The sequence below is a fragment of the Macaca nemestrina genome, chromosome 11 (assembly GCF_043159975.1).
Source record: "Macaca nemestrina isolate mMacNem1 chromosome 11, mMacNem.hap1, whole genome shotgun sequence".
NCBI classification, from domain to species: domain Eukaryota; kingdom Metazoa; phylum Chordata; class Mammalia; order Primates; family Cercopithecidae; genus Macaca; species Macaca nemestrina.
The window spans coordinates 31,785,789-31,857,718 of record NC_092135.1 but is presented as its reverse complement, the minus strand read 5'-3'; positions in this window follow the sequence as shown (position 1 = coordinate 31,857,718).

Genomic DNA, 71,930 nt, shown 5'->3' with positions numbered 1-71,930 from the left:
GTGTTCTGTTAATTTTCTCACAGAGTTACATGTGTATTTCGAGGATCTCTTTGCTAGCCCTATTTCTGTGGAATCTGAGAACAGATATTTCGGATCCCTTTGAAGACTATAGGGCCAAAGGAAATATCCTCCGATAACAAAGAGAAAGAAGCTTTCTGAGAAACTTCTTTGTGTTCTGTGAAATCATCTCACAGAGTTACAACTTTCCCCTCAAGAAGCCTTTCGCTAAGACAGTTCTTGTGGAATTGGCAAAGTGATATTTGGAAGCCCATAGAGGGCTATGGTGAAAAAGGAAATATCGTCAGATGAAATCTGGAAAGAAGCTTTCTGCGAAACTGCTTAGTGTTCTGTTAATTCATCTCACAGAGTTCCATGTTTATGTCGAGGTTCTGTTTGACAGCTCTATTTCTGTGGAATCTGAGAACAGATATTTCGGATATCTTTGAAGACTATAGGGCCAAAGGAAATATCCTCCGATAACAAAGAGAAAGAAGCTTTCTGAGAAACTTCTTTGTGTTCTGTGAAATCATCTCACAGAGTTACAGCTTTCCCCTCAATAAGCCTTTCACTAAGACAGTTCTTGTGGAATTGGCAAAGTGATATTTGGAATCCCATAGAGGGCTATGGTGAAAAAGGAAATATCCTCAGATGAAATCTGGAAAGAAGCTTTCTGCGAAACTGCTTAGTGTTCTGTTAATTCATCTCACAGAGTTACATGTGTATTTCGAGGATCTCTTTGCTAGCCCTATTTCTGTGGAATCTGAGAACAGATATTTCGGATCCCATTGAAGACTATAGGGCCAAAGGAAATATCCTCCGATAACAAAGAGAAAGAAGCTTTCTGAGAAACTTCTTTGTGTTCTGTGAAATCATCTCACAGAGTTACAGCTTTCCTCTCAAGAAGCCTTTTGCTAAGACAGTTCTTGTGGAATTGGCAAAGTGATATTTGGAAGCCCATAGAGGGCTATGGTGAAAAAGGAAATATCGTCAGATGAAATCTGGAAAGAAGCTTTCTGCGAAACTGCTTAGTGTTCTGTTAATTCATCTCACAGAGTTACATGTGTATTTCGAGGATCTCTTTGCTAGCTCTATTTCTGTGGAATCTGAGAACAGATATTTCGGATCCCTTTGAAGACTATAGGGCCAAAGGAAATATCCTCCGATAACAAAGAGAAAGAAGCTTTCTGAGAAACTTCTTTGTGTTCTGTGAAATCATCTCACACAGTTACAGCTTTCCCCTCAAGAAGCCTTTCGCTAAGACAGTTCTTGTGGAATTGGCAAAGTGATATTTGGAAGCCCATAGAAGGCTATGGTGAAAAAGGAAATATCGTCAGATGAAATCTGGAAAGAAGCTTTCTGCGAAACTGCTTAGTGTTCTGTTAATTCATCTCACAGAGTTACATGTGTATTTCGAGGATCTCTTTGCTAGCCCTATTTCTGTGGAATCTGAGAACAGATATTTCGGATCCCTTCGAAGACTATAGGGCCAAAGGAAATATCCTCGGATAACAAAGAGAAAGAAGCTTTCTGAGAAACTTCTTTGTGTTCTGTGAAATCATCTCACAGAGTTACAGCTTTCCCCTCAAGAAGCCTTTCGCTAAGACAGTTCTTGTGGAATTGGCAAAGTGATATTTGGAAACCCATAGAGGGCTACGGTGAAAAAGGAAATATCCTCAGATGAAATCTGGAAAGAAGCTTTCTGAGAAACTGCTTAGTGTTCTGTTAATTCATCTCACAGAGTTACATGTGTATTTCGAGGATCTCTTTGCTAACCCTATTTCTGTGGAAACTGAGAACAGATATTTCGGATCCCTTGGAAGACTATAGGGCCAAAGGAAATATCCTCCGATAACAAAGAGAAAGAAGCTTTCTGAGAAACTTCTTTGTGTTCTGTGAAATCATCTCACAGAGTTACAGCTTTCCCCTCAAGAAGCCTTTCGCTAGGACAGTTCTTGTGGAATTGGCAAAGTGATATTTGGAAGCCCATAGAGGGCTATGGTGAAAAAGGAAATATCCTCAGATGAAATCTGGAAAGAAGCTTTCTGAGAAACTGCTTAGTGTTCTGTTAATTCATCTCACAGAGTTACATGTGTATTTCGAGGATCTCTTTGCTAGCCCTATTTCTGTGGAAACTGCGAACAGAAATTTCGGATCCCTTTGAAGACTATAGGGCCAAAGGAAATATCCTCCGATAACAAAGAGAAAGAAGCTTTCTGAGAAACTTCCTTGTGTTCTGTGAAATCATCTCACAGAGTTACAGCTTTCCCCTCAAGAAGCCTTTCGCTAAGACAGTTCTTGTGGAATTGGCAAAGTGATATTTGGAAGCCCATAGAGGGCTAAGGGGAAAAAGGAAATATCGTTAGATGAAATCTGGAAAGAAGCTTTCTGAGAAACTGCTTAGTGTTCTGTTAATTCATCTCACAGAGTTACATGTGTATTTCGAGGATCTCTTTGCTAGCCCTATTTCTGTGGAATCTGAGAACAGATATTTCGGATCCCTTTGAAGACTATAGGGCCAAAGGAAATATCCTCCGATAACAAAGAGAAAGAAGCTTTCTGAGAAACTTCTTTGTGTTCTGTGAAATCATCTCACAGAGTTACAGCTTTCCCCTCAAGAAGCCTTTCGCTAAGACAGTTCTTGTGGAATTGGCAAAGTGATATTTGGAAGCCCATAGAGGGCTACGGTGAAAAAGGAAATATCCTCAGATGAAATCTGGAAAGAAGCTTTCTGAGAAACTGCTTGGAGTTCTGTGAATTCATCTCACAGAATTACATGTGTATTTCGAGGATCTCTTTGCTAGCCCTATTTCTGTGGAAATTGAGAAAAGATATTTCGGATCCCTTTGAAGACTATAGGGCCAAAGGAAAAATCCTCCGATAACAAAGAGAAAGAAGCTTTCTGAGAAACTTCTTTGTGTTCTGTGAAATCATCTCACAGAGTTACAGCTTTCCCCTCAAGAAGCCTTTCGCTAAGACAGTTCTTGTGGAATTGGCAAAGTGATATTTGGAAGCCCATAGAGGGCTATGGTGAAAAAGGAAATATCGTCAGATGAAATCTGGAAAGAAGCTTTCTGCGAAACTGCTTAGTGTTCTGTTAATTCATCTCACAGAGTTACATGTGTATTTCGAGGATCTCTTTGCTAGTCCTATTTCTGTGGAATCTGAAAACAGATATTTCGGATCCCTTTGAAGACTATGGGGCCAAAGGAAATATCCTCGGATAACAAAGAGAAAGAAGCTTTCTGAGAAACTTCTTTGTGTTCTGTGAAATCATCTCACAGAGTTACAGCTTTCCCCTCAAGAAGCCTTTCGCTAAGACAGTTCTTGTGGATTTGGCAAAGTGATATTTGGAAGCCCATAGAAGGCGATGGTGAAAAAGGAAATATCGTCAGATGAAATCTGGAAAGAAGCTTTCTGCGAAACTGCTTAGTGTTCTGTTAATTCATCTCACAGAGTTACATGTGTATTTCGAGGATCTCTTTGCTAGCCCTATTTCTGTGGAAACTGAGAAAAATATTTCGGATCCCTTTGAAGACTATAGGGCCAAAGGAAAAATCCTCCGATAACAAAGAGAAAGAAGCTTTCTGAGAAACTTCTTTGTGTTCTGTGAAATCATCTCACAGAGTTACAGCTTTCCCCTCAAGAAGCCTTTCGCTAAGACAGTTCTTGTGGAATTGGCAAAGTGATATTTGGAAGCCCATAGAGGGCTACGGTGAAAAAGGAAAATCCTCAGATGAAATCTGGAAAGAAGCTTTCTGAGAAACTGCTTAGTGTTCTGTTAATTCATCTCACAGAGTTACATGTGTATTTCGAGGATCTCTTTGCTAACCCTATTTCTGTGGAAACTGAGAACAGATATTTCGGATCCCTTGGAAGACTATAGGGCCAAAGGAAATATCCTCCGATAACAAAGAGAAAGAAACTTTCTGAGAAACTTCTTTGTGTTCTGTGAAATCATCTCACAGAGTTACAGCTTTCCCCTCTAGAAGCCTTTCGCTAAGACAGTTCTTGTGGAATTGGCAAAGTGATATTTGGAAGCCCATAGAGGGCTATGGTGAAAAAGGCAATATCCTCAGATGAAATCTGGAAAGAAGCTTTCTGAGAAACTGCTTAGTGTTCTGTTAATTCATCTCACAGAGTTACATGTGTATTTCGAGGATCTCTTTGCTAGCCCTATTTCTGTGGAAACTGAGAACAGATATTTCGGATCCCTTTGAAGACTATAGGGCCAAAGGAAATATCCTCCGATAACAAAGAGAAAGAAGCTTTCTGAGAAACTTCCTTGTGTTCTGTGAAATCACCTCACAGAGTTACAGCTTTCCCCTCAAGAAGCCTTTCGCTAAGACAGTTCTTGTGGAATTGGCAAAGTGATATTTGGAAGCCCATAGAGCGCTAAGGGGAAAAAGGAAATATCGTTAGATGAAATCTGGAAAGAAGCTTTCTGAGAAACTGCTTAGTGTTCTGTTAATTCATCTCACAGAGTTACATGTGTATTTCGAGGATCTCTTTGCTAGCCCTATTTCTGTGGAATCTGAGAACAGATATTTCGGATCCCTTTGAAGACTATAGGGCCAAAGGAAATATCCTCCGATAACAAAGAGAAAGAAGCTTTCTGAGAAACTTCTTTGTGTTCTGTGAAATCATCTCACAGAGTTACAGCTTTCCCCTCAAGAAGCCTTTCGCTAAGACAGTTCTTGTGGAATTTGAAAAGTGATATTTGGAAGCCCATAGAGGGTTATGGGGAAAAAGGAAATATCCTCAGATGAAATCTGGAAAGAAGCTTTCTGAGAAATTGCTTAGTGTTCTGTTAATTCATCTCACAGAGTTACATGTGTATTTCGAGGATCTCTTTGCTAGCCCTGTTTCTGTGGAATCTGAGAAAAGATATTTCGGATCCCTTTGAAGACTATAAGGCCAAAGGAAATATCCTCCAATAACAAAGAGAAAAAAGCTTTCTGAGAAACTTCTTTGTGTTCTGTGAAATCATCTCACAGAGTTACAGCTTTCCCCTCAAGAAGCCTTTCGCTAAGACAGTTCTTGTGGAATTGTCAAAGTGATATTTGGAAGCCCATAGAGGGCTATGGTGGAAAAGGAAATATCGTCAGAAGAAATCTAGAAAGAAGCTTTCTGAGAAACTGCTTAGTGTTCTGTTAATTCATCTCACAGAGTTACATGTGTATTTCGAGGATCTCTTTGCTAGCCCTATTTCTGTGGAATCTGAGAACAGATATTTCGGATCCCTTTGAAGACTATAGGGCCAAAGGAAATATCCTCCGATAACAAAGAGAAAGAAGCTTTCTGAGAAACTTCTTTGTGTTCTGTGAAATCATCTCACAGAGTTACAGCTTTCCCCTCAAGAAGCCTTTCGCTAAGACAGTTCTTGTGGAATTGGCAAAGTGATATTTGGAAGCCCATAGAGGGCTACGGTGAAAAAGGAAATATCCTCAGATGAAATCTGGAAAGAAGCTTTCTGAGAAACTACTTGGAGTTCTGTGAATTCATCTCACAGAATTACATGTGTATTTCGAGGATCTCTTTGCTAGCCCTATTTCTGTGGAAACTGAGAAAAGATATTTCGGATCCCTTTGAAGACTAAAGGGCCAAAGGAAAAATCCTCCGATAACAAAGAGAAAGAAGCTTTCTGAGAAACTTCTTTGTGTTCTGTGAAATCATCTCACAGAGTTACAGCTTTCCCCTCAAGAAGCCTTTCGCTAAGACAGTTCTTGTGGAATTGGCAAAGTGATATTTGGAAGCCCATAGAGGGCTATGGTGAAAAAGGAAATATCGTCAGATGAAATCTGGAAAGAAGCTTTCTGAGAAACTGCTTAGTGTTCTGTTAATTCATCTCACAGAGTTACATGTGTATTTCGAGGATGTCTTTGCTAGCTCTATTTCTGTGGAAACTGAGAACAGATATTTCGGATCCCTTTGAAGTCCGTAGGGACAAAGGAAATATCCTCCGATAACAAAGGGAAAGAAGCTTTCTGAGAAACTTCTTTGTGTTCTGTGAAATCATCTCACAGAGTTACAGCTTTCCCCTGAAGAAGCCTTTCGCTAAGACAGTTCTTGTGGAATTGGCAAAGTGATATTTGGAAGCCCATAGAGGGCTACGGTGAAAAAGGAAATATCCTCAGATGAAATCTGGAAAGAAGCTTTCTGAGAAACTGCTTGGAGTTCTGTGAATTCATCTCACAGAATTACATGTGTATTTCGAGGATCTCTTTGCTAGCCCTATTTCTGTGGAAATTGAGAAAAGATATTTCGGATCCCTTTGAAGACTATAGGGCCAAAGGAAAAATCCTCCGATAACAAAGAGAAAGAAGCTTTCTGAGAAACTTCTTTGTGTTCTGTGAAATCATCTCACAGAGTTACAGCTTTCCCCTCAAGAAGCCTTTCGCTAAGACAGTTCTTGTGGAATTGGCAAAGTGATATTTGGAAGCCCATAGAGGGCTATGGTGAAAAAGGAAATATCGTCAGATGAAATCTGGAAAGAAGCTTTCTGCGAAACTGCTTAGTGTTCTGTTAATTCATCTCACAGAGTTACATGTGTATTTCGAGGATCTCTTTGCTAGTCCTATTTCTGTGGAATCTGAAAACAGATATTTCGGATCCCTTTGAAGACTATGGGGCCAAAGGAAATATCCTCGGATAACAAAGAGAAAGAAGCTTTCTGAGAAACTTCTTTGTGTTCTGTGAAATCATCTCACAGAGTTACAGCTTTCCCCTCAAGAAGCCTTTCGCTAAGACAGTTCTTGTGGAATTGGCAAAGTGATATTTGGAAGCCCATACAGGGCGATGGTGAAAAAGGAAATATCCTCAGATGAAATCTGGAAAGAAGCTTACTGAGAAACTGCTTAGTGTTCTGTTAATTCATCTCACAGAGTTACATGTGTATTTCGAGGATCTCTTTGCTAGCCCTATTTCTGAGGAAACTGAGAACAGATATTTCGGATCCCTTTGAAAACTATAGGGCCAACGGAAATATCCTCCGATAACAAAGAGAAAGAAGCATTCTGAGAAACTTCTTTGTGTTCTGTGAAATCATCTCACAGAGTTACAGCTTTCCCCTCAAGAAGCCTTTCGCTAAGACAGTTCTTGTGGAATTGGCAAAGTGATATTTGGAAGCCCATAGAGGGCTATGGTGAAAAAGGAAATATCCTCAGATGAAATCTGGAAAGAAGCTTTCTGAGAAACTGCTTAGTGTTCTGTTAATTCATCTCACAGAGTTACATGTGTATTTCGAGGATCTCTTTGCTAGCTCTATTTCTGTGGAATCTGAGAACAGATATTTCGGATCCCTTTGAAGACTATAGGGCCAAAGGAAATATCCTCCGATAACAAAGAGAAAGAAGCTTTCTGAGAAACTTCTTTGTGTTCTGTGAAATAATCTCACAGAGTTACAGCTTTCCCCTCCAGAAGCCTTTCGCTAAGACAGTTCTTGTGGAATAGGCAAAGTGATATTTGGAAGCCCATAGAGGGCTATGGTGAAAAAGGAAATATCCTCAGATGAAATCTGGAAAGAAGCTTTCTGAGAAACTGCTTAGTGTTCTGTTAATTCATCTCACAGAGTTACATGTTTATTTCGAGGATCTCTTTGCTAGCCCTATTTCTGTGGAATCTGAGAACAGATATTTCGGATCCCTTTGAAGACTATAGGGCCAAAGGAAATATCCTCCGATAACAAAGAGAAAGAAGTTTTCTGAGAAACTTCTTTGTGTTCTGTGAAATCATCTCACAGAGTTACAGCTTTCCCCCGAAGAAGCCTTTCGCTAAGACAGTTCTTATGGAAATTGCAAAGTGATATTTGGAAGCCCATAGAGGGCTATGGTGAAAAAGGATATATACTCAGATGAAATCTGGAAAGAAGCTTTCTGAGAAACTGCTTAGTGTTCTGTGAATTCATCTCACAGAGTTACATGTGTATTTCGAGGATCTCTTTGCTACCCTATTTCTGTGCAATCTGAGAACAAATATTTCGGATTCCTTTGAAGACTATAGGGCCAAAGGAAATATCCTCCGATAACAAAGAGAAAGAAGCTTTCTGAGAAACTTCTTTGTGTTCTGTGAAATCATCTCGCAGAGTTACAGCTTTCCTCTCTAGAAGCCTTTCGCTAAGAAAGTTCTTGTGGAATTTGAAAAGTGATATTTGGAAGCCCATAGAAGGCTATGGTGAAAAAGGAAATATCGTCAGATGAAATCTGGAAAGAAGCTTTCTGCGAAACTGCTTAGTGTTCTGTTAATTCATCTCACAGAGTTACATGTGTATTTCGAGGATCTCTTTGCTAGCCCTATTTCTGTGGAATCTGAGAACAGATATTTCGGATCCCTTCTAAGACTATAGGGCCAAAGGAAATACCCTCGGATAACAAAGAGAAAGAAGCTTTCTGAGAAACTTCTTTGTGTTCTGTGAAATCATCTCACAGAGTTACAGCTTTCCCCTCAAGAAGCCTTTCGCTAAGACAGTTCTTGTGGAATTGGCAAAGTGATATTTGGAAGCCTATAGAGGGCTACGGTGAAAAAGGAAATATCGTCAGATGAAATCTGGAAAGAAGCTTTCTGAGAAACTGCTTAGTGTTCTGTTAATTCATCTCACAGAGTTACATGTGTATTTCGAGGATCTCTTTGCTAGCCCTATTTCTGTGGAATCTGAGAACAGATATTTCGGATCCCTTTGAAGACTATAGGGCCAAAGGAAATATCCTCCGATAACAAAGAGAAAGAAGCTTTCTGAGAAACTTCTTTGTGTTCTGTGAAATCATCTCACAGAGTTACAGCTTTCCCCTCAATAAGCCTTTCACTAAGACAGTTCTTGTGGAATTGGCAAAGTGATATTTGGAAGCCCATAGAAGGCTATGGTGAAAAAGGAAATATCCTCAGATGAAATCTGGAAAGAAGCTTTCTGCGAAACTGCTTAGTGTTCTGTTAATTCATCTCACAGAGTTACATGTGTATTTCGAGGATCTCTTTGCTAGCTCTATTTCTGTGGAATCTGAGAACAGATATTTCGGATCCCTTTGAAGACTATAGGGCCAAAGGAAATATCCTCCGATAACAAAGAGAAAGAAGGTTTCTGAGAAACTTCTTTGTGTTCTGTGAAATCATCTGACAGAGTTACAGCTTTCCCCTCAAGAAGCCTTTCGCTAAGACAGTTCTTGTGGAATTGGCAAAGTGATATTTGGAAGCCCATAGAGGGCTATGGTGAAAAAGGAAATATCCTCTGATGAAATCTGGAAAGAAGCTTTCTGAGAAATTGCTTAGTGTTCTGTTAATTCATCTCACAGAGTTACATGTGTATTTTGAGGATCTCTTTGCTAGCCCTATTTCTGTGGAATCTGAGAACAGATATTTCGGATCCCTTTGAAGACTATAGGGCCAAAGGAAATATCCTCCGATAACAAAGAGAAAGAAGCTTTCTGAGAAACTTCTTTGTGTTCTGTGAAATCATCTCACAGAGTTACAACTTTCCCCTCAAGAAGCCTTTCGCTAAGACAGTTCTTGTGGAATTGGCAAAGTGATATTTGGAAGCCCATAGAGGGCTACGGTGATAAAGGAAATATCCTCAGATGAAATCTGGAAAGAAGCTTTCTGAGAAACTACTTGGAGTTCTGTGAATTCATCTCACAGAATTACATGTGTATTTCGAGGATCTCTTTGCTAGCCCTATTTCTGTGGAAACTGAGAAAAGATATTTCGGATCCCTTTGAAGACTAAAGGGCCAAAGGAAAAATCCTCCGATAACAAAGAGAAAGAAGCTTTCTGAGAAACTTCTTTGTGTTCTGTGAAATCATCTCACAGAGTTACAGCTTTCCCCTCAAGAAGCCTTTCGCTAAGACAGTTCTTGTGGAATTGGCAAAGTGATATTTGGAAGCCCATAGAGGGCTATGGTGAAAAAGGAAATATCGTCAGATGAAATCTGGAAAGAAGCTTTCTGAGAAACTGCTTAGTGTTCTGTTAATTCATCTCACAGAGTTACATGTGTATTTCGAGGATGTCTTTGCTAGCTCTATTTCTGTGGAAACTGAGAACAGATATTTCGGATCCCTTTGAAGTCCGTAGGGACAAAGGAAATATCCTCCGATAACAAAGGGAAAGAAGCTTTCTGAGAAACTTCTTTGTGTTCTGTGAAATCATCTCACAGAGTTACAGCTTTCCCCTGAAGAAGCCTTTCGCTAAGACAGTTCTTGTGGAATTGACAAAGTGATATTTGGAAGCCCATAGAGGGCTACGGTGAAAAAGGAAATATCCTCAGATGAAATCTGGAAAGAAGCTTTCTGAGAAACTGCTTGGAGTTCTGTGAATTCATCTCACAGAATTACATGTGTATTTCGAGGATCTCTTTGCTAGCCCTATTTCTGTGGAAATTGAGAAAAGATATTTCGGATCCCTTTGAAGACTATAGGGCCAAAGGAAAAATCCTCCGATAACAAAGAGAAAGAAGCTTTCTGAGAAACTTCGTTGTGTTCTGTGAAATCATCTCACAGAGTTACAGCTTTCCCCTCAAGAAGCCTTTCGCTAAGACAGTTCTTGTGGAATTGGCAAAGTGATATTTGGAAGCCCATAGAGGGCTATGGTGAAAAAGGAAATATCGTCAGATGAAATCTGGAAAGAAGCTTTCTGCGAAACTGCTTAGTGTTCTGTTAATTCATCTCACAGAGTTACATGTGTATTTCGAGGATCTCTTTGCTAGTCCTATTTCTGTGGAATCTGAAAACAGATATTTCGGATCCCTTTGAAGACTATGGGGCCAAAGGAAATATCCTCGGATAACAAAGAGAAAGAAGCTTTCTGAGAAACTTCTTTGTGTTCTGTGAAATCATCTCACAGAGTTACAGCTTTCCCCTCAAGAAGCCTTTCGCTAAGACAGTTCTTGTGGAATTGGCAAAGTGATATTTGGAAGCCCATACAGGGCGATGGTGAAAAAGGAAATATCCTCAGATGAAATCTGGAAAGAAGCTTACTGAGAAACTGCTTAGTGTTCTGTTAATTCATCTCACAGAGTTACATGTGTATTTCGAGGATCTCTTTGCTAGCCCTATTTCTGTGGAAACTGAGAACAGATATTTCGGATCCCTTTGAAAACTATAGGGCCAACGGAAATATCCTCCGATAACAAAGAGAAAGAAGCATTCTGAGAAACTTCTTTGTGTTCTGTGAAATCATCTCACAGAGTTACAGCTTTCCCCTCAAGAAGCCTTTCGCTAAGACAGTTCTTGTGGAATTGGCAAAGTGATATTTGGAAGCCCATAGAGGGCTATGGTGAAAAAGGAAATATCCTCAGATGAAATCTGGAAAGAAGCTTTCTGAGAAACTGCTTAGTGTTCTGTTAATTCATCTCACAGAGTTACATGTGTATTTCGAGGATCTCTTTGCTAGCTCTATTTCTGTGGAATCTGAGAACAGATATTTCGGATCCCTTTGAAGACTATAGGGCCAAAGGAAATATCCTCCGATAACAAAGAGAAAGAAGCTTTCTGAGAAACTTCTTTGTGTTCTGTGAAATAATCTCACAGAGTTACAGCTTTCCCCTCCAGAAGCCTTTCGCTAAGACAGTTCTTGTGGAATAGGCAAAGTGATATTTGGAAGCCCATAGAGGGCTATGGTGAAAAAGGAAATATCCTCAGATGAAATCTGGAAAGAAGCTTTCTGAGAAACTGCTTAGTGTTCTGTTAATTCATCTCACAGAGTTACATGTTTATTTCGAGGATCTCTTTGCTAGCCCTATTTCTGTGGAATCTGAGAACAGATATTTCGGATCCCTTTGAAGACTATAGGGCCAAAGGAAATATCCTCCGATAACAAAGAGAAAGAAGTTTTCTGAGAAACTTCTTTGTGTTCTGTGAAATCATCTCACAGAGTTACAGCTTTCCCCCGAAGAAGCCTTTCGCTAAGACAGTTCTTATGGAAATTGCAAAGTGATATTTGGAAGCCCATAGAGGGCTATGGTGAAAAAGGATATATACTCAGATGAAATCTGGAAAGAAGCTTTCTGAGAAACTGCTTAGTGTTCTGTGAATTCATCTCACAGAGTTACATGTGTATTTCGAGGATCTCTTTGCTACCCTATTTCTGTGCAATCTGAGAACAAATATTTCGGATTCCTTTGAAGACTATAGGGCCAAAGGAAATATCCTCCGATAACAAAGAGAAAGAAGCTTTCTGAGAAACTTCTTTGTGTTCTGTGAAATCATCTCGCAGAGTTACAGCTTTCCTCTCTAGAAGCCTTTCGCTAAGAAAGTTCTTGTGGAATTTGAAAAGTGATATTTGGAAGCCCATAGAAGGCTATGGTGAAAAAGGAAATATCGTCAGATGAAATCTGGAAAGAAGCTTTCTGCGAAACTGCTTAGTGTTCTGTTAATTCATCTCACAGAGTTACATGTGTATTTCGAGGATCTCTTTGCTAGCCCTATTTCTGTGGAATCTGAGAACAGATATTTCGGATCCCTTCTAAGACTATAGGGCCAAAGGAAATACCCTCGGATAACAAAGAGAAAGAAGCTTTCTGAGAAACTTCTTTGTGTTCTGTGAAATCATCTCACAGAGTTACAGCTTTCCCCTCAAGAAGCCTTTCGCTAAGACAGTTCTTGTGGAATTGGCAAAGTGATATTTGGAAGCCTATAGAGGGCTACGGTGAAAAAGGAAATATCGTCAGATGAAATCTGGAAAGAAGCTTTCTGAGAAACTGCTTAGTGTTCTGTTAATTCATCTCACAGAGTTACATGTGTATTTCGAGGATCTCTTTGCTAGCCCTATTTCTGTGGAATCTGAGAACAGATATTTCGGATCCCTTTGAAGACTATAGGGCCAAAGGAAATATCCTCCGATAACAAAGAGAAAGAAGCTTTCTGAGAAACTTCTTTGTGTTCTGTGAAATCATCTCACAGAGTTACAGCTTTCCCCTCAATAAGCCTTTCACTAAGACAGTTCTTGTGGAATTGGCAAAGTGATATTTGGAAGCCCATAGAAGGCTATGGTGAAAAAGGAAATATCCTCAGATGAAATCTGGAAAGAAGCTTTCTGCGAAACTGCTTAGTGTTCTGTTAATTCATCTCACAGAGTTACATGTGTATTTCGAGGATCTCTTTGCTAGCTCTATTTCTGTGGAATCTGAGAACAGATATTTCGGATCCCTTTGAAGACTATAGGGCCAAAGGAAATATCCTCCGATAACAAAGAGAAAGAAGGTTTCTGAGAAACTTCTTTGTGTTCTGTGAAATCATCTGACAGAGTTACAGCTTTCCCCTCAAGAAGCCTTTCGCTAAGACAGTTCTTGTGGAATTGGCAAAGTGATATTTGGAAGCCCATAGAGGGCTATGGTGAAAAAGGAAATATCCTCTGATGAAATCTGGAAAGAAGCTTTCTGAGAAATTGCTTAGTGTTCTGTTAATTCATCTCACAGAGTTACATGTGTATTTTGAGGATCTCTTTGCTAGCCCTATTTCTGTGGAATCTGAGAACAGATATTTCGGATCCCTTTGAAGACTATAGGGCCAAAGGAAATATCCTCCGATAACAAAGAGAAAGAAGCTTTCTGAGAAACTTCTTTGTGTTCTGTGAAATCATCTCACAGAGTTACAACTTTCCCCTCAAGAAGCCTTTCGCTAAGACAGTTCTTGTGGAATTGGCAAAGTGATATTTGGAAGCCCATAGAGGGCTATGGTGAAAAAGGAAATATCCTCAGATGAAATCTGGAAAGAAGCTTTCTGCGAAACTGCTTAGTGTTCTGTTAATTCATCTCACAGAGTTCCATGTGTATGTCGAGGTTCTGTTTGATAGCTCTATTTCTGTGGAATCTGAGAACAGATATTTCGGATCACTTTGAAGACTATAGGGCCAAAGGAAATATCCTCCGATAACAAAGAGAAAGAAGCTTTCTGAGAAACTTCTTTGTGTTCTGTGAAATCATCTCACAGAGTTACAGCTTTCCCCTCAATAAGCCTTTCACTAAGACAGTTCTTGTGGAATTGGCAAAGTGATATTTGGAAGCCCATAGAGGGCTATGGTGAAAAAGGAAATATCCTCAGATGAAATCTGGAAAGAAGCTTTCTGCGAAACTGCTTAGTGTTCTGTTAATTCATCTCACAGAGTTACATGTGTATTTCGAGGATCTCTTTGCTAGCCCTATTTCTGTGGAATCTGAGAACAGATATTTCGGATCCCTTTGAACACTATAGGGCCAAGGGAAATATCCTCCGATAACAAAGAGAAAGAAGCTTTCTGAGAAACTTCTTTGTGTTCTGTGAAATCATCTCACAGAGTTACAGCTTTCCCCTCAAGAAGCCTTTCGCTAAGACAGTTCTTGTGGAATTGGCAAAGTGATATTTGGAATCCCATAGAGGGCTATGGTGAAAAAGGAAATATCGTCAGATGAAATCTAGAAAGAAGCTTTCTGAAAAACTGCTTAGTGTTCTGTTAATTCATCTCACAGAGTTACATGTGTATTTCGAGGATCTCTTTGCTAGTCCTATTTCTGTGGAATCTGAGAACAGATATTTCGGATCCCTTTGAAGACTATAGGGCCAAAGGAAATATCCTCCGATAACAAAGAGAAAGAAGCTTTCTGAGAAACTTCATTGTGTTCTGTGAAATCATCTCACAGAGTTACAGCTTTCCCCTGAAGAAGCCTTTCGCTAAGACAGTTCTTGTGGAATTGGCAATGTGATATTTGGAAGCCCATAGAGGGCTATGGTGAAAAAGGAAATATCCTCAGATGAAATCTGGAAAGAAGCTTTCTGAGAAACTGCTTGGAGTTCTGTGAATTCATCTCACAGAATTACATGTGTATTTCGAGGATCTCTTTGCTAGCCCTATTTCTGTGGAAACTGAGAAAAATATTTCGGATCCCTTTGAAGACTATAGGGCCAAAGGAAAAATCCTCCGATAACAAAGAGAAAGAAGCTTTCTGAGAAACTTCTTTGTGTTCTGTGAAATCATCTCACAGAGTTACAGCTTTCCCCTCAAGAAGCCTTTCGCTAAGACAGTTCTTGTGGAATTGGCAAAGTGATATTTGTAAGCCCATAGAGGGCTATGGTGAAAAAGGAAATATCGTCAGATGAAATCTGGAAAGAAGCTTTCTGCGAAACTGCTTAGTGTTCTGTTAATTCATCTCACAGAGTTACATGTGTATTTCGAGGATCTCTTTGCTAGTCCTATTTCTGTGGAATCTGAAAACAGATATTTCGGATCCCTTTGAAGACTATAGGGCCAAAGGAAATATCCTCCGATAACAAAGAGAAAGAAGCTTTCTGAGAAACTTCTTTGTGTTCTGTGAAATCATCTCACAGAGTTACAGCTTTCCCCTCAAGAAGCCTTTCGCTAAGACAGATCTTGTGGAATTGGCAAAGTGATATTTGGAAGCCCATAGAGGGCTATGGTGAAAAAGGAAATATCCTCAGATGAAATCTGGAAAGAAGTTTTCTGAGAAACTGCTTAGTGTTCTGTTAATTCATCTCACAGAGTTACATGTGTATTTCGAGCATCTATTTGCTAGCTCTATTTCTGTGGAATCTGAGAACAGATATTTCGGATCCCTTTGAAGACTATAGGGCCAAAGGAAATATCCTCCGATAACAAAGAGAAAGAAGCTTTCTGAGAAACTTCTTTGTGTTCTGTGAAATCATCTCACAGAGTTACAGCTTTCCCCTCCAGAAGCCTTTCGCTAAGACAGTTCTTGTGGAATAGGCAAAGTGATATTTGGAAGCCCATAGAGGGCTATGGTGAAAAAGGAAATATCCTCAGATGAAATCTGGAAAGAAGCTTTCTGAGAAACTGCTTAGTGTTCTGTTAATTCATCTCACAGAGTTACATGTTTATTTCGAGGATCTCTTTGCTAGCCCTATTTCTGTGGAATCTGAGAACAGATATTTCGGATCCCTTTGAAGACTATAGGGCCAAAGGAAATATCCTCCGATAACAAAGAGAAAGAAGCTTTCTGAGAAACTTCTTTGTGTTCTGTGAAATCATCTCACAGAGTTACAGCTTTCCCCCGAAGAAGCCTTTCGCTAAGACAGTTCTTATGGAAATGGCAAAGTGATATTTGGAAGCCCATAGAGGGCTATGGTGAAAAAGGATATATCCTCAGAAGAAATCTGGAAAGAAGCTTTCTGAGAAACTGATTAGTGTTCTGTTAATTCATCTCACAGAGTTACATGTGTATTTCGAGGATCTCTTTGCTAGCCCTATTTCTGTGCAATCTGAGAACAGATATTTCGGATCCCTTTGAAGACTATAGGGCCAAAGGAAATATCCTCCGATAACAAAGAGAAAGAAGCTTTCTGAGAAACTTCTTTGTGTTCTGTGAAATCATCTCGCAGAGTTACAGCTTTCCCCTCAAGAAGCCTTTCGCTAAGAAAGTTCTTGTGGAATTTGAAAAGTGATATTTGGAAGCCCATAGAAGGCTATGGTGAAAAAGGAAATATCGTCAGATGAAATCTGGAAAGAAGCTTTCTGCGAAACTGCTTAGTGTTCTGTTAATTTATCTCACAGAGTTACATGTGTATTTCGAGGATCTATTTGCTAGCCCTATTTCTGTGGAATCTGAGAACAGATATTTCGGATCCCTTCGAAGACTATAGGGCCAAAGGAAATATCCTCGGATAACAAAGAGAAAGAAGCTTTCTGAGAAACTTCTTTGTGTTCTGTGAAATCATCTCACAGAGTTACAGCTTTCCCCTCAAGAAGCCTTTCGCTAAGACACTTCTTGTGGAATTGGCAAAGTGATATTTGGATGCCCATAGAGGGCTACGGTGAAAAAGGAAATATCCTCAGATGAAATCTGGAAAGAAGCTTTCTGAAAAACTGCTTAGTGTTCTGTTAATTCATCTCACAGAGTTACATGTGTATTTCGAGGATCTCTTTGCTAGCCCTATTTCTGTGGAATCTGAGAACAGATATTTCGGATCCCTTTGAAGACTATAGGGCCAAAGGAAATATCCTCCGATAACAAAGAGAAAGAAGCTTTCTGAGAAACTTCTTTGTGTTCTGTGAAATCATCTCACAGAGTTACAGCTTTCCCCTGAAGAAGCCTTTCGCTAAGACAGTTCTTGTGGAATTGGCAAAGTGATATTTGGAAACCCATAGAGGGCTATGGTGAAAAAGGAAATATCCTCAGATGAAATCTGGAAAGAAGCTTTCTGCGAAACTGCTTAGTGTTCTGTGAATTCATCTCACAGAGTTACATGTGTATTTCGAGGATGTCTTTGCTAACCCTATTTCTTTGGAAACTGAGAACAGATATTCCGGATCCCTTTGAAGACTATAGGGCCTAAGGAAATATCCTCCGATAACAAAGAGAAAGAAGCTTTCTGACAAACTTCTTTGTGTTCTGTGAAATCATCTCACAGAGTTACAGCTTTCCCCTCAAGAAGCCTTTCGCTAAGACAGTTCTTGTGGTATTGGCAAAGTGATATTTGGAAGCCCATAGAGGGCTATGGTGAAAAAGGAAATATCGTCAGATGAAATCTGGAATGAAGTTTTCTGAGAAACTGCTTAGTGTTCTGTTAATTCATCTCACAGAGTTACATGTGTATTTCGAGGATCTCTTTGCTAGCTCTATTTCTGTGGAATCTGAGAACAGATATTTCGGATCCCTTTGAAGACTATAGGGCCAAAGGAAATATCCTCCGATAACAAAGAGAAAGAAGCTTTCTGAGAAACTTCTTTGTGTTCTGTGAAATCATCTCACACAGTTACAGCTTTCCCCTCAAGAAGCCTTTCGCTAAGACAGTTCTTGTGGAATTGGCAAAGTGATATTTGGAAGCCCATAGAGGGCTATGGTGAAAATGGAAATATCGTCAGATGAAATCTGGAATGAAGTTTTCTGAGAAACTGCTTAGTGTTCTGTTAATTCATCTCACAGAGTTACATGTGTATTTCGAGGATCTCTTTGCTAGCCCTATTTCTGTGGAATCTGAGAACAGATATTTCGGATCCCTTTGAAGACTATAGGGCCAAAGGAAATATCCTCCGATAACAAAGAGAAAGAAGCTTTCTGAGAAACTTCTTTGTGTTCTGTGAAATCATCTCACAGAGTTACAGCTTTCCCCTCAAGAAGCCTTTCGCTAAGACAGTTCTTGTGGAATTGGCAAAGGGATATTTGGAAGCCCATAGAGGGCTATGGTGAAAAAGGAAATATCCTCAGATGAAATCTGGAAAGAAGCTTTCTGCGAAACTGCTTAGTGTTCTGTTAATTCATCTCACAGAGTTCCATGTGTATTTCGAGGATCTCTTTGCTAGCTCTATTTCTGTGGAATCTGAGAACAGATATTTCGGATCCCTTTGAAGACTATAGGGCCAAAGGAAATATCCTCCGATAACAAAGAGAAAGAAGCTTTCTGAGAAACTTCTTTGTGTTCTGTGAAATCATCTGACAGAGTTACAGCTTTCCCCTCAAGAAGCCTTTCGCTAAGACAGTTCTTGTGGAATTGGCAAAGTGATATTTGGAAGCCCATAGAGGGCTATGGTGAAAAAGGAAATATCCTCAGATGAAATCTGGAAAGAAGCTTTCTGCGAAACTGCTTAGTGTTCTGTTAATTCATCTCACAGAGTTACATGTGTATTTCGAGGATCTCTTTGCTAGCCCTATTTCTGTGGAATCTGAGAACAGATATTTCGGATCCCTTTGAAGACTATAGGGCCAAAGGAAATATCCTCCGATAACAAAGAGAAAGAAGCTTTCTGAGAAACTTCTTTGTGTTCTGTGAAATCATCTCACAGAGTTACAGCTTTCCCCTCAAGAAGCCTTTCGCTAAGACAGTTCTTGTGGAATTGGCAAAGTGATATTTGGAAGCCCATAGAGGGCTATGGTGAAAAAGGAAATATCGTCAGATGAAATCTGGAAAGAAGCTTTCTGCGATACTGCTTAGTGTTCTGTTAATTCATCTCACAGAGTTCCATGTGTATGTCGAGGTTCTGTTTGATAGCTCTATTTCTGTGGAATCTGAGAACAGATATTTCGGATCACTTTGAAGACTATAGGGCCAAAGGAAATATCCTCCGATAACAAAGAGAAAGAAGCTTTCTGAGAAACTTCTTTGTGTTCTGTGAAATCATCTCACAGAGTTACAGCTTTCCCCTCAATAAGCCTTTCACTAAGACAGTTCTTGTGGAATTGGCAAAGTGATATTTGGAAGCCCATAGAAGGCTATGGTGAAAAAGGAAATATCCTCAGATGAAATCTGGAAAGAAGCTTTCTGCGAAACTGCTTAGTGTTCTGTTAATTCATCTCACAGAGTTACATGTGTATTTCGAGGATCTCTTTTCTAGCCCTATTTCTGTGGAATCTGAGAACAGATATTTCGGATCCCTTTGAAGACTATTGGGCCAAAGGAAATATCCTCCGATAACAAAGAGAAAGAAGCTTTCTGAGAAACTTCTTTGTGTTCTGTGAAATCATCTCACAGAGTTACAGCTTTCCCCTGAAGAAGCCTTTCGCTAAGACAGTTCTTGTGGAATTGGCAAAGTGATATTTGGAAGCCCATAGAGGGCTATGGTGAAAAATGAAATATCCTCAGATGAAATCTGGAAAGAAGCTTTCTGAGAAACTGCTTAGTGTTCTGTTAATTCATCACACAGAGTTACATGTGTATTTCGAGGATCTCTTTGCTAGCCCTATTTCTGAGGAATCTGAGAACAGATATTTCGGATCCCTTTAAAGACTATAGGGCCAAAGGAAATATCCTCCGATAACAAAGAGAAAGAAGCTTTCTGAGAAACTTCTTTTTGTTCTGTGAAATCATCTCCCAGAGTTACAGCTTTCCCCTCAAGAAGCCTTTCGCTAAGACAGTTCTTGTGGAATTGGCAAAGTGATATTTGGAGGCCCATAGAGGGCTAGGGTGAAAAAGGAAATATTGTCAGATGAAATCTGGAAAGAAGCTTTCTGCGAAACTGCTTAGTGTTCTGTTAATTCATCTCACAGAGTTACATGTGTATTTCGAGGATCTCTTGCTATCTCTATTTCTGTGGAATCTGAGAACAGATATTTCGTATCCCTTTGAAGACTATAGGGCCAAAGGAAATATCATCCAATAACAGGGAGAAAGAAGCTTTCTGAGAAACTTCTTTGTGTTCTGTGAAATCATCTCACAGAGTTACAGCTTTCCCCTCAAGAAGCCTTTCGCTAAGACAGTTCTTGTGGAATTGGCAAAGTGATATTTGGAAGCCCATAGAGGGCTATGGTGAAAAAGGAAATATCCTCAGATGAAATCTGGAAAGAAGCTTTCTGAGAAACTGCTTAGTGTTCTGTGAATTCATCTCACAGAGTTACATGTGTATTTCGAGGATCTCTTTGCTAGCCCTATTTCTGTGGAATCTGAGAACAGATATTTCGGATCCCTTTGAAGACTATAGGGCCAAAGGAAATATCCTCCGATAACAAAGAGAAAGAAGCTTTCTGAGAAACTTCTTTGTGTTCTGTGAAATCATCTCACAGAGTTACAGCTTTCCCCTCAAGAAGCCTTTCGCTAAGACAGTTCTTGTGGAATTGGCAAAGTGATATTTGGAAGCCCATAGAGGGCTATGGTGAAAAAGGAAATATCCTCAGATGAAATCTGGAAAGAAGCTTTCTGAGAAACTGCTTAGTGTTCTGTTAATTCATCTCACAGAGTTGCATGTGTATTTCGAGGATCTCTTTGCTAGCTCTATTTCTGTGGAATCTGAGAACAGATATTTCGGATCCCCTTGAAGACTATAGGGCCAAAGGAAATATCCTCCGATAACAAAGAGAAAGAAGCTTTCTGAGAAACTTCTTTGTGTTCTGTGAAATCATCTCACAGAGTTACAGCTTTCCCCTCAAGAAGCCTTTCGCTAAGACAGTTCTTGTGGAATTGGCAAAGTGATATTTGGAAGCCCATAGAGGGCTATGGTGAAAAAGGAAATATCCTCAGATGAAATCTGGAAAGAAGCTTTCTGAGAAACTGCTTAGTGTTCTGTTAATTCATCTCACAGAGTTACATGTGTATTTCGAGGATCTCTTTGCTAGCCCTATTTCTGTGGAATCTGAGAACAGATATTTCGGATCCCTTTGAAGACTATAGGGCCAAAGGAAATATCCTCCGATAACAAAGAGAAAGAAGCTTTCTGAGAAACTTCTTTGTGTTCTGTGGAATCATCTCACAGAGTTACAGCTTTCCCCTCAAGAAGCCTTTCGCTATGACAGTTCTTGTGGAATTGGCAAAGTGATATTTGGAAGCCCATAGAGGGCTATGGTGAAAGAGGAAATATCGTCAGATGAAATCTGGAAAGAAGCTTTCTGCGAAACTGCTTAGTGTTCTGTTAATTCATCTCACAGAGTTACATGTGTATTCCGAGGATCTCTTTGCTAACCCTATTTCTGTGGAAACAGAGAACAGATATTTCGGATCCCTTGGAAGACTATAGGGCAAAAGGAAATATCCTCCGATAACAAAGAGAAAGAAGCTTTCTGAGAAACTTCTTTGTGTTCTGTGAAATCATCTCACAGAGTTACAGCTTTCCCCTCAAGAAGCCTTTCGCTAAGACAGTTCTTGTGGAATAGGCAAAGTGATATTTGGAAGCCCATAGAGGGCTATGGTGAAAAAGGAAATATCCTCAGAGGAAATCTGGAAAGAAGCTTTCTGAGAAACTGCTTAGTGTTCTGTGAATTCATCTCACAGAGTTACATGTGTATTTCGAGGATCTCTTTGCTAGCCCTATTTCTGTGCAATCTGAGAACAGATATTTCGGATCCCTTTGAAGACTATAGGGCCAAAGGAAATATCCTCCGATAAAAAAGAGAAAGAACCTTTCTTAGAAACTTCTTTGTGTTCTGTGAAATCATCTCACAGAGTTACAGCTTTCCCCTGAAGAAGTCTTTCGCTAAGACAGTTCTTGTGGAATTGGCAAAGTGATATTTGGAAGCCCATAGAAGGCTATGGTGAAAAAGGAAATATCCTCAGATGAAATCTGGAAAGAAGCTTTCTGCGAAACTGCTTAGTGTTCTGGTAATTCATCTCACAGCGTTACATGTGTATTACGAGGATCTCTTTGCTAGCCCTATTTCTGTGGAATCTGAGAACAGATATTTAGATCCCTTCGAAGACTATAGGGCCAAAGGAAATATCCTCGGATAACAAAGAGAAAGAAGCTTTCTGAGAAACTTCTTTGTGTTCTGTGAAATCATCTCACAGAGTTACAGCTTTCCCCTCAAGAAGCCTTTCGCTAAGACAGTTCTTGTGGAATTGGCAAAGTGATATTTGGAAGCCCATAGAGGGCTATGGTGAAAAAGGAAATATCCTCAGATGAAATATAGAAAGAAGCTTTCTGAGAAACTGCTTAGTGTTCTGTTAATTCATCTCACATAGTTACATGTGTATTTCGAGGATCTCTTTGCTAGCCCTATTTCTGAGGAATCTGAGAACAGATGTTTCTGATCCCTTTAAAGACTATAGGGCCAAAGGAAATATCCTCCGATAACAAAGAGAAAGAAGCTTTCTGAGAAACTTCTTTTTGTTCTGTGAAATCATCTCCCAGAGTTACACCTTTCCTCTCAAGAAGCCTTTCGCTAAGACAGTTCTTGTGGAATTGGCAAAGTGCTATTTGGAGGCCCATAGAGGGCTATGGTGAAAAAGGAAATATCCTCAGATGAAATCTGGAAAGAAGCTTTCTGAGAAACTGCTTAGTGTTCTGTTAATTCATCTCACAGAGTTACCTGTGTATTTCGAGGATCTCTTTGCTAGCCCTATTTCTGTGGAATCTGAGAACAGATATTTCGGATCCCTTTGAAGACTATAGGGCCAAAGGAAATATCCTCCGATAACAAAGAGAGAAGCTTTCTGAGAAACTTCTTTGTGTTCTGTGAAATCATCTCACAGAGTTACAGCTTTCCCCTCAAGAAGCCTTTTGCTAAGACAGTTCTTGTGGAATTGGCAAAGTGATATTTGGAAACCCATAGAGGGCTATGGTGAAAAAGGAAATGTCGTCAGATGAAATCTGGAAAGAAGCTTTCTGCGAAACTGCTTAGTGTTCTGTTAATTCATCTCACAGAGTTACATGTGTATTCCGAGGATCTCTTTGCTAACCCTATTTCTGTGGAAACAGAGAACAGATATTTCGGATCCCTTGGAAGACTATAGGGCCAAAGGAAATATCCTCCGATAACAAAGAGAAAGAAGCTTTCTGAGAAACTTCTTTGTGTTCTGTGAAATCATCTCACAGAGTTACAGCTTTCCCCTCAAGAAGCCTTTCGCTAAGACAGTTCTTGTGGAATAGGCAAAGTGATATTTGGAAGCCCATAGAGGGCTATGGTGAAAAAGGAAATATCCTCAGAGGAAATCTGGAAAGAAGCTTTCTGAGAAACTGCTTAGTGTTCTGTTAATTCATCTCACAGAGTTACATGTGTATTTCGAGGATCTCTTTGCTAGCCCTATTTCTGTGGAATCTGAGAACAGATATTTCGGATCCTTTGAAGACTATAGGGCCAAAGGAAATATCCTCCGATAACAAAGAGAAAGAAGCTTTCTGAGAAATTTCTTTGTGTTCTGTGAAATCATCTCACAGAGTTACAGCTTTCCCCTAAAGAAGCCTTTCGCTAAGACAGTTCTTGTGGAATTGGCAAAGTGATATTTGGAAGCCCATAGAGGGCTATGGTGAAAAAGGAAATATCCTCAGATGAAATCTGGAAAGAAGCTTTCTGAGAAACTGCTTAGTGTTCTGTCAATTCATCTCACAGAGTTACATGTGTTTTTCGAGGATCTCTTTGCTAGCCCTATTTCTGTGCAATCTGAGAACAGATATTTCGGATCCCTTTGAAGACTATAGGGCCAAAGGAAATATCCTCCGATTACAAAGAGAAAGAACCTTTCTGAGAAACTCCTTTGTGTTCTGTGAAATCATCTCACAGAGTTACAGCTTTCCCCTGAAGAAGTCTTTCGCTAAGACAGTTCTTGTGGAATTGGCAAAGTGATATTTGGAAGCCCATAGAGGGCTATGGTGAAAAAGGAAATATCCTCAGATGAAATCTGGAAAGAAGCTTTCTGCGAAACTGCTTAGTGTTCTGGTAATTCATCTCACAGAGTTACATGTGTATTTCAAGGATCTCTTTGCTAGCCCTATTTCTGTGGAATCTGAGAACAGATATTTCGGATCCCTTCGAAGACTATAGGGCCAAAGGAAATATCCTCGGATAACAAAGAGAAAGAAGCTTTCTGAGAAACTTCTTTGTGTTCTGTGAAATCATCTCACAGAGTTACAGCTTTCCCCTCAAGAAGCCTTTCGCTAAGACAGTTCTTGTGGAATTGGCAAAGTGATATTTGGAAGCCCATAGAGGGCTATGGTGAAAAAGGAAATATCCTCAGATGAAAACTAGAAAGAAGGTTTCTGAGAAACTGCTTAGTGTTCTGTTAATTCATCTCACATAGTTACATGTGTATTTCGAGGATCTCTTTGCTAGCCCTATTTCTGAGGAATCTGAGAACAGATATTTCGGATCCCTTTAAAGACTATAGGGCCAAAGGAAATATCCTCCGATAACAAAGAGAAAGAAGCTTTCTGAGAAACTTCTTTGTGTTCTGTGAAATCATCTCCCAGAGTTACACCTTTCCTCTCAAGAACCCTTTCGCTAAGACAGTTCTTGTGGAATTGGCAAAGTGATATTTGGAGGCCCATAGAGGGCTATGGTGAAAAAGGAAATATCCTCAGATGAAATCTGGAAAGAAGCTTTCTGAGAAACTGCTTAGTGTTCTGTGAATTCATCTCACATAGTTACATGTGTATTTCGAGGATCTCTTTGCTAGCCCTATTTCTGTGGAATCTGAGAACAGATATTTCGGATCCCTTTGAAGACTATAGGGCCAAAGGAAATATCCTCCGATAACAAAGAGAAAGAAGCTTTCTGAGAAACTTCTTTGTGTTCTGTGAAATCATCTCACAGAGTTACAGCTTTCCCCTCAAGAAGCCTTTCGCTAAGACAGTTCTTGTGGAATTGGCAAAGTGATATTTGGAAGCCCATAGAGGGCTATGGTGAAAAAGGAAATATCGTCAGATGAAATCTGGAAAGAAGCTTTCTGCGAAACTGCTTAGTGTTCTGTTAATTCATCTCACAGAGTTACATGTGTATTTCCAGGATGTCTTTGCTAGCCCTATTTCTGTGGAATCTGAGAACAGATATTTCGGATCCCTTTGAAGACTATAGGGCCAAAGGAAATATCCTCCGATAACAAACAGAAAGAAGCTTTCTGAGAAACTTCTTTGTGTTCTGTGAAATCATCTCACAGAGTTATAGCTTTCCCCTCAAGAAGCCTTTCGCTAAGACAGTTCTTGTGGAATTGGCAAAGTGATATTTGGAAGCCCATAGAGGGCTATGGTGAAAAAGGAAATATCCTCAGATGAAATCTGGAAAGAAGCTTTCTGAGAAACTGCTTAGTGTTCTGTTAATTCATCTCACAGAGTTACATGTGTATTTCGAGGATCTCTTTGCTAGCCCTATTTCTGTGGAATCTGAGAACAGATATTTCGGATCCCTTTAAAGACTATAGGGCCAAAGGAAATATCCTCCGATAACAAAGAGAAAGAAGCTTTCTGAGAAACTTCTTTGTGTTCTGTGAAATCATCTCACAGAGTTACAGCTTTCCCCTCAAGAAGCCTTTCGCTAAGACAGTTCTTGTGGAATTTGCAAAGTGATATTTGGAAGCCCATAGAGGGCTATGGTGAAAAAGGAAATATCGTCAGATGAAATCTGGAAAGAAGCTTTCTGAGAAACTGCTGAGTGTTCTGTTAATTCATCTCACAGAGTTACATGTGTATTTCGAGGATCTCTTTGCTAACCCTATTTCTGTGGAAACTGAGAACAGATATTTCGGATCGCTTGGAAGACTATAGGGCCAAAGGAAATACCCTCCGATAACAAAGAGAAAGAAGCTTTCTGAGAAACTTCTTTGTGTTCTGTGAAATCATCTCACAGAGTTACAGCTTTCCCCTCAAGAAGCCTTTCGCTAAGAAAGTTCTTGTGGAATAGGCAAAGTGATATTTGGAAGCCCATAGAGGGCTATGGTGAAAAAGGAAATATCCTCAGATGAAATCTGGCAAGAAGCTTTCTGCGAAACTGCTTAGTGTTCTGTGAATTCATCTCACAGAGTTACATGTGTATTTCCAGGATGTCTTTGCTAGCTCTATTTCTGTGGAATCTGAGAACAGATATTTCGGATCCCTTTGAAGACTATAGGGCCAAAGGAAATATCCTCCGATAACAAAGAGAAAGAAGCTTTCTGAGAAACTTCTTTGTGTTCTGTGAAATCATCTCACAGAGTTACAGCTTTCCCCTCAAGAAGCCTTTCGCTAAGACAGTTCTTGTGGAATTGGCAAAGTGATATTTGGAAGCCCATAGAGGGCTATGGTGAAAAAGGAAATATCCTCAGATGAAATCTGGAAAGAAGCTTTCTGAGAAACTGCTTAGTGTTCTGTTAATTCATCTCACAGAGTTCTATGTGTATTTCGAGGATCTCTTTGCTAGCCCTATTTCTGTGGAATCTGAGAACAGATATTTCGGATCCCTTTGAAGACTATAGGGCCAAAGGAAATATCCTCCGATAACAAAGAGAAAGAAGCTTTCTGAGAAACTTCTTTGTGTTCTGTGAAATCATCTCACAGAGTTACAGCTTTCCCCTCAAGAAGCCTTTCGCTAAGAAAGTTCTTGTGGAATAGGCAAAGTGATATTTGGAAGCCCATAGAGGGCTATGGTGAAAAAGGAAATATCCTCAGAGGAAATCTGGAAAGAAGCTTTCTGAGAAACTGCTTAGTGTTCTGTGAATTCATCTCACAGAGTTACATGTGTATTTCGAGGATCTCTTTGCTAGCCTTCTTTCTGTGGAATCTGAGAACAGATATTTCGGATCCCTTTGAAGACTATAGGGCCAAAGGAAATATCCTCCGATAACAAAGAGAAAGAAGCTTTCTGAGAAACTTCTTTGTGTTCTGTGAAATCATCTCACAGAGTTACAGCTTTCCCCTCAAGAAGCCTTTCGCTAAGACAGTTCTTGTGGAATTGGCAAAGTGATATTTGGAAGCCGATAGAGGGCTATGGTGAAAAAGGAAATATCCTCAGATGACATCTGAAAAGAAGCTTTCTGAGAAACTGCTTAGTGTTCTGTTAATTCATCTCACAGGGTTACATGTGTATTTCGAGGATCTCTTTGCTAGTCCTATTTCTGTGGAATCTGAGAACAAATATTTCGGATCCCTTTGAAGACTATAGGGCCAAAGGAAATATCCTCCGATAACAAAGAGAAAGAAGCTTTCTGAGAAACTTCTTTGTGTTCTGTGAAATCATCTCACAGAGTTACAGCTTTCCCTTCAAGAAGCCTTTCGCGAAGACAGTTCTTGTGGAATTGGCAAAGTGATATTTGGAAGCCCATAGAGGGCTATGCGGAAAAAGGAAATATCGTCAGATGAAATCTGGAAAGAAGCTTTCTGAGAAATTGCTTAGTGTTCTGTTAATTCATCTCACAGAGTTACATGTGTATTTCGAGGATCTCTTTGCTAGCCCTATTTCTGTGGAATCTGAGAACAGATATTTCGGATCCCTTTGAAGACTATAGGGCCAAAGGAAATATCCTCCGATAACAAAGAGAAAGAAGCTTTCTGAGAAACTTCTTTGTGTTCTGTGAAATCATCCCACAGAGTTACAGCTTTCCCCTCAAGAAGCCTTTCGCTAAGACAGTTCTTGTGGAATTAATTGGCAAAGAGATATTTGGAAGCCCATAGAGGGCTATGGTGAAAAAGGAAATATCGTCTGTTGAAATCTGGAAAGAAGCTTTCTGCGAAACTGCTTAGTGTTCTGTTAATTCATCTCACAGAGATACATGTGTATTTCGAGGATCTCTTTGCGACCTCTATTTCTGTGGAATCTGAGAACAGATATTTCGGATCCCTTTGAAGACTATAGGGCCAAAGGAAATATCCTCCGATAACAAAGAGAAAGAAGCTTTCTGAGAAACTTCTTTGTGTTCTGTGAAATCATCTCACAGAGTTACAGCTTTGCCCTCAAGAAGCCTTTCGCTAAGACAGTTCTTGTGGAATTGGCAAAGTGATATTTGGAAGCCCATAGAGGGCTATGGTGAAAAAGGAAATATCCTCAGATGAAATCAGGAAAGAAGCTTTCTGAGAAACTGCTTAGTGTTCTGTTAATTCATCTCACAGAGTTCCATGTGTATTTCGAGGATCTCTTTGCTAGCCCTATTTCTGTGGAATCTGAGAACAGATATTTCGGATCCCTTTGAAGACTATAGGGCCAAAGGAAATATCCTCAGATAACAAAGAGAAAGAAGGTTTCTGAGAAACTTCTTTGTGTTCTGTGAAATCATCTCACAGAATTACAGCTTTCCCCTGAAGAAGCCTTTCGCTAAGACAGTTCTTGTGGAATTGGCAAAGTGATATTTGGAAGCCCATAGAGGGCTATGGTGAAAAAGGAAATATCCTCAGATGAAATCTGGAAAGAAGCTTTCTGAGAAACTGCTTAGTGTTCTGTTAATTCATCTCACAGAGTTACATGTGTATTTCGAGGATCTCTTTGCTAGCCCTATTTCTGTGCAATCTGAGAACAGATATTTCGGATCCCTTTGAAGACTATAGGGCCAAAGGAAATATCCTGCGATAACAAAGAGAAAAAAGCTTTCTGAGAAACTTCTTTGTGTTCTGTGAAATCATCTCACAGAGTTACAGCTTTCCCCTCAAGAAGCCTTTCGCTAAGACAGTTCTTGTGGAATTTGAAAAGTGATATTTGGAAGCCCATAGAGGGCTATGGTGAAAAAGGAAATATCGTCAGATGAAATCTGGAAAGAAGCTTTCTGCGAAACTGCTTAGTGTTCTGTTAATTCATCTCACAGAGTTACATGTGTATTTCGAGGATCTCTTTGCTAGCCCTATTTCTGTGGAATCTGAGAACAGATATTTCGGATCCCTTCGAAGACTATAGGGCCAAAGGAAATATCCTCCGATAACAAAGAGAAAGAAGCTTTCTGAGAAACTTCTTTGTGTTCTGTGAAATCATCTCACAGAGTTACAGCTTTTCCCTCAAGAAGCCTTTCGCTAAGACAGTTCTTGTGGAATTGGCAAAGTGATATTTGGAAGGCCATAGAGGGCTATGGTGAAAAAGGAAATATCCTCAGATGAAATCTGGAAAGAAGCTTTCTGAGAAACTGCTTAGTGTTCTGTTAATTCATCTCACAGAGTTACATGTGTATTTCGAGGATCTCTTTGCTACCCCTATTTCTGTGGAATCTGAGAACAGATATTTCGGATCCCTTTGAAGACTATAGGGCCAAAGGAAATATCCTCCGATAACAAAGAGAAAGAAGCTTTCTGAGAAACTTCTTTGTGTTCTGTGAAATCATCTCACAGAGTTACAGCTTTCTTCTCAAGAAGCCTTTCGCTAAGACAGTTCTTGTGGAATTGGCAAAGTGATATTTGGAAGCCCATAGAGGGCTATGGTGAAAAAGGAAATATCGTCAGATGAAATCTGGAAAGAAGCTTTCTGCGAAACTGCTTAGTGTTCTGTTAATTCATCTCACAGAGTTACATGTGTATTTCGAGGATGTCTTTGCTAGCTCTATTTCTGTGGAATCTGAGAACAGATATTTCGGATCCCTTTGAAGACTATAGGGCCAAAGGAAATATCCTCCGATAACAAAGAGAAAGAAGCTTTCTGAGAAACTTCTTTGTGTTCTGTGAAATCATCTCACAGAGTTACAGCTTTTCCCTCAAGAAGCCTTTCGTTAAGACTGTTCTTGTGGAATTGGCAAAGTGATATTTGGAAGCCCATAGAGGGCTATGGTGAAAAAGGAAATATCCTCAGATGAAATCTGGAAAGAAGCTTTCTGAGAAACTGCTTAGTGTTCTGTTAATTCATCTCACAGAGTTACATGTGTATTTCGAGGATCTCTTTGCTAGCCCTATTTCTGTGGAATCTGAGAACAGATATTTCGGATCCCTTTGAAGACTATAGGGCCAAAGGAAATATCCTCGGATAACAAAGAGAAAGAAGCTTTCTGAGAAACTTCTTTGTGTTCTGTGAAATCATCTCACAGAGTTACAGCTTTCCCCTCAAGAAGCCTTTCGCTAAGACAGTTCTTGTGGAATTGGCAAATTGATATTTGGAAGCCCATAGAGGGCTATGGTGAAAAAGGAAATATCCTCAGATGAAATCTGGAAAGAAGCTTTCTGAGAAACTGCTTAGTGTTCTGTTAATTCATCTCACAGAGTTACATGTGTATTTCGAGGATCTCTTTGCTAGCCCTATTTCTGTGGAATCTGAGAACTGATATTTCGGATCCCTTTGAAGACTATAGGGCCAAAGGAAATATCCTCCGATAACAAAGAGAAAGAAGCTTTCTGAGAAACTTCTTTGTGTTCTGTGAAATCATCTCACAGAGTTACAGCTTTCCCCTCAAGAAGCCTTTCGCTAAGACAGTTCTTTTGAAATTGGCAAAGTGATATTTGGAAGCCCATAGAGGGCTATGGTGAAAAAGGAAATATCCTCAGTTGAAATCTGGAAAGAAGCTTTCTGAGAAACTGCTTAGTGTTTTGTGAATTCATCTCACAGAGTTACATGTGTATTTCGAGAATCTCTTTGCTAGCCCTATTTCTGTGGAAACTGAGAAAAGATATTTCGGATCCCTTTGAAGACTATAGGGCCACAGGAAAAATCCTCCGATAACAAAGAGAAAGAAGCTTTCTGAGAAACTTCTTTGTGTTCTGTGAAATCATCTCACAGAGTTACAGCTTTCCCCTCAAGAAGCCTTTCGCTAGAACAGTTCTTGTGGAATTGGCAAAGGGATATTTGGAAGCCCATAGAGGGCTACGGTGAAAAAGGAAATATCCTCAGATGAAATCTGGAAAGAAGCTTTCTGAGAAACTGCTTAGTGTTCTGTTAATTCATCTCACAGAGTTACATGTGTATTTCGAGGATCTCTTGGCTAGCCCTATTTCTGTGGAATCTGAGAACAGATATTTCGGATCCCTTTGAAGACTATAGGGCCAAAGGAAATATCCTCCGATAACAAAGAGAAAGAAGCTTTCTGAGAAACTTCTTTGTGTTCTGTGAAATCATCTCACAGTGTTACAGCTTTCCCCTCAAGAGGCCTTTCGCTAAGACAGTTCTTGTGGAATTGGAAAAGTGATATTTGGAAGCCCATAGAGGGCTATGGTGAAAAAGGAAATATCGTCAGATGAAATCTGGAAAGAAGCTTTCTGCGAAACTGCTTAGTGTTCTGTGAATTCATCTCACAGAGTTACATGTGTATTTCGAGAATCCCTTTGCTAGCCCTATTTCTGTGGAAACTGAGAAAAGATATTTCGGATCCCTTTGAAGACTATAGGGCCAAAGGAAATATCCTCGGATAACAAAGAGAAAGAAGCTTTCTGAGAAACTTCTTTGTGTTCTGTGAAATCATCTCACAGAGTTACAGCTTTCCCCTCAAGAAGCCTTTCGCTAAGACAGTTCTTGTGGAATTTGCAAAGTGATATTTGGAAGCCCATAGAAGGCTATGTTGAAAAAGGAAATATCGTCAGATGAAATCTGGAAAGAAGCTTTCTGCAAAACTGCTTAGTGTTCTGTTAATTCATCTCACAGAGTTACATGTGTATGTCGAGGATCTCTTTGCTAGCCCTATTTCTGTGGAATCTGAGAACAGATATTTCGGATCCCTTCGAAGACTATAGGGCCAAAGGAAATATCCTCGGATAACAAAGAGAAAGAAGCTTTCTGAGAAACTTCCTTGTGTTCTGTGAAATCATCTCACAGAGTTACAGCTTTCCGCTGAAGAAGCCTTTCGCTAAGACAGTTCTTGTGGATTTGGCAAAGTGATATTTGGAAGCCCATAGAGGGCTATTGTGAAAAAGGAAATATCGTCAGATGAAATCTGGAAAGAAGCTTTCTGAGAAACTGCTTAGTGTTCTGTTAATTCATCTCACAGAGTTACATGTGTATTTCGAGGATCTCTTTGCTACCCTATTTCTGTGGAAACTGAGAAAAGATATTTCGGATCCCTTGGAAGTCCGTAGGGACAAAGGAAATATCCTCCGATAACAAAGGGAAAGAAGCTTTCTGAGAAAATTCTTTGTGTTCTGTGAAATCATCTCACAGAGTTACATCTTTCCCCTCAAGAAGCCTTTCGCTAAGACAGTTCTTGTGGAATTGGCAAAGTGATATTTGGAAGCCCATAGAGGGCTATGGTGAAAAAGGAAATATCGTCAGATGAAATCTGGAAAGAAGCTTTCTGAGAAACTGCTTAGTGTTCTGTGAATTCATCTCACAGAGTTACATGTGTATTTCGAGGATCTCTTTGCTACCCCTATTTCTGTGGAAACTAAGAAAAGATATTTCGGATCCCTTTGAAGACTAGAGGGCCAAAGGAAATATCCTCCGATAACAAAGAGAAAGAAGCTTTCTGAGAAACTTCTTTGTGTTCTGTGAAATAATCTCACAGAGTTACAGCTTTCCCCTCAAGAAACCTTTCACTAAGACAGTTCTTGTGGAATAGGCAAAGTGATATTTGGAAGCCCATAGAGGGCTATGGTGAAAAAGGAAATATCCTCAGATGAAATCTGGAAAGAAGCTTTCTGAGAAACTGCTTAGTGTTCTGTTAATTCATCTCACAGAGTTACATGTGTATTTCGAGGATCTCTTTGCTACCCCTATTTCTGCGGAATCTGAGAACAGATATTTCGGATCCCTTTGAAGACTATAGGGCCAAAGGAAATATCCTCCGATAAAAAAGAGAAAGAAGCTTTCTGAGAAACTTCTTTGTGTTCTGTGAAATCACCTCACAGAGTTACAGCTTTCCCCTGAAGAAGCCTTTCGTTAAGACAGTTCTTGTGGAATTGGCAAAGTGATATTTGGAAGCCCTTAGAGGGCTATGGTGAAAAAGGAAATATCGTCAGATGAAATCTGGAAAGAAGCTTTCTGAGAAACTGCTTAGTGTTCTGTGAATTCATCTCACAGCGTTACATGTGTATTTCGAGGATCTCTTTGCTAGCCCTATTTCTGTGGAAACTAAGAAAAGATATTTCGGATCCCTTTGAAGACTATAGGGCCAACGCTAATATCCTCCGATAACAAAGAGAAAGAAGCTTTCTGAGAAACTTCTTTGTGTTCTGTGAAATCATCTCACAGAGTTACAGCTTTCCCCTCAAGAAGCCTTTCGCTAAGACAGTTCTTGTGGAATTTGCAAAGTGATATTTGGAAGCCCATAGAAGGCTATGGTGAAAAAGGAAATATCGTCAGATGAAATCTGGAAAGAAGCTTTCTGAGAAACTGCTTAGTGTTCTGTTAATTCATCTCACAGAGTCACATGTGTATTTCGAGGATCTCTTTGCTAGCCCTATTTCTGTGGAAACTGAGAAAAGATATTTCGGATCCCTTTGAAGTCTATAGGGCCAAAGGAAATATCCTCCGATAACAAAGAGAAAGAAGCTTTCTGAGAAACTTCTTTGTGTTCTGTGAAATCATCTCACAGAGTTACAGCTTTTCCCTCAAGAAACCTTTCGCTAAGACAGTTCTTGTGGAATTGGCAAAGTGATATTTGGAAGCCCCTAGAGGGCTATGGTGAAAAAGGAAATATCCTCAGATGAAATCTGGAAAGAAGCTTTCTGAGAAACTGCTTAGTGTTCTGTGAATTCATCTCACAGAGTTACATGTGTATTTCGAGAATCTCTTTGCTAGCCCTATTTCTGTGGAAACTGAGAAAAGATATTTCGGATCCCTTTGAAGACTATAGGGCCAAAGGAAATATCCTCCGATAACAAAGAGAAAGATGCTTTCTGAGAAACTTCTTTGTGTTCTGTGAAATCATCTCACAGAGTTACAGCTTTCCCCTCAAGAAGCCTTTCGCTAAGACAGTTCTTGTGGAATAGGCAAAGTGATATTTGGAAGCCCAGAGAGGGCTATGGTGAAAAAGGAAATATCGTCAGATGAAATCTGGAAAGAAGCTTTCTGAGAAACTGCTTAGTGTTCTGTGAATTCATCTCACAGAGTTACATGTGTATTTCGAGGATCTCTTTGCTAGCCCTATTTCTGTGGAAACTGAGAAAAGATATTTCGGATCCCTTTGAAGTTTGTAGGGACAAAGGAAATATCTTCCGATAACAAAGAGAAAGAAGCTTTCTGAGAACCTTCTTTGTGTTCTGTGAAATCATCTCACAGAGTTACATCTTTCCCCTCAAGAAGCCTTTCGCTAAGACAGTTCTTGTGGAATTGGCAAAGTGATATTTGGAAGCGCATAGAGGGCTATGGTGAAAAAGGAAATATCGTCAGATGAAATCTGGAAAGAAGCTTTCTGAGAAACTGCTTAGTGTTCTGTTAATTCATCTCACAGAGTTACATGTGTATTTGGAGGATCTCTTTGCTAGTCCTATTTCTGTGGAACCTGAAAACAGATATTTCGGATCCCTTTGAAGACTATAGGGCCAAAGGAAATATCCTCCGATAGCAAAGAGAAAGAAGCTTTCTGAGAAACTTCTTTGTGTTCTGTGAAATCAACTCACAGAGTTACAGTTTTCCCCTCAAGAAGCCTTTCGCTAAAACAGTTCTTGTGGAATAGGCAAAGTGATATTTGGAAGCCCATAGAGGGCTATGGTGAAAAAGGAAATATCCTCAGATGAAATCTGGAAAGAAGCTTTCTGAGAAACTGCTTAGTGTTCTGTTAATTCATCTCACAGAGTTACATGTGTATTTCGAGGATCTCTTGGCTAGCCCTATTTCTGTGGAAACTGAGAACAGATATTTCGGATCCCTTTGAAGACTATAGGGCCAAAGGAAATATCCTCCGATAACAAAGAGAAAGAAGCTTTCTGAGAAACTTCTTTGTGTTCTGTGAAATCATCTCACAGAGTTACAGCTTTCCCCTCAAGAAGCCTTTCGCTAAGACAGTTCTTGTGGAATTGGCAAAGTGATATTTGGAAGCCCATAGAGGGCTATGGTGAAAAAGGAAATATCCTCAGATGAAATCTGGAAAGAAGCTTTCTGAGAAACTGCTTAGTGTTCTGTGAATTCATCTCACAGAGTTACATGTGTATTTCGAGGATCTCTTTGCTAGCCCTATTTCTGTGCAATCTGAGAACAGATATTTCGGATCCCTTTGAAGACTATAGGGCCAAAGGAAATATCCTCGGATAACAAAGAGAAAGAAGCTTTCTGAGAAACTTCTTTGTGTTCTGTGAAATCATCTCACAGAGTTACAGCTTTCCCCTGAAGAAGCCTTTCGCTAAGACAGTTCTTCTGGATTTGGCAAAGTGATATTTGGAAGCCCATAGAGGGCTATGGTGAAAAAGGAAATATCGTCAGATGAAATCTGGAAAGAAGCTTTCTGCGAAACTGCTTAGTGTTCTGTTAATTCATCTCACAGAGTTACATGTGTATTTCGAGGATCACTTTGCTAGCCCTATTTCTGTGGAATCTGAGAACAGATATTTCGGATCCCTTTGAAGACTATAGGGCCAAAGGAAATATCCTCCGATAACAAAGAGAAAGATGCTTTCTGAGAAACTTCTTTGTGTTCTGTGAAATCATCTCACAGAGTTACAGCTTTCCCCTCAAGAAGCCTTTCGCTAAGACAGTTCTTGTGGAAAAGGCAAAGTGATATTTGGAAGCCCAGAGAGGGCTATGGTGAAAAAGGAAATATCCTCAGACGAAATCTGGAAAGAAGCTTTCTGAGAAACTGCTTAGTGTTCTGTTAATTCATCTCACAGAGTTACATGTGTATTTCGAAGATCTCTTTGCTAGCCCTATTTCTGAGGAATCTGAGAACAGATACTTCGGATCCCATTGAAGAATATAGGGCCGAAGGAAATATCCTCCGATAACAAAGAGAAAGAAGCTTTCTGAGAAACTTCTTTGTGTTCTGTGAAATCATCTCACAGAGTTACAGCTTTCCCCTGAAGAAGCCTTTCGCTAAGACAGTTCTTGTGGAATTGGCAAAGTGATATTTGGAAGCCCATAGAGGGCTATGGTGAAAAAGGAAATATCCTCAGATGAAATCTGGAAAGAAGCTTTCTGAGAAACTGCTAAGTGTTCTGTTAATTCATCTCACAGAGTTACATGTGTATTTCGAGGATCTCTTTGCTAGCCCTATTTCTGTGGAATCTGAGAACAGATATTTCGGATCCCTTTGAAGACTATAGGGCCAAAGGAAATATCCTCCGATAACAAAGAGAAAGAAGCTTTCTGAGAAACTTCTTTGTGTTCTGTGAAATCATCTCACAGAGTTACAGCTTTCCCCTGAAGAAGCCTTTCGCTAAGACAGTTCTTGTGGAATTGGCAAAGTGATATTTGGAAGCCCATAGAGGGCTATGGTGAAAAAGGAAATATCCTCAGATGAAATCTGGAAAGAAGCTTTCTGAGAAACTGCTTAGTGTTCTGTTAATTCATCTCACAGCGTTACATGTGCATTTCGGGATCTCTTTGCTAGCCCTATTTCTGTGCAATCTGAGAACAGATATTTCGGATCCCTTTTAAGACTATAGGGCCAAAGGAAATATCCTGCGATTACAAAGAGAAAGAAGCTTTCTGAGAAACTTCTTTGTGTTCTGTGAAATCATCTCACAGAGTTACAGCTTTCCCCTCAAGAAGCCTTTCGCTAAGACAGTTCTTGTGGAATTTGAAAAGTGATATTTGGAAGCCCATAGAGGACTATGGTGAAAAAGGAAATATCGTCAGATGAAATCTGGAAAGAAGCTTTCTGCGAAACTGCTTAGTGTTCTGTTAATTCATCTCACAGAATTACATGTGTATTTCGAGGATCTCTTTGCTAGCCCTATTTCTGTGGAATCTGAGAACAGATATTTCGGATCCCTTCGAAGACTATAGGGCCAATGGAAATATCCTCTGATAACAAAGAGAAAGAAGCTTTCTGAGAAACTTCTTTGTGTTCTGTGAAATCATCTCACAGAGTTACAGCTTTCCCCTCAAGAAGCCTTTCGCTAAGACAGTTCTTGTGGAATTTGAAAAGTGATATTTGGAAGGCCATAGAGGGCTATGGTGAAAAAGGAAATATCCTCAGATGAAATCTGGAAAGAAGCTTTCTGAGAAACTGCTTAGTGTTCTGTTAATTCATCTCACAGAGTTACATGTGTATTTCGAGGATCTCTTTGCTACCCCTATTTCTGTGGAATCTGAGAACAGATATTTCGGATCCCTTTGAAGACTATAGGGCCAAAGGAAATATCCTCCGATAACAAAGAGAAAGAAGCTTTCTGAGAAACTTCTTTGTGTTCTGTGAAATCATCTCACAGAGTTACAGCTTTCTTCTCAAGAAGCCTTTCGCTAAGACAGTTCTTGTGGAATTGGCAAAGTGATATTTGGAAGCCCATAGAGGGCTATGGTGAAAAAGGAAATATCGTCAGATGAAATCTGGAAAGAAGCTTTCTGCGAAACTGCTTAGTGTTCTGTTAATTCATCTCACAGAGTTACATGTGTATTTCGAGGATGTCTTTGCTAGCTCTATTTCTGTGGAATCTGAGAACAGATATTTCGGATCCCTTTGAAGACTATAGGGCCAAAGGAAATATCCTCCGATAACAAAGAGAAAGAAGCTTTCTGAGAAACTTCTTTGTGTTCTGTGAAATCATCTCACAGAGTTACAGCTTTCCCCTCAAGAAGCCTTTCGTTAAGACTGTTCTTGTGGAATTGGCAAAGTGATATTTGGAAGCCCATAGAGGGCTATGGTGAAAAAGGAAATATCCTCAGATGAAATCTGGAAAGAAGCTTTCTGAGAAACTGCTTAGTGTTCTGTTAATTCATCTCACAGAGTTACATGTGTATTTCGAGGATCTCTTTGCTAGCCCTATTTCTGTGGAATCTGAGAACAGATATTTCGGATCCCTTTGAAGACTATAGGGCCAAAGGAAATATCCTCGGATAACAAAGAGAAAGAAGCTTTCTGAGAAACTTCTTTGTGTTCTGTGAAATCATCTCACAGAGTTACAGCTTTCCCCTCAAGAAGCCTTTCGCTAAGACAGTTCTTGTGGAATTGGCAAATTGATATTTGGAAGCCCATAGAGGGCTATGGTGAAAAAGGAAATATCCTCAGATGAAATCTGGAAAGAAGCTTTCTGAGAAACTGCTTAGTGTTCTGTTAATTCATCTCACAGAGTTACATGTGTATTTCGAGGATCTCTTTGCTAGCCCTATTTCTGTGGAATCTGAGAACTGATATTTCGGATCCCTTTGAAGACTATAGGGCCAAAGGAAATATCCTCCGATAACAAAGAGAAAGAAGCTTTCTGAGAAACTTCTTTGTGTTCTGTGAAATCATCTCACAGAGTTACAGCTTTCCCCTCAAGAAGCCTTTCGCTAAGACAGTTCTTTTGAAATTGGCAAAGTGATATTTGGAAGCCCATAGAGGGCTATGGTGAAAAAGGAAATATCCTCAGTTGAAATCTGGAAAGAAGCTTTCTGAGAAACTGCTTAGTGTTTTGTGAATTCATCTCACAGAGATACATGTGTATTTCGAGAATCTCTTTGCTAGCCCTATTTCTGTGGAAACTGAGAAAAGATATTTCGGATCCCTTTGAAGACTATAGGGCCACAGGAAAAATCCTCCGATAACAAAGAGAAAGAAGCTTTCTGAGAAACTTCTTTGTGTTCTGTGAAATCATCTCACAGAGTTACAGCTTTCCCCTCAAGAAGCCTTTCGCTAAGACAGTTCTTGTGGAATTGGCAAAGGGATATTTGGAAGCCCATAGAGGGCTACGGTGAAAAAGGAAATATCCTCAGATGAAATCTGGAAAGAAGCTTTCTGAGAAACTGCTTAGTGTTCTGTTAATTCATCTCACAGAGTTACATGTGTATTTCGAGGATCTCTTGGCTAGCCCTATTTCTGTGGAATCTGAGAACAGATATTTCGGATCCCTTTGAAGACTATAGGGCCAAAGGAAATATCCTCCGATAACAAAGAGAAAGAAGCTTTCTGAGAAACTTCTTTGTGTTCTGTGAAATCATCTCACAGTGTTACAGCTTTCCCCTCAAGAGGCCTTTCGCTAAGACAGTTCTTGTGGAATTGGAAAAGTGATATTTGGAAGCCCATAGAGGGCTATGGTGAAAAAGGAAATATCGTCAGATGAAATCTGGAAAGAAGCTTTCTGAGAAACTGCTTAGTGTTCTGTGAATTCATCTCACAGAGTTACATGTGTATTTCGAGAATCCCTTTGCTAGCCCTATTTCTGTGGAAACTGAGAAAAGATATTTCGGATCCCTTTGAAGACTATAGGGCCAAAGGAAATATCCTCGGATAACAAAGAGAAAGAAGCTTTCTGAGAAACTTCTTTGTGTTCTGTGAAATCATCTCACAGAGTTACAGCTTTCCCCTCAAGAAGCCTTTCGCTAAGACAGTTCTTGTGGAATTTGCAAAGTGATATTTGGAAGCCCATAGAAGGCTATGTTGAAAAAGGAAATATCGTCAGATGAAATCTGGAAAGAAGCTTTCTGCAAAACTGCTTAGTGTTCTGTTAATTCATCTCACAGAGTTACATGTGTATTTCGAGGATCTCTTTGCTAGCCCTATTTCTGTGGAATCTGAGAACAGATATTTCGGATCCCTTCGAAGACTATAGGGCCAAAGGAAATATCCTCGGATAACAAAGAGAAAGAAGCTTTCTGAGAAACTTCCTTGTGTTCTGTGAAATCATCTCACAGAGTTACAGCTTTCCGCTGAAGAAGCCTTTCGCTAAGACAGTTCTTGTGGATTTGGCAAAGTGATATTTGGAAGCCCATAGAGGGCTATGGTGAAAAAGGAAATATCGTCAGATGAAATCTGGAAAGAAGCTTTCTGAGAAACTGCTTAGTGTTCTGTTAATTCATCTCACAGAGTTACATGTGTATTTCGAGGATCTCTTTGCTACCCTATTTCTGTGGAAACTGAGAAAAGATATTTCGGATCCCTTGGAAGTCCGTAGGGACAAAGGAAATATCCTCCGATAACAAAGGGAAAGAAGCTTTCTGAGAAAATTCTTTGTGTTCTGTGAAATCATCTCACAGAGTTACATCTTTCCCCTCAAGAAGCCTTTCGCTAAGACAGTTCTTGTGGAATTGGCAAAGTGATATTTGGAAGCCCATAGAGGGCTATGGTGAAAAAGGAAATATCGTCAGATGAAATCTGGAAAGAAGCTTTCTGAGAAACTGCTTAGTGTTCTGTGAATTCATCTCACAGAGTTACATGTGTATTTCGAGGATCTCTTTGCTACCCCTATTTCTGTGGAAACTAAGAAAAGATATTTCGGATCCCTTTGAAGACTAGAGGGCCAAAGGAAATATCCTCCGATAACAAAGAGAAAGAAGCTTTCTGAGAAACTTCTTTGTGTTCTGTGAAATAATCTCACAGAGTTACAGCTTTCCCCTCAAGAAACCTTTCACTAAGACAGTTCTTGTGGAATAGGCAAAGTGATATTTGGAAGCCCATAGAGGGCTATGGTGAAAAAGGAAATATCCTCAGATGAAATCTGGAAAGAAGCTTTCTGAGAAACTGCTTAGTGTTCTGTTAATTCATCTCACAGAGTTACATGTGTATTTCGAGGATCTCTTTGCTACCCCTATTTCTGCGGAATCTGAGAACAGATATTTCGGATCCCTTTGAAGACTATAGGGCCAAAGGAAATATCCTCCGATAAAAAAGAGAAAGAAGCTTTCTGAGAAACTTCTTTGTGTTCTGTGAAATCACCTCACAGAGTTACAGCTTTCCCCTGAAGAAGCCTTTCGTTAAGACAGTTCTTGTGGAATTGGCAAAGTGATATTAGGAAGCCCTTAGAGGGCTATGGTGAAAAAGGAAATATCGTCAGATGAAATCTGGAAAGAAGCTTTCTGAGAAACTGCTTAGTGTTCTGTGAATTCATCTCACAGCGTTACATGTGTATTTCGAGGATCTCTTTGCTAGCCCTATTTCTGTGGAAACTAAGAAAAGATATTTCGGATCCCTTTGAAGACTATAGGGCCAACGCTAATATCCTCCGATAACAAAGAGAAAGAAGCTTTCTGAGAAACTTCTTTGTGTTCTGTGAAATCATCTCACAGAGTTACAGCTTTCCCCTCAAGAAGCCTTTCGCTAAGACAGTTCTTGTGGAATTTGCAAAGTGATATTTGGAAGCCCATAGAAGGCTATGGTGAAAAAGGAAATATCGTCAGATGAAATCTGGAAAGAAGCTTTCTGAGAAACTGCTTAGTGTTCTGTTAATTCATCTCACAGAGTCACATGTGTATTTCGAGGATCTCTTTGCTAGCCCTATTTCTGTGGAAACTGAGAAAAGATATTTCGGATCCCTTTGAAGTCTATAGGGCCAAAGGAAATATCCTCCGATAACAAAGAGAAAGAAGCTTTCTGAGAAACTTCTTTGTGTTCTGTGAAATCATCTCACAGAGTTACAGCTTTCCCCTCAAGAAACCTTTCGCTAAGACAGTTCTTGTGGAATTGGCAAAGTGATATTTGGAAGCCCCTAGAGGGCTATGGTGAAAAAGGAAATATCCTCAGATGAAATCTGGAAAGAAGCTTTCTGAGAAACTGCTTAGTGTTCTGTTAATTCATCTCACAGAGTTACATGTGTATTTCGAGAATCTCTTTGCTAGCCCTATTTCTGTGGAAACTGAGAAAAGATATTTCGGATCCCTTTGAAGACTATAGGGCCAAAGGAAATATCCTCCGATAACAAAGAGAAAGATGCTTTCTGAGAAACTTCTTTGTGTTCTGTGAAATCATCTCACAGAGTTACAGCTTTCCCCTCAAGAAGCCTTTCGCTAAGACAGTTCTTGTGGAATAGGCAAAGTGATATTTGGAAGCCCAGAGAGGGCTATGGTGAAAAAGGAAATATCGTCAGATGAAATCTGGAAAGAAGCTTTCTGAGAAACTGCTTAGTGTTCTGTGAATTCATCTCACAGAGTTACATGTGTATTTCGAGGATCTCTTTGCTAGCCCTATTTCTGTGGAAACTGAGAAAAGATATTTCGGATCCCTTTGAAGTTTGTAGGGACAAAGGAAATATCTTCCGATAACAAAGAGAAAGAAGCTTTCTGAGAACCTTCTTTGTGTTCTGTGAAATCATCTCACAGAGTTACATCTTTCCCCTCAAGAAGCCTTTCGCTAAGACAGTTCTTGTGGAATTGGCAAAGTGATATTTGGAAGCGCATAGAGGGCTATGGTGAAAAAGGAAATATCGTCAGATGAAATCTGGAAAGAAGCTTTCTGAGAAACTGCTTAGTGTTCTGTTAATTCATCTCACAGAGTTACATGTGTATTTGGAGGATCTCTTTGCTAGTCCTATTTCTGTGGAACCTGAAAACAGATATTTCGGATCCCTTTGAAGACTATAGGGCCAAAGGAAATATCCTCCGATAGCAAAGAGAAAGAAGCTTTCTGAGAAACTTCTTTGTGTTCTGTGAAATCAACTCACAGAGTTACAGTTTTCCCCTCAAGAAGCCTTTCGCTAAAACAGTTCTTGTGGAATAGGCAAAGTGATATTTGGAAGCCCATAGAGGGCTATGGTGAAAAAGGAAATATCCTCAGATGAAATCTGGAAAGAAGCTTTCTGAGAAACTGCTTAGTGTTCTGTTAATTCATCTCACAGAGTTACATGTGTATTTCGAGGATCTCTTGGCTAGCCCTATTTCTGTGGAAACTGAGAACAGATATTTCGGATCCCTTTGAAGACTATAGGGCCAAAGGAAATATCCTCCGATAACAAAGAGAAAGAAGCTTTCTGAGAAACTTCTTTGTGTTCTGTGAAATCATCTCACAGAGTTACAGCTTTCCCCTCAAGAAGCCTTTCGCTAAGACAGTTCTTGTGGAATTGGCAAAGTGATATTTTGAAGCCCATAGAGGGCTATGGTGAAAAAGGAAATATCCTCAGATGAAATCTGGAAAGAAGCTTTCTGAGAAACTGCTTAGTGTTCTGTGAATTCATCTCACAGAGTTACATGTGTATTTCGAGGATCTCTTTGCTAGCCCTATTTCTGTGCAATCTGAGAACAGATATTTCGGATCCCTTTGAAGACTATAGGGCCAAAGGAAATATCCTCCGATAACAAAGAGAAAGAAGCTTTCTGAGAAACTTCTTTGTGTTCTGTGAAATCATCTCACAGAGTTACAGCTTTCCCCTGAAGAAGCCTTTCGCTAAGACAGTTCTTCTGGATTTGGCAAAGTGATATTTGGAAGCCCATAGAGGGCTATGGTGAAAAAGGAAATATCGTCAGATGAAATCTGGAAAGAAGCTTTCTGCGAAACTGCTTAGTGTTCTGTTAATTCATCTCACAGAGTTACATGTGTATTTCGAGGATCACTTTGCTAGCCCTATTTCTGTGGAATCTGAGAACAGATATTTCGGATCCCTTTGAAGACTATAGGGCCAAAGGAAATATCCTCCGATAACAAAGAGAAAGATGCTTTCTGAGAAACCTCTTTGTGTTCTGTGAAATCATCTCACAGAGTTACAGCTTTCCCCTCAAGAAGCCTTTCGCTAAGACAGTTCTTGTGGAAAAGGCAAAGTGATATTTGGAAGCCCAGAGAGGGCTATGGTGAAAAAGGAAATATCCTCAGACGAAATCTGGAAAGAAGCTTTCTGAGAAACTGCTTAGTGTTCTGTTAATTCATCTCACAGAGTTACATGTGTATTTCGAAGATCTCTTTGCTAGCCCTATTTCTGAGGAATCTGAGAACAGATACTTCGGATCCCATTGAAGAATATAGGGCCGAAGGAAATATCCTCCGATAACAAAGAGAAAGAAGCTTTCTGAGAAACTTCTTTGTGTTCTGTGAAATCATCTCACAGAGTTACAGCTTTCCCCTGAAGAAGCCTTTCGCTAAGACAGTTCTTGTGGAATTGGCAAAGTGATATTTGGAAGCCCATAGAGGGCTATGGTGAAAAAGGAAATATCCTCAGATGAAATCTGGAAAGAAGCTTTCTGAGAAACTGCTCAGTGTTCTGTTAATTCATCTCACAGAGTTACATGTGTATTTCGAGGATCTCTTTGCTAGCCCTATTTCTGTGGAATCTGAGAACAGATATTTCGGATCCCTTTGAAGACTATAGGGCCAAAGGAAATATCCTCCGATAACAAAGAGAAAGAAGCTTTCTGAGAAACTTCTTTGTGTTCTGTGAAATCATCTCACAGAGTTACAGCTTTCCCCTGAAGAAGCCTTTCGCTAAGACAGTTCTTGTGGAATTGGCAAAGTGATATTTGGAAGCCCATAGAGGGCTATGGTGAAAAAGGAAATATCCTCAGATGAAATCTGGAAAGAAGCTTTCTGAGAAACTGCTTAGTGTTCTGTTAATTCATCTCACAGCGTTACATGTGCATTTCGGGATCTCTTTGCTAGCCCTATTTCTGTGCAATCTGAGAACAGATATTTCGGATCCCTTTGAAGACTATAGGGCCAAAGGAAATATCCTGCGATTACAAAGAGAAAGAAGCTTTCTGAGAAACTTCTTTGTGTTCTGTGAAATCATCTCACAGAGTTACAGCTTTCCCCTCAAGAAGCCTTTCGCTAAGACAGTTCTTGTGGAATTTGAAAAGTGATATTTGGAAGCCCATAGAGGACTATGGTGAAAAAGGAAATATCGTCAGATGAAATCTGGAAAGAAGCTTTCTGCGAAACTGCTTAGTGTTCTGTTAATTCATCTCACAGAATTACATGTGTATTTCGAGGATCTCTTTGCTAGCCCTATTTCTGTGGAATCTGAGAACAGATATTTCGGATCCCTTCGAAGACTATAGGGCCAATGGAAATATCCTCTGATAACAAAGAGAAAGAAGCTTTCTGAGAAACTTCTTTGTGTTCTGTGAAATCATCTCACAGAGTTACAGCTTTCCCCTCAAGAAGCCTTTCGCTAAGACAGTTCTTGTGGAATTGGCAAAGTGATATTTGGAAGCCCATAGAGGGCTATGGTGAAAAAGGAAATATCCTCAGATGAAATCTGGAAAGAAGCTTTCTGAGAAACTGCTTAGTGTTCTGTTAATTCATCTCACAGAGTTACATGTGTATTTCGAGGATCTCTTTGCTAGCCCTATTTCTGTGGAATCTGAGAACAGATATTTCGGATCCCTTTGAAGACTATAGGGCCAAAGGAAATATCCTCCGATAACAAAGAGAAAGAAGCTTTCTGAGAAACTTCTTTGTGTTCTGTGAAATCATCTCACAGAGTTACAGCTTTCTTCTAAAGAAGCCTTTCGCTAAGACAGTTCTTGTGGAATTGGCAAAGTGATATTTGGAAGCCCATAGAGGGCTATGGTGAAAAAGGAAATATCGTCAGATGAAATCTGGAAAGAAGCTTTCTGCGAAACTGCTTAGTGTTCTGTTAATTCATCTCACAGAGTTACATGTGTATTTCGAGGATGTCTTTGCTAGCTCTATTTCTGTGGAATCTGAGAACAGATATTTCGGATCCCTTTAAAGACTATAGGGCCAAAGGAAATATCCTCCGATAACAAAGAGAAAGAAGCTTTCTGAGAAACTTCTTTGTGTTCTGTGAAATCATCTCACAGAGTTACAGCTTTCCCCTCAAGAAGCCTTTCGCTAAGACAGTTCATGTGGAATTGGCAAAGTGATATTTGGAAGCCCATAGAGGGCTATGGTGGAAAAGTAAATATCGTCAGATGAAATCTGGAAAGAAGCTTTCTGAGAAACTGCTTAGTGTTCTGTTAATTCATCTCACAGAGTTACATGTGTATTTCGAGGATCTCTTTGCGAGCTCTATTTCTGTGGAATCTGAGAACAGATATTTCGGATCCCTTTGAAGACTATAGGGCCAAAGGAAATATCCTCGGATAACAAAGAGAAAGAAGCTTTCTGAGAAACTTCTTTGTGTTCTGTGAAATCATCTCACAGAGTTACAGCTTTCCCCTCAAGAAGCCTTTCGCTAAGACAGTTCTTGTGGAATTGGCAAATTGATATTTGGAAGCCCATAGAGGGCTATGGGGAAAAAGGAAATATCGTCAGATGAAATCTGGAAAGAAGCTTTCTGAGAAACTGCTTAGTGTTCTGTTAATTCATCTCACAGAGTTACATGTGTATTTCGAGGATGTCTTTGCTAGCCCTATTTCTGTGGAATCTGAGAACAGATATTTCGGATCCCTTTGAAGACTGTAGGGCCAAAGGAAATATCCTCCGATAACAAAGAGAAAGAAGCTTTCTGAGAAACTTCTTTGTGTTCTGTGAAATCATCTCACAGAGTTACAGCTTTCCCCTCAAGAAGCCTTTCGCTAAGACAGTTCTTGTGGAATTGGCAAAGTGATATTTGGAAGCCCATAGAGGGCTATGGTGAAAAAGGAAATATCGTCAGATGAAATCTGGAAAGAAGCTTTCGGCGAAACTGCTTAGTGTTCTGTGAATTCATCTCACAGAGTTACATGTGTATTTCGAGGATCTCCTTGCTATTCCTATTTCTGTGGAATCTGAAATCAGATATTTCTGATCCCTTTGAAGACTATAGGGCCAAAGCTAATATCCTCCGATAACAAAGAGAAAGAAGCTTTCTGAGAAACTTCTTTGTGTTCTGTGAAATCATCTCACAGAGTTACAGCTTTCCCCTGATGAAGCCTTTCGTTAAGACAGTTCTTGTGGAATTGGCAAAGTGATATTTGGAAGCCCATAGAGGGCTATGGTGAAAAAGGAAATATCGTCAGATGAAATCTGGAAAGAAGCTTTCTGAGAAACTGCTTAGTGTTCTGTTAATTCATCTCACAGAGTTACATGTGTATTTCGAGGATCTCTTTGCTAGCCCTATTTCTGTGGAAACTGAGAAAAGATATTTCGGATCCCTTTGAAGACTATAGGGCCAAAGCTAATATCCTCCGATAACAAAGAGAAAGAAGCTTTCTGAGAAACTTCTTTGTGTTCTGTGAAATCATCTCACAGAGTTACAGCTTTACCCTCAAGAAGCCTTTCGCTAAGACAGTTCTTGTGGAATTTGCAAAGTGATATTTGGAAGCCCATAGAAGGCTATGGTGAAAAAGGAAATATCGTCAGATGAAATCTGGAAAGAAGCTTTCTGAGAAACTGCTTAGTGTTCTGTTAATTCATCTCACAGAGTTACATGTGTATTTCGAGGATCTCTTTGCTAGCCCTATTTCTGTGGAAACTGAGAAAAGATATTTCGGATCCCTTTGAAGTCTATAGGGCCAAAGGAAATATCCTCCGATAACAAAGATAAAGAAGCTTTCTGAGAAACTTCTTTGTGTTCTGTGAAATCATCTCACAGAGTTACAGCTTTCCCCTCAAGAAACCTTTCGCTAAGACAGTTCTTGTGGAATTGGCAAAGTGATATTTGGAAGCCCCTAGAGGGCTATGGTGAAAAAGGAAATATCCTCAGATGAAATCTGGAAAGAAGCTTTCTGAGAAACTGCTTAGTGTTCTGTGAATTCATCTCACAGAGTTACATGTGTATTTCGAGGATCTCTTTGCTAGCCCTATTTCTGTGGAAACTGAGAAAAGATATTTCGGATCCCTTTGAAGACTATAGGGCCAAAGGAAATATCCTCGATAACAAAGAGAAAGAAGCTTTCTGAGAAACTTCTTTGTGTTCTGTGAAATCATCTCACAGAGTTACAGCTTTCCCCTGAAGAGGCCTTTCGCTAAGACAGTTCTTGTGGAATTGGCAAAGTGATATTTGGAAGCGCATAGAGGGCTATGGTGAAAAAGGAAATATCGTCAGATGAAATCTGGAAAGAAGCTTTCTGAGAAACTGCTTAGTGTTCTGTGAATTCATCTCACAGAGTTACATGTGTATTTGGAGGATCTCTTTGCTAGTCCTATTTCTGTGGAACCTGAAAACAGATATTTCGGATCCCTTTGAAGACTATAGGGCCAAAGGAAATATCCTCCGATAGCAAAGAGAAAGAAGCTTTCTGAGAAACTTCTTTGTGTTTTGTGAAATCATCTCACAGAGTTACAGTTTTCCCCTCAAGAAGCCTTTCGCTAAGACAGTTCTTGTGGAATAGGCAAAGTGATATTTGGAAGCCCATAGAGGGCTATGGTGAAAAAGGAAATATCCTCAGATGAAATCTGGAAAGAAGCTTTCTGAGAAACTGCTTAGTGTTCTGTTAATTCATCTCACAGAGTTACATGTGTATTTCGAGGATCTCTTTGCTAGCCCTATTTCTGTGGAAACTGAGAACAGATATTTCGGATCCCTTTGAAGACTATAGGGCCGAAGGAAATATCCTCCGATAACAAAGAGAAAGAAGCTTTCTGAGAAACTTCTTTGTGTTCTGTGAAATCATCTCACAGAGTTACAGCTTTCCCCTCAAGAAGCCTTTCGCTAACACAGTTCTTGTGGAAAAGGCAAAGTGATATTTGGAAGCCCAGAGAGGGCTATGGTGAAAAAGGAAATATCCTCACACGAAATCTGGAAAGAAGCTTTCTGAGAAACTGCTTAGTGTTCTGTTAATTCATCTCACAGAGTTACATGTGTATTTCGAAGATCTCTTTGCTAGCCCTATTTCTGAGGAATCTGAGAACAGATACTTCGGATCCCTTTGAAGAATATAGGGCCGAAGGAAATATCCTCCGATAACAAAGAGAAAGAAGCTTTCTGAGAAACTTCTTTGTGTTCTGTGAAATCATCTCACAGAGTTACAGCTTTCCCCTGAAGAAGCCTTTCGCCAAGACAGTTCTTGTGGAATTGGCAAAGTGATATTTGGAAGCCCATAGAGGGCTATGGTGAAAAAGGAAATATCCTCAGATGAAATCTGGAAAGAAGCTTTCTGAGAAACTGCTTAGTGTTCTGTGAATTCATCTCACAGAGTTACATGTGTATTTCGAGGATCTCTTTGCTAGCCCTATTTCTGTGGAATCTGAGAACAGATATTTCGGATCCCTTTGAAGACTATAGGGCCAAAGGAAATATCCTCGGATAACAAAGAGAAAGAAGCTTTCTGAGAAACTTCTTTGTGTTCTGTGAAATCATCTCACAGAGTTACAGCTTTCCCCTGAAGAAGCCTTTCGCTAAGACAGTTCTTCTGGATTTGGCAAAGTGATATTTGGAAGCCCATAGAGGGCTATGGTGAAAAAGGAAATATCGTCAGATGAAATCTGGAAAGAAGCTTTCTGCGAAACTGCTTAGTGTTCTGTTAATTCATCTCACAGAGTTACATGTGTATTTCGAGGATCCCTTTGCTAGCCCTATTTCTGTGGAATCTGAGAACAGATATTTCGGATCCCTTTGAAGACTATAGGGCCAAAGGAAATATCCTCCGATAACAAAGAGAAAGATGCTTTCTGAGAAACTTCTTTGTGTTCTGTGAAATCATCTCACAGAGTTACAGCTTTCCCCTCAAGAAGCCTTTCGCTAAGACAGTTCTTGTGGAAAAGGCAAAGTGATATTTGGAAGCCCAGAGAGGGCTATGGTGAAAAAGGAAATATCCTCAGACGAAATCTGGAAAGAAGCTTTCTGAGAAACTGCTTAGTGTTCTGTTAATTCATCTCACAGAGTTACATGTGTATTTCGAAGATCTCTTTGCTAGCCCTATTTCTGAGGAATCTGAGAACAGATACTTCGGATCCCTTTGAAGAATATAGGGCCGAAGGAAATATCCTCCGATAACAAAGAGAAAGAAGCTTTCTGAGAAACTTCTTTGTGTTCTGTGAAATCATCTCACAGAGTTACAGCTTTCCCCTGAAGAAGCCTTTCGCTAAGACAGTTCTTGTGGAATTGGCAAAGTGATATTTGGAAGCCCATAGAGGGCTATGGTGAAAAAGGAAATATCCTCAGATGAAATCTGGAAAGAACCTTTCTGAGAAACTGCTCAGTGTTCTGTTAATTCATCTCACAGAGTTACATGTGTATTTCGAGGATCTCTTTGCTAGCCCTATTTCTGTGGAATCTGAGAACAGATATTTCGGATCCCTTTGAAGACTATAGGGCCAAAGGAAATATCCTCCGATAACAAAGCGAAAGAAGCTTTCTGAGAAACTTCTTTGTGTTCTGTGAAATCATCTCACAGAGTTACAGCTTTCCCCTGAAGAAGCCTTTCGCTAAGACAGTTCTTGTGGAATTGGCAAAGTGATATTTGGAAGCCCATAGAGGGCTATGGTGAAAAAGGAAATATCCTCAGATGAAATCTGGAAAGAAGCTTTCTGAGAAACTGCTTAGTGTTCTGTTAATTCATCTCACAGCGTTACATGTGCATTTCGAGGATCTCTTTGCTAGCCCTATTTCTGTGCAATCTGAGAACAGATATTTCGGATCCCTTTGAAGACTATAGGGCCAAAGGAAATATCCTGCGATTACAAAGAGAAAGAAGCTTTCTGAGAAACTTCTTTGTGTTCTGTGAAATCATCTCACAGAGTTACAGCTTTCCCCTCAAGAAGCCTTTCGCTAAGACAGTTCTTGTGGAATTTGAAAAGTGATATTTGGAAGCCCGTAGAGGACTATGGTGAAAAAGGAAATATCGTCAGATGAAATCTGGAAAGAAGCTTTCTGCGAAACTGCTTAGTGTTCTGTTAATTCATCTCACAGAGTTACATGTGTATTTCGAGGATCTCTTTGCTAGCCCTATTTCTGTGGAATCTGAGAACAGATATTTCGGATCCCTTCGAAGACTATAGGGCCAATGGAAATATCCTCTGATAACAAAGAGAAAGAAGCTTTCTGAGAAACTTCTTTGTGTTCTGTGAAATCATCTCACAGAGTTACAGCTTTCCCCTCAAGAAGCCTTTCGCTAAGACAGTTCTTGTGGAATTGGCAAAGTGATATTTGGAAGCCCATAGAGGGCTATGGTGAAAAAGGAAATATCCTCAGATGAAATCTGGAAAGAAGCTTTCTGAGAAACTGCTTAGTGTTCTGTTAATTCATCTCACAGAGTTACATGTGTATTTCGAGGATCTCTTTGCTAGCCCTATTTCTGTGGAATCTGAGAACAGATATTTCGGATCCCTTTGAAGACTATAGGGCCAAAGGAAATATCCTCCGATAACAAAGAGAAAGAAGCATTCTGAGAAACTTCTTTGTGTTCTGTGAAATCATCTCACAGAGTTACAGCTTTCCCCTCAAGAAGCCGTTCGCTCAGACAGTTCTTGTGGAATTGGCAAAGTGATATTTGGAAGCCCATACAGGGCTATGGTGGAAAAGTAAATATCGTCAGATGAAATCTGGAAAGAAGCTTTCTGAGAAACTGCTTAGTGTTCTGTTAATTCATCTCACAGAGTTACATGTGTATTTCGAGGATCTCTTTGCGAGCTCTATTTCTGTGGAATCTGAGAACAGATATTTCGGATCCCTTTGAAGACTATAGGGCCAAAGGAAATATCCTCGGATAACAAAGAGAAAGAAGCTTTCTGAGAAACTTCTTTGTGTTCTGTGAAATCATCTCACAGAGTTACAGCTTTCCCCTCAAGAAGCCTTTCGCTAAGACAGTTCTTGTGGAATTGGCAAATTGATATTTGGAAGCCCATAGAGGGCTATGGGGAAAAAGGAAATATCGTCAGATGAAATCTGGAAAGAAGCTTTCTGAGAAACTGCTTAGTGTTCTGTTAATTCATCTCACAGAGTTACATGTGTATTTCGAGGATGTCTTTGCTAGCCCTATTTCTGTGGAATCTGAGAACAGATATTTCGGATCCCTTTGAAGACTGTAGGGCCAAAGGAAATATCCTCCGATAACAAAGAGAAAGAAGCTTTCTGAGAAACTTCTTTGTGTTCTGTGAAATCATCTCACAGAGTTACAGCTTTCCCCTCAAGAAGCCTTTCGCTAAGACAGTTCTTGTGGAATTGGCAAAGTGATATTTGGAAGCCCATAGAGGGCTATGGTGAAAAAGGAAATATCGTCAGATGAAATCTGGAAGGAAGCTTTCGGCGAAACTGCTTAGTGTTCTGTGAATTCATCTCACAGAGTTACATGTGTATTTCGAGGATCTCCTTGCTATTCCTATTTCTGTGGAATCTGAAATCAGATATTTCGGATCCCTTTGAAGACTATAGGGCCAAAGCTAATATCCTCCGATAACAAAGAGAAAGAAGCTTTCTGAGAAACTTCTTTGTGTTCTGTGAAATCATCTCACAGAGTTACAGCTTTCCCCTGATGAAGCCTTTCGTTAAGACAGTTCTTGTGGAATTGGCAAAGTGATATTTGGAAGCCCATAGAGGGCTATGTTGAAAAAGGAAATATCGTCAGATGAAATCTGGAAAGAAGCTTTCTGAGAAACTGCTTAGTGTTCTGTTAATTCATCTCACAGAGTTACATGTGTATTTCGAGGATCTCTTTGCTAGCCCTATTTCTGTGGAAACTGAGAAAAGATATTTCGGATCCCTTTGAAGACTATAGGGCCAAAGGAAATATCCTCGATAACAAAGAGAAAGAAGCTTTCTGAGAAACTTCTTTGTGTTCTGTGAAATCATCTCACAGAGTTACAGCTTTCCCCTGAAGAGGCCTTTCGCTAAGACAGTTTTTCTGGATTTAGCAAAGTGATATTTGGAAGCCCATAGAGGGCTATGGTGAAAAACGAAATATCGTCGGATGAAATCTGGAAAGAAGCTTTCTGCGAAACTGCTTAGTGTTCTGTTAATTAATCTCACAGAGTTACATGTGTATTTCGAGGATCTCTTTGCTAGCTCTATTTCTGTGGAATCTGAGAACAGATATTTCGGATCCCTTTGAAGACTGTAGGGCCAAAGGAAATATCCTCCGATAACAAAGAGAAAGAAGCTTTCTGAGAAACTTCTTTGTGTTCTGTGAAATCATCTCACAGAGTTACAGCTTTCCCCTCAAGAAGCCTTTCGCTAAGACAGTTCTTGTGGAATTGGCAAAGTGATATTTGGAAGCCCATAGAGGGCTATGGTGAAAAAGGAAATATCGTCAGATGAAATCTGGAAAGAAGCTTTCGGCGAAACTGCTTAGTGTTCTGTGAATTCATCTCACAGAGTTACATGTGTATTTCGAGGATCTCCTTGCTATTCCTATTTCTGTGGAATCTGAAATCAGATATTTCTGATCCTTTTGAAGACTATAGGGCCAAAGCTAATATCCTCCGATAACAAAGAGAAAGAGCTTTCTGAGAAACTTCTTTGTGTTCTGTGAAATCATCTCACAGAGTTACAGCTTTCCCCTGATGAAGCCTTTCGTTAAGACAGTTCTTGTGGAATTGGCAAAGTGATATTTGGAAGCCTATAGAGGGCTATGGTGAAAAAGGAAATATCGTCAGATGAAATATGGAAAGAAGCTTTCTGAGAAACTGCTTAGTGTTCTGTTAATTCATCTCACAGAGTTACATGTGTATTTCGAGGATCTCTTTGCTAGCCCTATTTCTGTGGAAACTGAGAAAAGATATTTCGGATCCCTTTGAAGACTATAGGGCCAAAGCTAATATCCTCCGATAACAAAGAGAAAGAAGCTTTCTGAGAAACTTCTTTGTGTTCTGTGAAATCATCTCACAGAGTTACAGCTTTACCCTCAAGAAGCCTTTCGCTAAGACAGTTCTTGTGGAATTTGCAAAGTGATATTTGGAAGCCCATAGAAGGCTATGGTGAAAAAGGAAATATCGTCAGATGAAATCTGGAAAGAAGCTTTCTGAGAAACTGCTTAGTGTTCTGTTAATTCATCTCACAGAGTTACATGTGTATTTCGAGGATCTCTTTGCTAGCCCTATTTCTGTGGAAACTGAGAAAAGATATTTCGGATCCCTTTGAAGTCTATAGGGCCAAAGGAAATATCCTCCGATAACAAAGAGAAAGAAGCTTTCTGAGAAACTTCTTTGTGTTCTGTGAAATCATCTCACAGAGTTACAGCTTTCCCCTCAAGAAACCTTTTGCTAAGACAGTTCTTGTGGAATTGGCAAAGTGATATTTGGAAGCCCCTAGAGGGCTATGGTGAAAAAGGAAATATCCTCAGATGAAATCTGGAAAGAAGCTTTCTGAGAAACTGCTTAGTGTTCTGTGAATTCATCTCACAGAGTTACATGTGTATTTCGAGGATCTCTTTGCTAGCCCTATTTCTGTGGAAACTGAGAAAAGATATTTCGGATCCCTTTGAAGACTATAGGGCCAAAGGAAATATCCTCGATAACAAAGAGAAAGAAGCTTTCTGAGAAACTTCTTTGTGTTCTGTGAAATCATCTCACAGAGTTACAGCTTTCCCCTGAAGAGGCCTTTCGCTAAGACAGTTTTTCTGGATTTGGCAAAGTGATATTTGGAAGCCCATAGAGGGCTATGGTGAAAAACGAAATATCGTCGGATGAAATCTGGAAAGAAGCTTTCTGCGAAACTGCTTAGTGTTCTGTTAATTAATCTCACAGAGTTACATGTGTATTTCGAGGATCTCTTTGCTAGCTCTATTTCTGTGGAATCTGAGAACAGATATTTCGGATCCCTTTGAAGACTATAGGGCCAAAGGAAATATCCTCCGATAACAAAGAGAAAGATGCTTTCTGAGAAACTTCTTTGTGTTCTGTGAAATCATCTCACAGAGTTACAGCTTTCCCCTCAAGAAGCCTTTCGCTAAGACAGTTCTTGTGGAATAGGCAAAGTGATATTTGGAAGCCCATAGAGGGCTATGGTGAAAAAGGAAATATCCTCAGATGAAATCTGGAAAGAAGCTTTCTGAGAAACTGCTTAGTGTTCTGTTAATTCATCTCACAGAGTTACATGTGTATTTCGAGGATCTCTTTGCTAGCCCTATTTCTGTGGAAACTGAGAACAGATATTTCGGATCCCTTTGAAGACTATAGGGCCAAAGGAAATATCCTCCGATATCAAAGAGAAAGAAGCTTTCTGAGAAACTTCTTTGTGTTCTGTGAAATCATCTCACAGAGTTACAGCTTTCCCCTCAAGAAGCCTTTCGCTAACACAGTTCTTGTGGAAAAGGCAAAGTGATATTTGGAAGCCCAGAGAGGGCTATGGTGAAAAAGGAAATATCCTCACACGAAATCTGGAAAGAAGCTTTCTGAGAAACTGCTTAGTGTTCTGTTAATTCATCTCACAGAGTTACATGTGTATTTCGAAGATCTCTTTGCTAGCCCTATTTCTGAGGAATCTGAGAACAGATACTTCGGATCCCATTGAAGAATATAGGGCCGAAGGAAATATCCTCCGATAACAAAGAGAAAGAAGCTTTCTGAGAAACTTCTTTGTGTTCTGTGAAATCATCTCACAGAGTTACAGCTTTCCCCTGAAGAAGCCTTTCGCCAAGACAGTTCTTGTGGAATTGGCAAAGTGATATTTGGAAGCCCATAGAGGGCTATGGTGAAAAAGGAAATATCCTCAGATGAAATCTGGAAAGAAGCTTTCTGAGAAACTGCTTAGTGTTCTGTGAATTCATCTCACAGAGTTACATGTGTATTTCGAGGATCTCTTTGCTAGCCCTATTTCTGTGGAATCTGAGAACAGATATTTCGGATCCCTTTGAAGACTATAGGGCCAAAGGAAATATCCTCGGATAACAAAGAGAAAGAAGCTTTCTGAGAAACTTCTTTGTGTTCTGTGAAATCATCTCACAGAGTTACAGCTTTCCCCTGAAGAAGCCTTTCGCTAAGACAGTTCTTCTGGATTTGGCAAAGTGATATTTGGAAGCCCATAGAGGGCTATGGTGAAAAAGGAAATATCGTCAGATGAAATCTGGAAAGAAGCTTTCTGCGAAACTGCTTAGTGTTCTGTTAATTCATCTCACAGAGTTACATGTGTATTTCGAGGATCTCTTTGCTAGCCCTATTTCTGTGGAATCTGAGAACAGATATTTCGGATCCCTTTGAAGACTATAGGGCCAAAGGAAATATCCTCCGATAACAAAGAGAAAGATGCTTTCTGAGAAACTTCTTTGTGTTCTGTGAAATCATCTCACAGAGTTACAGCTTTCCCCTCAAGAAGCCTTTCGCTAAGACAGTTCTTGTGGAAAAGGCAAAGTGATATTTGGAAGCCCAGAGAGGGCTATGGTGAAAAAGGAAATATCCTCAGACGAAATCTGGAAAGAAGCTTTCTGAGAAACTGCTTAGTGTTCTGTTAATTCATCTCACAGAGTTACATGTGTATTTCGAAGATCTCTTTGCTAGCCCTATTTCTGAGGAATCTGAGAACAGATACTTCGGATCCCTTTGAAGAATATAGGGCCGAAGGAAATATCCTCCGATAACAAAGAGAAAGAAGCTTTCTGAGAAACTTCTTTGTGTTCTGTGAAATCATCTCACAGAGTTACAGCTTTCCCCTGAAGAAGCCTTTCGCTAAGACAGTTCTTGTGGAATTGGCAAAGTGATATTTGGAAGCCCATAGAGGGCTATGGTGAAAAAGTAAATAAACTCAGATGAAATCTGGAAAGAAGCTTTCTGAGAAACTGCTCAGTGTTCTGTTAATTCATCTCACAGAGTTACATGTGTATTTCGAGGATCTCTTTGCTAGCCCTATTTCTGTGGAATCTGAGAACAGATATTTCGGATCCCTTTGAAGACTATAGGGCCAAAGGAAATATCCTCCGATAACAAAGAGAAAGAAGCTTTCTGAGAAACTTCTTTGTGTTCTGTGAAATCATCTCACAGAGTTACAGCTTTCCCCTGAAGAAGCCTTTCGCTAAGACAGTTCTTGTGGAATTGGCAAAGTGATATTTGGAAGCCCATAGAGGGCTATGGTGAAAAAGGAAATATCCTCAGATGAAATCTGGAAAGAAGCTTTCTGAGAAACTGCTTAGCGTTCTGTTAATTCATCTCACAGCGTTACATGTGCATTTCGAGGATCTCTTTGCTAGCCCTATTTCTGTGCAATCTGAGAACAGATATTTCCGATCCCTTTTAAGACTATAGGGCCAAAGGAAATATCCTGCGATTACAAAGAGAAAGAAGCTTTCTGAGAAACTTCTTTGTGTTCTGTGAAATCATCTCACAGAGTTACAGCTTTCCCCTCAAGAAGCCTTTCGCTAAGACAGTTCTTGTGGAATTTGAAAAGTGATATTTGGAAGCCCATAGAGGACTATGGTGAAAAAGGAAATATCGTCAGATGAAATCTGGAAAGAAGCTTTCTGCGAAACTGCTTAGTGTTCTGTTAATTCATCTCACAGAGTTACATGTGTATTTCGAGGATCTCTTTGCTAGCCCTATTTCTGTGGAATCTGAGAACAGATATTTCGGATCCCTTCGAAGACTATAGGGCCAATGGAAATATCCTCTGATAACAAAGAGAAAGAAGCTTTCTGAGAAACTTCTTTGTGTTCTGTGAAATCATCTCACAGAGTTACAGCTTTCCCCTCAAGAAGCCTTTCGCTAAGACAGTTCTTGTGGAATTGGCAAAGTGATATTTGGAAGCCCATAGAGGGCTATGGTGAAAAAGGAAATATCCTCAGATGAAATCTGGAAAGAAGCTTTCTGAGAAACTGCTTAGTGTTCTGTTAATTCATCTCACAGAGTTACATGTGTATTTCGAGGATCTCTTTGCTAGCCCTATTTCTGTGGAATCTGAGAACAGATATTTCGGATCCCTTTGAAGACTATAGGGCCAAAGGAAATATCCTCCGATAACAAAGAGAAAGAAGCTTTCTGAGAAACTTCTTTGTGTTCTGTGAAATCATCTCACAGAGTTACAGCTTTCTTCTCAAGAAGCCTTTCGCTAAGACAGTTCTTGTGGAATTGGCAAAGTGATATTTGGAAGCCCATAGAGGGCTATGGTGAAAAAGGAAATATCGTCAGATGAAATCTGGAAAGAAGCTTTCTGCGAAACTGCTTAGTGTTCTGTTAATTCATCTCACAGAGTTACATGTGTATTTCGAGGATGTCTTTGCTAGCTCTATTTCTGTGGAATCTGAGAACAGATATTTCGGATCCCTTTGAAGACTATAGGGCCAAAGGAAATATCCTCCGATAACAAAGAGAAAGAAGCTTTCTGAGAAACTTCTTTGTGTTCTGTGAAATCATCTCACAGAGTTACAGCTTTCCCCTCAAGAAGCCTTTCGCTAAGACAGTTCATGTGGAATTGGCAAAGTGATATTTGGAAGCCCATAGAGGGCTATGGTGAAAAAGGAAATATCCTCAGATGAAATCTGGAAAGAAGCTTTCTGAGAAACTGCTTAGTGTTCTGTTAATTCATCTCACAGAGTTACATGTGTATTTCGAGGATCTCTTTGCTAGCCCTATTTCTGTGGAATCTGAGAACAGATATTTCGGATCCCTTTGAAGACTATAGGGCCAAAGGAAATATCCTCCGATAACAAAGAGAAAGAAGCATTCTGAGAAACTTCTTTGTGTTCTGTGAAATCATCTCACAGAGTTACAGCTTACCCCTCAAGAAGCCTTTCGCTCAGACAGTTCTTGTGGAATTGGCAAAGTGATATTTGGAAGCCCATAGAGGGCTATGGTGGAAAAGTAAATATCGTCAGATGAAATCTGGAAAGAAGCTTTCTGAGAAACTGCTTAGTGTTCTGTTAATTCATCTCACAGAGTTACATGTGTATTTCGAGGATCTCTTTGCGAGCTCTATTTCTGTGGAATGTGAGAACAGATATTTCGGATCCCTTTGAAGACTATAGGGCCAAAGGAAATATCCTCGGATAACAAAGAGAAAGAAGCTTTCTGAGAAACTTCTTTGTGTTCTGTGAAATCATCTCACAGAGTTACAGCTTTCCCCTCAAGAAGCCTTTCGCTAAGACAGTTCTTGTGGAATTGGCAAATTGATATTTGGAAGCCCATAGAGGGCTATGGGGAAAAAGGAAATATCGTCAGATGAAATCTGGAAAGAAGCTTTCTGAGAAACTGCTTAGTGTTCTGTTAATTCATCTCACAGAGTTACATGTGTATTTCGAGGATGTCTTTGCTAGCCCTATTTCTGTGGAATCTGAGAACAGATATTTCGGATCCCTTTGAAGACTGTAGGGCCAAAGGAAATATCCTCCGATAACAAAGAGAAAGAAGCTTTCTGAGAAACTTCTTTGTGTTCTGTGAAATAATCTCACAGAGTTACAGCTTTCCCCTCAAGAAGCCTTTCGCTAAGACAGTTCTTGTGGAATTGGCAAAGTGATATTTGGAAGCCCATAGAGGGCTATGGTGAAAAAGGAAATATCGTCAGATGAAATCTGGAAAGAAGCTTTCGGCGAAACTGCTTAGTGTTCTGTGAATTCATCTCACAGAGTTACATGTGTATTTCGAGGATCTCCTTGCTATTCCTATTTCTGTGGAATCTGAAATCAGATATTTCGGATCCCTTTGAAGACTATAGGGCCAAAGCTAATATCCTCCGATAACAAAGAGAAAGAAGCTTTCTGAGAAACTTCTTTGTGTTCTGTGAAATCATCTCACAGAGTTACAGCTTTCCCCTGATGAAGCCTTTCGTTAAGACAGTTCTTGTGGAATTGGCAAAGTGATATTTGGAAGCCCATAGAGGGCTATGGTGAAAAAGGAAATATCGTCAGATGAAATATGGAAAGAAGCTTTCTGAGAAACTGCTTAGTGTTCTGTTAATTCATCTCACAGAGTTACATGTGTATTTCGAGGATCTCTTTGCTAGCCCTATTTCTGTGGAAACTGAGAAAAGATATTTCGGATCCCTTTGAAGACTATAGGGCCAAAGCTAATATCCTCCGATAACAAAGAGAAAGAAGCTTTCTGAGAAACTTCTTTGTGTTCTGTGAAATCATCTCACAGAGTTACAGCTTTCCCCTCAAGAAGCCTTTCGCTAAGACAGTTCTTGTGGAATTTGCAAAGTGATATTTGGAAGCCCATAGAAGGCTATGGTGAAAAAGGAAATATCGTCAGATGAAATCTGGAAAGAAGCTTTCTGAGAAACTGCTTAGTGTTCTGTTAATTCATCTCACAGAGTTACATGTGTATTTCGAGGATCTCTTTGCTAGCCCTATTTCTGTGGAAACTGAGAAAAGATATTTCGGATCCCTTTGAAGTCTATAGGGCCAAAGGAAATATACTCCGATAACAAAGAGAAAGAAGCTTTCTGAGAAACTTCTTTGTGTTCTGTGAAATCATCTCACAGAGTTACAGCTTTCCCCTCAAGAAACCTTTCGCTAAGACAGTTCTTGTGGAATTGGCAAAGTGATATTTGGAAGCCCCTAGAGGGCTATGGTGAAAAAGGAAATATCCTCAGATGAAATCTGGAAAGAAGCTTTCTGAGAAACTGCTTAGTGTTCTGTGAATTCATCTCACAGAGTTACATGTGTATTTCGAGGATCTCTTTGCTAGCCCTATTTCTGTGGAAACTGAGAAAAGATATTTCGGATCCCTTTGAAGACTATAGGGCCAAGGGAAATATCCTCGATAACAAAGAGAAAGAAGCTTTCTGAGAAACTTCTTTGTGTTCTGTGAAATCATCTCACAGAGTTACAGCTTTCCCCTGAAGAGGCCTTTCGCTAAGACAGTTTTTCTGGATTTGGCAAAGTGATATTTGGAAGCCCATAGAGGGCTATGGTGAAAAACGAAATATCGTCGGATGAAATCTGGAAAGAAGCTTTCTGCGAAACTGCTTAGTGTTCTGTTAATTAATCTCACAGAGTTACATGTGTATTTCGAGGATCTCTTTGCTAGCTCTGTTTCTGTGGAATCTGAGAACAGATATTTCGGATCCCTTTGAAGACTATAGGGCCAAAGGAAATATCCTCCGATAACAAAGAGAAAGATGCTTTCTGAGAAACTTCTTTGTGTTCTGTGAAATCATCTCACAGAGTTACAGCTTTCCCCTCAAGAAGCCTTTCGCTAAGACAGTTCTTGTGGAATAGGCAAAGTGATATTTGGAAGCCCAGAGAGGGCTATGGTGAAAAAGGAAATATCGTCAGATGAAATCTGGAAAGAAGCTTTCTGAGAAACTGCTTAGTGTTCTGTGAATTCATCTCACAGAGTTACATGTGTATTTCGAGGATCTCTTTGCTAGCCCTATTTCTGTGGAAACTGAGAAAAGATATTTCGGATCCCTTTGTAGTTTGTAGGGACAAAGGAAATATCTTCCGATAACAAAGAGAAAGAAGCTTTCTGAGAACCTTCTTTGTGTTCTGTGAAATCATCTCACAGAGTTACATCTTTCCCCTCAAGAAGCCTTTCGCTAAGACAGTTCTTGTGGAATTGGCAAAGTGATATTTGGAAGCGCATAGAGGGCTATGGTGAAAAAGGAAATATCGTCAGATGAAATCTGGAAAGAAGCTTTCTGAGAAACTGCTTAGTGTTCTGTTAATTCATCTCACAGAGTTACATGTGTATTTGGAGGATCTCTTTGCTAGTCCTATTTCTGTGGAACCTGAAAACAGATATTTCGGATCCCTTTGAAGACTATAGGGCCAAAGGAAATATCCTCCGATAGCAAAGAGAAAGAAGCTTTCTGAGAAACTTCTTTGTGTTCTGTGAAATCATCTCACAGAGTTACAGTTTTCCCCTCAAGAAGCCTTTCGCTAAGACAGTTCTTGTGGAATAGGCAAAGTGATATTTGGAAGCCCATAGAGGGCTATGGTGAAAAAGGAAATATCCTCAGATGAAATCTGGAAAGAAGCTTTCTGAGAAACTGCTTAGTGTTCTGTTAATTCATCTCACAGAGTTACATGTGTATTTCGAGGATCTCTTTGCTAGCCCTATTTCTGTGGAAACTGAGAACAGATATTTCGGATCCCTATGAAGACTATAGGGCCAAAGGAAATATCCTCCGATAACAAAGAGAAAGAAGCTTTCTGAGAAACTTCTTTGTGTTCTGTGAAATCATCTCACAGAGTTACAGCTTTCCCCTCAAGAAGCCTTTCGCTAACACAGTTCTTGTGGAAAAGGCAAAGTGATATTTGGAAGCCCAGAGAGGGCTATGGTGAAAAAGGAAATATCCTCACACGAAATCTGGAAAGAAGCTTTCTGAGAAACTGCTTAGTGTTCTGTTAATTCATCTCACAGAGTTACATGTGTATTTCGAAGATCTCTTTGCTAGCCCTATTTCTGAGGAATCTGAGAACAGATACTTCGGATCCCTTTGAAGAATATAGGGCCGAAGGAAATATCCTCCGATAACAAAGAGAAAGAAGCTTTCTGAGAAACTTCTTTGTGTTCTGTGAAATCATCTCACAGAGTTACAGCTTTCCCCTGAAGAAGCCTTTCGCCAAGACAGTTCTTGTGGAATTGGCAAAGTGATATTTGGAAGCCCATAGAGGGCTATGGTGAAAAAGGAAATATCCTCAGATGAAATCTGGAAAGAAGGTTTCTGAGAAACTGCAAAGTGTTCTGTTAATTCATCTCACAGAGTTACATGTGTATTTCGAGGATCTCTTTGCTAGCCGTATTTCTGTAGAATCTGAGAACAGATATTTCGGATCCCTTTGAAGACTATAGGGCCAAAGGAAATATCCTCCGATAACAAAGAGAAAGAAGCTTTCTGAGAAACTTCTTTGTGTTCTGTGAAATCATCTCACAGAGTTACAGCTTTCCCCTGAAGAAGCCTTTCGCTAAGACAGTTCTTGTGGAATTGGCAAAGTGATATTTGGAAGCCCATAGAGGGCTATGGTGAAAAAGGAAATATCCTCAGATGAAATCTGGAAAGAAGCTTTCTGAGAAACTGCTTAGTGTTCTGTTAATTCATCTCACAGAGTTACATGTGCATTTCGAGGATCTCTTTGCTAGCCCTATTTCTGTGCAATCTGAGAACAGATATTTCGGATCCCTTTGAAGACTATAGGGCCAAAGAAATTTCCTGCGATTACAAAGAGAAAGAAGCTTTCTGAGAAACTTCTTTGTGTTCTGTGAAATCATCTCACAGAGTTACAGCTTTCCCCTCAAGAAGCCTTTCGCTAAGACAGTTCTTGTGGAATTTGAAAAGTGATATTTGGAAGCCCTTAGAGGACTATGGTGAAAAAGGAAATATCGTCAGATGAAATCTGGAAAGAAGCTTTCTGCGAAACTGCTTAGTGTTCTGTTAATTCATCTCACAGAGTTACATGTGTATTTCGAGGATCTCTTTGCTAGCCCTATTTCTGTGGAATCTGAGAACAGATATTTCGGATCCCTTCGAAGACTATAGGGCCAATGGAAATATCCTCCGATAACAAAGAGAAAGAAGCTTTCTGAGAAACTTCTTTGTGTTCTGTGAAATCATCTCACAGAGTTACAGCTTTCCCCTCAAGAAGCCTTTCGCTAAGACAGTTCTTGTGGAATTGGCAAAGTGATATTTGGAAGCCCATAGAGTTCTATGGTGAAAAAGGAAATATCCTCAGATGAAATCTGGAAAGAAGCTTTCTGAGAAACTGCTTAGTGTTCTGTTAATTCATCTCACAGAGTTACATGTGTATTTCCAGGATCTCTTTGCTAGCCCTATTTCTGTGGAATCTGAGAACAGATATTTCGGATCCCTTTGAAGACTATAGGGCCAAAGGAAATATCCTCCGATAACAAAGAGAAAGAAGCTTTCTGAGAAACTTCTTTGTGTTCTGTGAAATCATCTCACAGAGTTACAGCTTTCTTCTCAAGAAGCCTTTCGCTAAGACAGTTCTTGTGGAATTGGCAAAGTGATATTTGGAAGCCCATAGAGGGCTATGGTGAAAAAGGAAATATCGTCAGATGAAATCTGGAAAGAAGCTTTCTGAGAAACTGCTTAGTGTTCTGTTAATTCATCTCACAGAGTTACATGTGTATTTCGAGGATGTCTTTGCTAGCTCTATTTCTGTGGAATCTGAGAACAGATATTTCGGATCCCTTTAAAGACTATAGGGCCAAAGGAAATATCCTCCGATAACAAAGAGAAAGAAGCTTTCTGAGAAACTTCTTTGTGTTCTGTGAAATCATCTCACAGAGTTACAGCTTTCCCCTCAAGAAGCCTTTCGCTAAGACAGTTCTTGTGGAATTGGCAAAGTGATATTTGGAAGCCCATAGAGGGCTATGGTGAAAAAGGAAATATCCTCAGATGAAATCTGGAAAGAAGCTTTCTGAGAAACTGCTTAGTGTTCTGTTAATTCATCTCACAGAGTTACATGTGTATTTCGAGGATCTCTTTGCTAGCCCTATTTCTGTGGAATCTGAGAACAGATATTTCGGATCCCTTTGAAGACTATAGGGCCAAAGGAAATATCCTCCGATAACAAAGAGAAAGAAGCATTCTGAGAAACTTCTTTGTGTTCTGTGAAATCATCTCACAGAGTTACAGCTTTCCCCTCAAGAAGCCTTTCGCTCAGACAGTTCTTGTGGAATTGGCAAAGTGATATTTGGAAGCCCATAGAGGGCTATGGTGGAAAAGGAAATATCGTCAGATGAAATCTGGAAAGAAGCTTTCTGAGAAACTGCTTAGTGTTCTGTTAATTCATCTCACAGAGTTACATGTGTATTTCGAGGATCTCTTTGCGAGCTCTATTTCTGTGGAATCTGAGAACAGATATTTCGGATCCCTTTGAAGACTATAGGGCCAAAGGAAATATCCTCGGATAACAAAGAGAAAGAAGCTTTCTGAGAAACTTCTTTGTGTTCTGTGAAATCATCTCACAGAGTTACAGCTTTCCCCTCAAGTAGCCTTTCGCTAAGACAGTTCTTGTGGAATTGGCAAATTGATATTTGGAAGCCCATAGAGGGCTATGGGGAAAAAGGAAATATCCTCAGATGAAATCTGGAAAGAAGCTTTCTGAGAAACTGCTTAGTGTTCTGTTAATTCATCTCACAGAGTTACATGTGTATTTCGAGGATGTCTTTGCTAACCCTATTTCTGTGGAATCTGAGAACAGATATTTCGGATCCCTTTGAAGACTATAGGGCCAAAGGAAATATCCTCGGATAACAAACAGAAAGAAGCTTTCTGAGAAACTTCTTTGTGTTCTGTGAAATCATCTCACAGAGTTACAGCTTTCCCCTCAAGAAGCCTTTCGCTAAGACAGTTCTTTTGAAATTGGCAAAGTGATATTTGGAAGCCCATAGAGGGCTATGGTGAAAAAGGAAATATCCTCAGATGAAATCTAGAAAGAAGCTTTCTGAGAAACTGCTTAGTGTTCTGTCAATTCATCTCACAGAGTTACATGTGTATTTCGAGATTCTCTTTGCTAGCCCTATTTCTGTGGAAACTGAGAAAAGATATTTCGGATCCCTTTGAAGACTATAGGGCCAAAGGAAAAATCCTCCGATAACAAAGAGAAAGAAGCTTTCTGAGAAACTTCTTTGTGTTCTGTGAAATCATCTCACAGAGTTACAGCTTTCCCCTCAAGAAGCCTTTCGCTAAGACAGTTCTTGTGGAATTGGCAAAGTGATATTTGGAAGCCCATAGAGGGCTATGGTGAAAAAGGAAATATCGTCAGATGAAATCTGGAAAGAAGCTTTCTGCGAAACTGCTTAGTGTTCTGTTAATTCATCTCACAGAGTTACATGTGTATTTCGAGGATGTCTTTGCTAGCTCTATTTCTGTGGAATCTGAGAACAGATATTTCGGATCCCTTTGAAGACTATAGGTCCAAAGGAAATATCCTCCGATAACAAAGAGAAAGAAGCTTTCTGAGAAACTTCTTTGTGTTCTGTGAAATCATCTCACAGAGTTACAGCTTTCCCCTCAAGAAGCCTTTCGCTAAGACAGTTCTTGTGGAATTGGCAAAGTGATATTTGGAAGCCCATAGAGGGCTATGGTGAAAAAGGAAATATCCTCAGATGAAATCTGGAATGAAGCTTTCTGAGAAACTACTTAGTGTTCTGTTAATTCATCTCACAGAGTTACATGTGTATTTCGAGGATCTCTTTGCTAGCCCTATTTTTGTGGAATCTGAGAACAGATATTTCGGATCCCTTTGAAGACTATAGGGCCAAAGGAAATATCCTCCGATAACAAAGAGAAAGAAGCTTTCTGAGAAACTTCTTTGTGTTCTGTGAAATCATCTCACAGAGTTACAGCTTTCCCCTCAAGAAGACTTTCGCTAAGACAGTTCTTGTGGAATTGGCAAAGTGATATTTGGAAGCCCATAGAGGACTATGGGGAAAAAGGATATATCGTCAGATGAAATCTGGAAAGAAGCTCTCTGAGAAACTGCTTACTGTTCTGTGAATTCATCTCACAGAGTTACATGTGTATTTCGAGGATCTCTTTGCTAGCCCTATTTCTGTGGAATCTGAGAACAGATATTTCGGATCACTTTGAAGACTATAGGGCCTAAGGAAATATCCTACGATAACAAAGAGAAAGAAGCTTTCTGAGAAACTTCTTTGTGTTCTGTGAAATCATCTCACAGAGGTACAGCTTTCCCCTCAAGAAGCCTTTCGCTAAGACAGTTCTTGTGGAATTGGCAAAGTGATATTTGGAAGCCCATAGAGGGCTATGGTGAAAAAGGAAATATCGTCAGATGAAATCTGGAAAGAAGCTTTCGGCGAAACTGCTTAGTGTTCTGTGAATTCATCTCACAGAGTTACATGTGTATTTCGAGGATCTCCTTGCTATTCCTATTTCTGTGGAATCTGAAATCAGATATTTCGGATCCCTTTGAAGACTATAGGGCCAAAGCTAATATCCTCCGATAACAAAGAGAAAGAAGCTTTCTGAGAAACTTCTTTGTGTTCTGTGAAATCATCTCACAGAGTTACAGCTTTCCCCTGATGAAGCCTTTCGTTAAGACAGTTCTTGTGGAATTGGCAAAGTGATATTTGGAAGCCCATAGAGGGCTATGGTGAAAAAGGAAATATCGTCAGATGAAATATGGAAAGAAGCTTTCTGAGAAACTGCTTAGTGTTCTGTTAATTCATCTCACAGAGTTACATGTGTATTTCGAGGATCTCTTTGCTAGCCCTATTTCTGTGGAAACTGAGAAAAGATATTTCGGATCCCTTTGAAGACTATAGGGCCAAAGCTAATATCCTCCGATAACAAAGAGAAAGAAGCTTTCTGAGAAACTTCTTTGTGTTCTGTGAAATCATCTCACAGAGTTACAGCTTTCCCCTCAAGAAGCCTTTCGCTAAGACAGTTCTTGTGGAATTTGCAAAGTGATATTTGGAAGCCCATAGAAGGCTATGGTGAAAAAGGAAATATCGTCAGATGAAATCTGGAAAGAAGCTTTCTGAGAAACTGCTTAGTGTTCTGTTAATTCATCTCACAGAGTTACATGTGTATTTCGAGGATCTCTTTGCTAGCCCTATTTCTGTGGAAACTGAGAAAAGATATTTCGGATCCCTTTGAAGTCTATAGGGCCAAAGGAAATATACTCCGATAACAAAGAGAAAGAAGCTTTCTGAGAAACTTCTTTGTGTTCTGTGAAATCATCTCACAGAGTTACAGCTTTCCCCTCAAGAAACCTTTCGCTAAGACAGTTCTTGTGGAATTGGCAAAGTGATATTTGGAAGCCCCTAGAGGGCTATGGTGAAAAAGGAAATATCCTCAGATGAAATCTGGAAAGAAGCTTTCTGAGAAACTGCTTAGTGTTCTGTGAATTCATCTCACAGAGTTACATGTGTATTTCGAGGATCTCTTTGCTAGCCCTATTTCTGTGGAAACTGAGAAAAGATATTTCGGGTCCCTTTGAAGACTATAGGGCCAAGGGAAATATCCTCGATAACAAAGAGAAAGAAGCTTTCTGAGAAACTTCTTTGTGTTCTGTGAAATCATCTCACAGAGTTACAGCTTTCCCCTGAAGAGGCCTTTCGCTAAGACAGTTTTTCTGGATTTGGCAAAGTGATATTTGGAAGCCCATAGAGGGCTATGGTGAAAAACGAAATATCGTCGGATGAAATCTGGAAAGAAGCTTTCTGCGAAACTGCTTAGTGTTCTGTTAATTAATCTCACAGAGTTACATGTGTATTTCGAGGATCTCTTTGCTAGCTCTGTTTCTGTGGAATCTGAGAACAGATATTTCGGATCCCTTTGAAGACTATAGGGCCAAAGGAAATATCCTCCGATAACAAAGAGAAAGATGCTTTCTGAGAAACTTCTTTGTGTTCTGTGAAATCATCTCACAGAGTTACAGCTTTCCCCTCAAGAAGCCTTTCGCTAAGACAGTTCTTGTGGAATAGGCAAAGTGATATTTGGAAGCCCAGAGAGGGCTATGGTGAAAAAGGAAATATCGTCAGATGAAATCTGGAAAGAAGCTTTCTGAGAAACTGCTTAGTGTTCTGTGAATTCATCTCACAGAGTTACATGTGTATTTCGAGGATCTCTTTGCTAGCCCTATTTCTGTGGAAACTGAGAAAAGATATTTCGGATCCCTTTGTAGTTTGTAGGGACAAAGGAAATATCTTCCGATAACAAAGAGAAAGAAGCTTTCTGAGAACCTTCTTTGTGTTCTGTGAAATCATCTCACAGAGTTACATCTTTCCCCTACAGAAGCCTTTCGCTAAGACAGTTCTTGTGGAATTGGCAAAGTGATATTTGGAAGCGCATAGAGGGCTATGGTGAAAAAGGAAATATCGTCAGATGAAATCTGGAAAGAAGCTTTCTGAGAAACTGCTTAGTGTTCTGTTAATTCATCTCACAGAGTTACATGTGTATTTGGAGGATCTCTTTGCTAGTCCTATTTCTGTGGAACCTGAAAACAGATATTTCGGATCCCTTTGAAGACTATAGGGCCAAAGGAAATATCCTCCGATAGCAAAGAGAAAGAAGCTTTCTGAGAAACTTCTTTGTGTTCTGTGAAATCATCTCACAGAGTTACAGTTTTCCCCTCAAGAAGCCTTTCGCTTAGACAGTTCTTGTGGAATAGGCAAAGTGATATTTGGAAGCCCATAGAGGGCTATGGTGAAAAAGGAAATATCCTCAGATGAAATCTGGAAAGAAGCTTTCTGAGAAACTGCTTAGTGTTCTGTTAATTCATCTCACAGAGTTACATGTGTATTTCGAGGATCTCTTTGCTAGCCCTATTTCTGTGGAAACTGAGAACAGATATTTCGGATCCCTTTGAAGACTATAGGGCCAAAGGAAATATCCTCCGATAACAAAGAGAAAGAAGCTTTCTGAGAAACTTCTTTGTGTTCTGTGAAATCATCTCACAGAGTTACAGCTTTCCCCTCAAGAAGCCTTTCGCTAACACAGTTCTTGTGGAAAAGGCAAAGTGATATTTGGAAGCCCAGAGAGGGCTATGGTGAAAAAGGAAATATCCTCACACGAAATCTGGAAAGAAGCTTTCTGAGAAACTGCTTAGTGTTCTGTTAATTCATCTCACAGAGTTACATGTGTATTTCGAAGATCTCTTTGCTAGCCCTATTTCTGAGGAATCTGAGAACAGATACTTCGGATCCCTTTGAAGAATATAGGGCCGAAGGAAATATCCTCCGATAACAAAGAGAAAGAAGCTTTCTGAGAAACTTCTTTGTGTTCTGTGAAATCATCTCACAGAGTTACAGCTTTCCCCTGAAGAAGCCTTTCGCCAAGACAGTTCTTGTGGAATTGGCAAAGTGATATTTGGAAGCCCATAGAGGGCTATGGTGAAAAAGGAAATATCCTCAGATGAAATCTGGAAAGAAGCTTTCTGAGAAACTGCAAAGTGTTCTGTTAATTCATCTCACAGAGTTACATGTGTATTTCGAGGATCTCTTTGCTAGCCGTATTTCTGTGGAATCTGAGAACAGATATTTCGGATCCCTTTGAAGACTATAGGGCCAAAGGAAATATCCTCCGATAACAAAGAGAAAGAAGCTTTCTGAGAAACTTCTTTGTGTTCTGTGAAATCATCTCACAGAGTTACAGCTTTCCCCTGAAGAAGCCTTTCGCTAAGACAGTTCTTGTGGAATTGGCAAAGTGATATTTGGAAGCCCATAGAGGGCTATGGTGAAAAAGGAAATATCCTCAGATGAAATCTGGAAAGAAGCTTTCTGAGAAACTGCTTAGTGTTCTGTTAATTCATCTCACAGAGTTACATGTGCATTTCGAGGATCTCTTTGCTAGCCCTATTTCTGTGCAATCTGAGAACAGATATTTCGGATCCCTTTGAAGACTATAGGGCCAAAGAAATTTCCTGCGATTACAAAGAGAAAGAAGCTTTCTGAGAAACTTCTTTGTGTTCTGTGAAATCATCTCACAGAGTTACAGCTTTCCCCTCAAGAAGCCTTTCGCTAAGACAGTTCTTGTGGAATTTGAAAAGTGATATTTGGAAGCCCTTAGAGGACTATGGTGAAAAAGGAAATATCGTCAGATGAAATCTGGAAAGAAGCTTTCTGCGAAACTGCTTAGTGTTCTGTTAATTCATCTCACAGAGTTACATGTGTATTTCGAGGATCTCTTTGCTAGCCCTATTTCTGTGGAATCTGAGAACAGATATTTCGGATCCCTTCGAAGACTATAGGGCCAATGGAAATATCCTCCGATAACAAAGAGAAAGAAGCTTTCTGAGAAACTTCTTTGTGTTCTGTGAAATCATCTCACAGAGTTACAGCTTTCCCCTCAAGAAGCCTTTCGCTAAGACAGTTCTTGTGGAATTGGCAAAGTGATATTTGGAAGCCCATAGAGTTCTATGGTGAAAAAGGAAATATCCTCAGATGAAATCTGGAAAGAAGCTTTCTGAGAAACTGCTTAGTGTTCTGTTAATTCATCTCACAGAGTTACATGTGTATTTCGAGGATCTCTTTGCTAGCCCTATTTCTGTGGAATCTGAGAACAGATATTTCGGATCCCTTTGAAGACTATAGGGCCAAAGGAAATATCCTCCGATAACAAAGAGAAAGAAGCTTTCTGAGAAACTTCTTTGTGTTCTGTGAAATCAGCTCACAGAGTTACAGCTTTCTTCTCAAGAAGCCTTTCGCTAAGACAGTTCTTGTGGAATTGGCAAAGTGATATTTGGAAGCCCATAGAGGGCTATGGTGAAAAAGGAAATATCGTCAGATGAAATCTGGAAAGAAGCTTTCTGAGAAACTGCTTAGTGTTCTGTTAATTCATCTCACAGAGTTACATGTGTATTTCGAGGATGTCTTTGCTAGCTCTATTTCTGTGGAATCTGAGAACAGATATTTCGGATCCCTTTAAAGACTATAGGGCCAAAGGAAATATCCTCCGATAACAAAGAGAAAGAAGCTTTCTGAGAAACTTCTTTGTGTTCTGTGAAATCATCTCACAGAGTTACAGCTTTCCCCTCAAGAAGCCTTTCGCTAAGACAGTTCTTGTGGAATTGGCAAAGTGATATTTGGAAGCCCATAGAGGGCTATGGTGAAAAAGGAAATATCCTCAGATGAAATCTGGAAAGAAGCTTTCTGAGAAACTGCTTAGTGTTCTGTTAATTCATCTCACAGAGTTACATGTGTATTTCGAGGATCTCTTTGCTAGCCCTATTTCTGTGGAATCTGAGAACAGATATTTCGGATCCCTTTGAAGACTATAGGGCCAAAGGAAATATCCTCCGATAACAAAGAGAAAGAAGCATTCTGAGAAACTTCTTTGTGTTCTGTGAAATCATCTCACAGAGTTACAGCTTTCCCCTCAAGAAGCCTTTCGCTCAGACAGTTCTTGTGGAATTGGCAAAGTGATATTTGGAAGCCCATAGAGGGCTATGGTGGAAAAGGAAATATCGTCAGATGAAATCTGGAAAGAAGCTTTCTGAGAAACTGCGTAGTGTTCTGTTAATTCATCTCACAGAGTTACATGTGTATTTCGAGGATCTCTTTGCGAGCTCTATTTCTGTGGAATCTGAGAACAGATATTTCGGATCCCTTTGAAGACTATAGGGCCAAAGGAAATATCCTCGGATAACAAAGAGAAAGAAGCTTTCTGAGAAACTTCTTTGTGTTCTGTGAAATCATCTCACAGAGTTACAGCTTTCCCCTCAAGTAGCCTTTCGCTAAGACAGTTCTTGTGGAATTGGCAAATTGATATTTGGAAGCCCATAGAGGGCTATGGGGAAAAAGGAAATATCCTCAGATGAAATCTGGAAAGAAGCTTTCTGAGAAACTGCTTAGTGTTCTGTTAATTCATCTCACAGAGTTACATGTGTATTTCGAGGATGTCTTTGCTAACCCTATTTCTGTGGAATCTGAGAACAGATATTTCGGATCCCTTTGAAGACTATAGGGCCAAAGGAAATATCCTCGGATAACAAACAGAAAGAAGCTTTCTGAGAAACTTCTTTGTGTTCTGTGAAATCATCTCACAGAGTTACAGCTTTCCCCTCAAGAAGCCTTTCGCTAAGACAGTTCTTTTGAAATTGGCAAAGTGATATT